Below are 72089 nucleotides of genomic sequence, written 5' to 3'. Positions count from 1 at the left end.
TGAAATTTATTTCTGAGAGAAAAAAACAAAGATGTTCAGTGGATTTCTCCACAGAAACCATGGAGGCCAGAAAGATTACGGTAACATATTTAGACAAATAATACAAAGTTGGTGGAGAATTCTACATTAGGAAAAATTATTCAGAAACAAGGGAAACTTGAGGCACTCCCAAATAAAGGAAACTCAGTGTTGCCAGAACAAGCAGACATGATAAAGAAACAAAATTCGTTTGAACTAAAAAGAAAAAAGTAATATTACTACTGCAGAAAGATGACTTGAAATATTAACACTCTAGATATCATAGCAATAAAACCATAACAACTAATAATGGAAGGTGGCTGCTTTCTTGCAAATTTTCAGGTTTCTACAAAAATATCAAAGCATACAAAGAAAAGAATGTTACAGAATATGAAATCAACACATAAGAATCAGCTGTTTCCGTATCAATGAAAAGCAATCTAAAAAGGAAATTAAAATGATTAAATTTATGATAAAAAGAAAAACACCTTTTGCTTACCTTTTAATTTTTATTTTATACATTAGTTTATTTATTCATTTTACATCCCAATCGATACCCCTCTTCTCCAAGTCCCACCCTTTCCCCTTTCTCCATTCCCCCTCCCTTTCTCCTCAGAAAAGGGGACCTTCCACCCCATACCAACCTGCTCTGGCACATCAAGTCTCATCAGGACTAAGTGCATCCTCTCCCACTGAGGCCAGACAAGGCAGCCCAGCTAGGAGAAAGAGATCCAAAAGCAGGCAACAGAGTACAAGTCAGAGACAACACCCGCTCCAACTGTTAGGGGACCCACAGGAAGACCAAGTTGTACATTTTTCACATATGTGTAGGGGGCCTAGCTCCCTTACGTGCTGGTCTTTAGTCGGTGGGTCCCTCTCTGTGAGCCCTCATGGGCCCAGGTTAGCTGCTTCTGTAGGTTTTCTTGTAGTATCCTTGACCCCCCTGGCTTGCTCCATCCTTCCTCCCACTCTTTCACAAGACTCTCTGAGCTCTGCCTAATGTTTGGCTGTGGGTCTCTACATCTGTTTCCATCAGCTTCTGGATAAAACCTCTCAGAGGACAGTTGTGCAAGACTCCTGTCTGCAAGGACTCCTGTCCTTCTCCAAGGACAATCATTGGTTGGCCATTCCCTCAACCTCTTTTCCATCTTTACCCCTGCACATCTTGCAGGCAAGGCAAATTTTGGGGTGAAGTTTTGTGGATGGGTTGGTGTCCTCCTCTCTCCACTGGAAGTCCTGCTTGGCTACAGGAGGTGGCCGCTTCAGTCTCTATATCCCCTGCTGCTAGGGTTTCAGCTAGGGTCACCCCCATATCCTCCCAGAAGCCTCCCCATCCCAGGTCTCTGTCTTGTCCCACAGATGCCCACACACACTGATTTTCCTTTCTCTCCCAGCCCTCTCACCCCCAACTCACACCCTCCACACACCTGATCCTCACCTTTGTTCTCCTCCCTCTCCACTCTTCAACCCAGTTCCCTCTTTCCACCCACCTCTGATGTCTATTTCCCATTCTGAATAAGATTCAAGCACTCTTTCCCTTGGGCACTTCCTGTTTCTTAGCTTCTTTGGTTCTGTGAATTGTAGTGTGGTTATCCTGTACTTTATGGCTAATATCCACTTATAAGTGACTATATACCATGTGTGTTTTTGTGATGAAAGTATTTTCTGGGCCTTGGAACTGGGAATCTTCTGTTCTTATTATTATTAGATTTGGTCTTTTCATAGTATCCCAGATTTCTTGGATGTTTTGTGTCATGAACATTTTAGATTTATCATTTTCTTTGCCCAATATACCAATTTCTCCAATTCTATCTTCTACACCCGAGATTCTCTCCTTCAGCTCCCATATTCTGTTGGTGATACTTGCGTCTGTAGTTCCTGTTCTCGTCCCTAGGTTTTCTATCTTCTGGATTCCTCCAGCTTGTACTTTCTTTATTGTTTCTAGTTCCATTTTCAGTTCTTGAACAGTTTTATTCATGTCCTTCACCTGTTTGATTGTATTTTCCCATATTTCTTCCTTTTTAAAAATCTTTATTTTATTTTTTTTATTTTTTGGTTTTTGATTTCTATTTTCTTTTGTGGGGGAAGTTGGAAGGTTGGATGATAGATACGAAGTAATGGGGAGATGAGTGGGATGGGGGTGTATGATATTTTATTAATTCCTGTATTTCTTCAAGATATTTATCTATTTCCTTTTTAAACGCCCCTATCATCTTCATAAGATTAGATTTCAGGTCATTTTCTTGTGCTTTGCCTGTGTTAGGATAGCCAGAGCTTGCTGCAGTAGGATAGCTGAGCTCTGGTAATACCGTATTGTTGTGGCTCTTGTTCATTCTTCTTACACTGGCCTTTAGCTATTTGGTTGTCCCTGCTGTTGGCTGGATGTTCCTGATGCTGACAGGCAGAGCTTAGGGGACTGCATGTTGCTCACCTCTGTTGGCTGTGCCATAAGTGTGAGTGCATGTTCCTGGGGTCTCACAGGCCTCCTCCAGAAGGGAGGCAGAGCTGTGGGTCTATCAATGGAGCTTAGGGGAGACAGAGCACAGCTCACCTCTGCTGATGGACAAGGCAGGCAGGGGATTGATTGGTGGGGAGGGGTGTAGCCTTGCCCACTTCCTTGGAGTGAAGGCAAGTAAGCCGGGATGGGGGAAACAGTATGCAGCTCACCTCTGCTGGCTGTGCTCCATGTGAACCAGGCAAACAGGCAAAAAAAAAAATAATCAAAACATTTTAACAAGTAAATTTAAGCAAATTGTTCAGACATCATTTGAAAATCTGTAAAAAAAAATGTTTTAGAAAAATGTTCAAGATGAAACAAATAAGTGAAAACATATTCTGTGTTAAAGAGTTGGAAGGCATAGGTTTGTTACGTTGTCCATGCTACCAAAGTGTTCTTCCAAAGTCAGTGCAACTGCTGTCAAAATCTCAATTATATTTTTTAGAAAACTCTATCTGAAAAGTCAATGTGCAAAAAAATAAAAAAATAAATTAAGTTGTAAGAAATAGGCAAACAATCAAGCCAAGACAAATTCTGCCATAGATTGGGTAGATGATATCTGGGTCTCAGCCCTTATTGAGATGTGTACTGCTCTAAAGGTGGTGGGACCTGGGAGAATGGAACAATAAATGAGACAGACTAAAGTCTTATCCAATAGCCAGCTTTATTCAGAGCATCAGACAATATATACTCTGAGAGTAAAGAGGAGTCACATGAGAAAGGTGTCCAATCCCAAGGGCAAGCCACACACACAGCAAAAACAGGTTTTTCCATACAGGCATATAAACAAATAACAATAGCCAGTTGTAATAAATAATCTGAAGTATACCTGGGAGGGACACAGAAGCACAATTCAAGAATGATTCTGTGTTTTTCAAGAAACTGAGATCACAAGACTATTATCTGGATTTCTTGGAGTTTTCTCATCACAAGCATGCAGAAAGCTCACAGGAATCCATTCTTGGGCCATGTTCTGACAAAGAACAATTGGCAGTGGATAGTTGCTGGGAGATGCAGAGTCATTCTTTTTGCAGATATGGCCATTTTTAGGTTTCCCATTCTCCAGTGCATGGACCTACACCCATGCACATATAGGCAGCAAAATGTCTATAATCCAGTACTTAGAAGGCAGAGGCAGGTAGATCTCTATGAGTTCTAGGCCAGAAAGTTCTATATAAGCCAGTGTCAAACAGGACTACCTTGTCTCAAGAAAGGCATGAAATTGGGAGTGGTATGTTGGGGGGAAATGGAGGCAGTTGGAGAGGCAAAATGGGAGATTGAATATGATGTTTCATTGTATGCATTTATGAGATTCCAAAAAATAACATTTTTTTAAAAAAATGTCAGTCAATTGCTTTCTGATTAGAATTGATTCTCACGCCACAGGAGTGGCTGGGAAGGTCATAGGTTGAGTGGAGACGCTACTGCTGTTACTTTGCTAAATGAACATGGTGTGCCTGTCAAATTGTCATCTATGTAACTAGAACCACAGACTAGTGTTGTTGTCAGTTGTGTCAGAGAAGCTTCTTTTTACAGTGATCAGCAGTGATTAGAGTTAAAATCAGTCAAAGTACAAAAAGGAGGTGATTGATGAATGTTGAAAGATATTTGATTCCACTGTGAACCCTAAGATTGTGTTATGGTGTGGCTCCGCCCTTAGCACACACCTTTAATCCCTCTGGCTGGAATACAGACACTCCTTTATTACACATCTTTTGTTAGGGTCTGTGAACCGCTGAAGAATAATACCCCATACTCAAATAGTATGTAAAAGCAAAGAGTGTTTATTGAACAAATTCCTGATTGCAGGGGCCCAATTTCACTGGGATGGAAGAACCCCAGCTGAATTCACAGATTCAGTTTTAAAGCCAAAAAAGAGGGACATTAGGAAGGGGTACGTGATCCATATCTTGATTGGTGGGTTCTATCTCTGGGGATCTGGGTGATGTTATGATTGGTTAAGGTCTTGCTTCAAGCACACTTGACTATTCTTGCTTCATGCCAAGGAGGGGTAGCTCTTGACCTCTTGGCTCCAAGCTTGGGTAACTGTTCTTTTGCAAGCTGGGGCAAGGTCCCTTTGACATAAGCCTGTGGTTGTTCTAGTAACTGACTTGCCTAGTTCTTGGAAGTAGAAATTCAGGTCTGGTCTCCTGAACTGCTAGTTTGCAGCCTGTCGTGGAGTCAGCCTGGCTCAAACCAATTCACCCCTTTCACTTTAATGCTAAACAATGAAGGTAAAGTTAGTTTGTAGAGGAAAGCACCCATGTTTGAAAGTGATGTCTAATTGAGTGACAGACAACATGATGAATCAGAGAAAGATTGGACCGAATAGGATCTGCCCAACTCAAACAAAAAGAGAAAGGAAAGGGAAGCTACTTATGAGAGTAGTGCAGAGAAAAAAAATAAAAGATGAGAGAGGCAGTTTTACCAGGAAAGTCCTACAGAGACAGATTGAAGAAAGAAAAAGATAGACACAGGTGAAGATAGAACAAGCCAGAGAATGAGAAGGAGCTAGAAGAACATATTGCCAGAGTTAGTTTGAGGCCAAGCAGAGTAATTAATTCAGGAGAAACTGAGAGAAGCTAGATTGAATTATTCAGCTTGGAGAAGAGTTTGAGCCAGAACAGCTGAGTTGACTAGCCAGCCAAAGCTCAGAAAGAACAAGCAAGGGTGATCTTATTCAGCAGTAAATCTCAGAGGCCAAAACCATTGTAGGCCTAGATAAGATTGTATGGAGGCTAGAAGCTTCCAGGACCAGATCTAGGTTAGCAGACTGAAGCAGTAAGCCTAGCAGACAACAATTACGGCACAAGCCTTGTAGGAAAGGCTATGGCAAGCTAGTGATCTCTGGAGATGGCCCATCATTTTGAATGGCTGTGACGGGTACACTCTGAGTGGCATGGACCCCAGAGACTTCATCCCAGCAGTGCTTCTTGCCACTGATATGCATTTCCTGCCACTATTACATGGCCTAATGATTCCTGGGCATCAGCTCACCCTATTGAGCAGTTCTCCTGCAGATCAACATGAAGATGTACTCTCATGTAGTGATGCTGTAAAGACGAATTGATGATTTCATAATTCCTGATAGTGATTTTGTAGAATTCCTTAATTGAATCAAGTAATGTCAAGCCCCCTATAGAATAAAAAGCTACAAATAGAGTTCTCTATCACAAGTACATAAGTTGCACTAGGAAGAAAAATAGGCTAAGAACAAATTAACGATCGAGGAAAAACATTAATTCTAGGTGAGGTCCAAGGATGAGGCCACAGGTGTGCACCATGATAAAGCAAGGACATATGAAACTGTTGCTTTGAACTTATAGTGAGCTTATATATACATTGAAACACTGCACTCAATGAATTACCAACTTCCTGGGACTTCATAAAATTGCAAAGTTTCTGTAAGGCAAAGGACACTGTCAATAGGACAAAACGACAACCAACAAATTGGGAAAAGATCTTTACCAATCCTACATCTGATAGAGGGCTAATATCCAATATATACAAAGAACTCAAGAAATTAGACTCCAGACAACCAAATAACCCTATTAAAAAATGGGGTATAGAGCTTAACAAAGAATTTTCAATGGAAGAAACTCGAATGGCTGAGAAGCACCTAAAGAAATGTTCAGTGTCCTTAGTCATCAGGGAAATGCAAATCAAAACAACTCTGAGATTCCATCTCACACCAGTCAGAATGGCTAAGATTAAAAACTCAGGTGATAGTAGATGCTGGTGAGGGTGTGGAGAAAGAGGAACACTCCTCCATTGTTGGTGGGACTGCAAGATGGTGCAACCACTTTGGAAATCAGTGTGGCGGTTCCTCAGAAAATTGGACATAGCATTACCTGAGGATCCAGCTATACCACTCCTAGGCATATACTCAGAAGATGCTCGAACATATAACAAGGACATATGCTCAACTATGTTCATAGCAGCCTTATTTATAATAGCCAGGAGCTGGAAAGAACCCAGATGTCCTTCAACTGAGGAATGGATTCAAAAAATGTGGTATATTTACACAATGGAGTATTACTCAGCTATTAAAAACAATGAATTCGAGAGGTTCCTAGGTAAATGGATGGAACTAGAAATTATCATCCTGAGTGAGGTAAGCCAATCACAAAAGAACACACATGGTATTCACTCACTGATTATTGGATATTAGCCCAGAACCTTGAAATGCCCAAGATGCAACTCACAGGCCACATGAAGCTCATAAAAAAGGAAGACCAAGTGGGGGTGATTCAGTTCTTCTTAGAAGGAGCAACAAAATACTTAAGGGAGAAAATATGGAGACAAAGTGAGGGACAGAAACTGAAGGAGGGGCCATTTGAAGACCTTTCCACCTGAGTATCCATCCCATGTGCAGTCGCCAAAGGTAGATGCTGATGTGGAAGTCAGGAAGTACATGCCGATAAGGGCCTGATATGGATGTCTCCTCAGAGGCCTTCAAGAGTCTGACATATTCAGAGGCAGATGCTCACAACTAGCCATTGAACTGATCATGAGGTTCTCAATGGAGGAGTTAGAGTGAGGACTGAAGGAGCTGAAAGGGTTTGTGGCACCATGAGGAGAGCAACAATACCAATCAACCACAGCTCCCAGGGTCCTAACCACCAGCCTGGGAGCACTTATGGAGGGATCCAGGGCTTCAGCTGAATATGTAAGAGTGGAGGACCCTGCTGGGCACAGGTGGAAGAAGAGATCCATGACCTCATGAAGGCTGGACGCCCCAGGGGGTGGGAATTTTGAGGGTGGGGAAGTGGGAGTGGGGGGGGTAGGTGGGGGTTACATCCACAGAGAAGAAGGTGGAGGGGTAAGGGGATGGGGGTTTCCCGGGTGGGTGGGGGATGGGGTAAGGGGATAACATATGAAATGTAAATAAAATATCCAATAAAAAAATAACATTTTATCTGTAATTTTATAAAGAGCTTTTGTCTAAGAAGCTATAAAAAGGCTGAGAGAAAAAATAAAGTGTGGTCATGGGATATATATGTATATGATATATATGTGTGTATATGTAATGTGTATGTAATGCATATGTATATGTCTGTCAGTATGTATGTACAGTATGTACATATGTCTGTTTATATGTATGTACATACATATGTAGGTATATGCGTATGTATATAAGTATGTACACTTGTGAAATTGATAAAACAGGTGGTCAGTCCCAGCAAATTGTGTGTGTGTGTGAGTGTGTGTATGTGTGTGTATGTGTGTGAGAGAAAGAGAGAGAGAGAGAGAGAGAATATGCATGACTTTCTCTCTATCCTTTTCTTTCTTGTCAACCTCTTAAGAGTTAAGAGTTCAGAATTTCTTGTTACCCACAAGTATTTAAGTTTCTCCTTCTAATCCCTTGCTGCTATCAGCAGGAGTTAATTAATGGCCAGAAGAGAGAATTAATTGCCAGAAGCCATCAGCTCTGGCCCAGAATAATAAAAGAATGTCAATTGCCAGACGCTATAAACTCTGGCCCCAGGAGAGTCAATGGGACCTACTAGCTTTTGCACCCGCCCTGACACCACACCCTGCTGCCTTCCTCAGTTTACCCCTGAAAGTTAAAGCTGTCTTTCAACAAATTACAACAGGAGAATAAAAGTTACTTTTACAGAAAAAATGCCCAATCACAACAGAGGCATCTATTACCAGTCCTTCTGAGGCTCAGAGAACTTTAAAGATGAAGGGTGGGAAATATACTGATAGGAGAAAAGTAGGACAATGGAAACACTGGTTTCTGAGCATCGTGTGGCTACTGCATGCAACTCACAGAAGCTGCAACTGTCTGCACAGGATCTGCACAAGATTGTTGTCCATAAACACCCTGCAATGGAAGAAGGAATAGTTCATGGGATCCCAGCCCTTCAAGAGGATTGATCCTCTCATAACAGTTAATGAAGAAGAGACACTTAACTCAAGGGTAAAGCCACTGGTATGGTGCCCATGACCCTGTAAACAAACTCTTACAGTGTAAACAATCCTAATGAAACTCATTTGGTCACCAAAAAATGACATGAAAGTAAAAGAGAGTCTAGTTGGGAAGGGGAAAGGGATTAATAGGACTGGGGTGAGGAGGGGACAAAAGAAGTAAGGAGGTAATGGGGTTAAGTATGACTGACATACATTATGTATATATGAAAATGCCATAATGGACCCATCCTTATATATTAATAATTTATACTAATACATTTTTAAAAAATTATCCAGGTATGGTGATCCATGACATTAGGTCTAGTAGTTGGGAAGCTGAGATGTTCTCATGAATCTGAATGTTGTGGTCTAGGGGTCACTCCACAAACCACATGAACTCCAATCTCAGTCAGATAGGGATGGTTTATTGAATGCTCACCCTAATACTGATCGTCAGATCAGGACCACAAAAAGGAATAACCTAATTATGTTATTGGTCTGTGCAACAACACATGGCATGAACCAACCCAGGGAAATAGGTCTCTGAAGGTACTTTTAAATTGGGATAATATTTTAATGCAATTCCTGTCCTAAAAAAAATCAGGCTTATAAAAGATGGAAATTAAAACAATGTTTCTTTAATGAGGTATTAATGCTGCATCGTCGTCTATTTATATACAAGAATTTTTCTTGCTGACAGTCAAACTTTGTAACAACAAAATAATGCACTTGATATTTTTAGGAACAGTGGATTGTTGGAACTGTCTAAAAATGTTTGCTTCGTCTTCTAAAATTATGGTTAGTAGTTATATCATCCAAAAATTATAGCTATACTCTATGACTTCACTCTTATTAAAGAAACTTTAATTTGATATTGCAAAAACAACTTCTTAAAAATTATTCAAATGTGTAAAGCTATGGGATATTTTGGAATTTGTTAAATATTTTATTAAAATATCTTTATTAGTATATGATGGTTACAATAAAGGAGGAAATTTTAATGAAAATAACTATAATAATGATGGAAATTATAATGACTTTAGAAATTATAATGGGCAACAGCAATCAAATTATGGACACATGAAGTGGGGAAATTATGATGAAAAAACCTCAGGTGATCCCTATGGTAGCTATGGATCTGAGGATAGAAATGATGGATATGGTAGCAGAAGGTTTGAAAATAAAACAGAAACAGGCCACAGTTCTTAGCAGGAAAGAGTGAGGAGTTTTCGGGAAAGCTGCAGGTTACTTTGAGACATTTATCCAGAATGCAATCGAGGAATTATAAATATCTGTCATAGAAGGAACGATGATCCATAGTCAGAAAAGTTACTGCAGCTTAAACAGGATACTCTTCGTATTCAGGACTGATAATGACCCTTGAATGATGTTCGCCATCCAGAGATTCCAGGTAACAAGTGACAGAGTCTTAGACATCATCAGTCTCAACAGAATGTTAAACCCTGACCAAGGAAGGACAAGGCCTCTGCTTATACACAGGCTCATATAAGATATCAGAGTCTCTGTTCCATCAACACTGTAATGTGCCGATGTTAACTGCAAGAACTTTCCCTTACTATTTGGTTTGTGTATGCCTTGGGACTAATTCCCTTTATCCTCAATGAACCTTCTGACTTTTTCTTCTTATATATCTATTGCCTCAGGTATACTATTATTCTGGAGAAGGAGGCTGGGAACAGGACTTCTATACCAATTGCTGATGGCCAGAGCAGCCTCAATACAATTGCCCCTCCTAGTGGGCCTGTGCATAGCAGGGTCTGCCAATATTAGAGCAGCAGCACTTATTAAAGGAAATCAAAATTTCAAACATTTAAGTCAACAAATTGACCAAGACTTGTCAAAATTAGAAAAATCAATTAGTCATTTAACTTCTCTTCACTCATTAGCTCAAGTCATATTACAAAACAGAAGAAGGCTTGACCTTCTTTCTATACAACAAGTAAGCTTATGCATGGCCTTAGGTGAACAATGCCATTTCTATCTGACCATTCAGGCATAATTAAAGAAAACATAGACTTAGTAAAACAACAACAACAAAAATCAGAGAGAGAAAAATACAACAAAATGCCAACAAAGGCTGATATAAAAGTTTGTTTAACTGGTCCCCCTGGCCTCAGAGCAAAAAAAATGACTCAAATTATTTCACTCGCTGGAACAAATTCAAAGGGAGGAATATTGTAGTCTGACACACACCTCAGAATAGCTGCAGCCATTTTGACCCATGCCTGCCAGCTATAGCTGTAACATGCCTGCCAGTCATTGACACAGAAAGATAACTTGACTCAGGACACGGACATGCTGATCACATATCTTGTTCTGTTCTGCTCTATACCTCCTGAGGTTTGTTAATCATAAGGAATTCCACAGAACTTTATGTAGGACCCATCAAGTTAAAGGTCGATATGAACTGTTGCAGCTTGAGTCTGAGCCGACCACCAGGCAGTACCTCCTGCGCCTGCGCATGAGCTTGGTGTGGGTTTTGTGACTTACACTGAAGAATGCTACTAATAATCCCAAAGTTATGATTATAATGCTCATGCTCTGTTATGCCAATGTTCTGAAATTCCTGTTCACCACCCATCCACTACCTCTCTTACCTCACTCACTACCAATCAGCTTAAACGTTAGCTGATAATACTTTGTCTAGTAAGCCAATATGCAGTACTATTCCCCTCCTTTTAAACTTTTGAATCTGGATTTTCCTATAAAAAGCCTGCTCTGAGAGCAGACTGGTACCACAATTAGGTCTTTGCTATTTGCAATCCTGGTCTGATCAGTATTAGGGTGTGTGTTCAATAAACCATCCTTGTGTGACTGAGATCAGTGTCCATGTGATTTGTGGAGTAACTTCTAGAACACAACACTGAGTCAAACTTGGACCACATAATGAAAGATTATCTCAAAAATAAAAAGTAAATATGTTTCAAGAATGAGAGAGCATTTGTCTAGTAATGTGAAACTGGGATCAAGTGTCAATATTGTTTTTTAAAAAAAGAATAGAAAGGAATAGATGCAAATATAGCCTTTGAGTATATTTTCCCTCTTGCTTATCTTCATGATCATGTAACCTTACAATCATTTCAAAGTACTTTGGTTTAACCCAGATGGAATTCTGTAAGCATTGTGAGATCGAAATGCAAAAATCTATAGTAGGGATTGAAGAGATGGCTCAACTGTTAAGAACACTTGCTGCTCTTGCAGAGGACTCAAGTTCAGTTCTCTGCATCCACATAGTGGCTCACAGCCATCTATAACTCTAGTTGGAAGGGATCTAAGACCGTCTTCTGACTTCCATGGGCAGAAAACACACATGTGGACATACATACATGCAGGAAAAATATTCTTACATATAAAATCAAATAAACCTAAGAAAAATCTGCAGTAGGCAAACCAATAATATTAAGTAAAGAGTCAAAATATAATACTCTAGGAAATAATTTAGACATAAGGACTGTAATAGAGAGAAAGATGAACCACAGAAAACCATGAAACAAGTTGCAAAGGGACAGTAATAAAGCCTTACCCATCAATAATTTCTTTAGGTATAAGTAAAGTAAAATTTCCAATTGATACACATAGAACAGCACAGTGGATTAGAAAGAAAGTCTCAAGTATAGTATACAACTGTATACCAGAAAGTCACTTCAATTTTCATCACACACACACACACACACACACACACACACACACACACACACACAGAAACACAGAGGTTGAAGACAAAGATATGGAATAAGAGCCTAAAACCTTGTCTGAAGGAACAAGATCCTAGGAAATGAAATAGAGAAATATACACAGCTTGTGTTGAGAAAAGAAAAATTAATCAAGAAATAAAAGAGATGGGCGGTGGTGACACACGCCTTTAATCCCAGAACTTGGGAGGCAGAGGCAGACAGATTTCTGAGTTCGAGGCCAGCGTGGTCTACCGAGTGAGTTCCAGGACAGCCAGGGCTACACAGAGAAACCCTGTCTCAAAAAAAAACCAAAAAAAAAGAAAGAAAGAAAGAAAGAAAGAAGGAAGGAAGGAAGGAAGGAAGGAAGGAAGGAAGGAAGGAAGGAAGGTGACAAACCTCAAAATACCCAAATGAACTATTTTGGTAAACTGAACAACTCCTTGGAGGAACAGCAGGACTAAAACTTCCAATCCTATCAAAATGTACTAATATTGCTGTAGAATTGGTCTGATAATATGAAAGTAGGATCAGTATTTCTGGAAACAAAGACAATTGGCAATTGGTACCTTCAACCAGACATGGATTGTCTGAAAGTCACATTTTTTTTTTTATTTCTTGCAGGCTCTGTTCACTGAACATTTTTTTCTCACTACCAATTTCATCTAGAATCCTTTACATTCCGTGGTATCTATGCAAGAATGGCTGCCTTTCCTTATATACTCTGCAAGACAAACAAGGGATCATTTCTGTTACCGGACTGTTGAAATTACAAACATGAGCCAAGTCCATTTTCTACACTCAATGTCCATGAACCTTATTTTTATTCACATATGAAGTTAATGTCTCCCTGGGCCTTAAATAGGCTGAATAACTTTGTGAAACAACAGATAAATAATTTGGTAGCAAAACCTATTCAGATACATTATCAGCTATGGAGGACCACGAGACTCAAGATGAGGTTATTACTCTATCCAGGGTGTTTCCAAAACCCATCTCCACCCAACCTGAAAGAGGGGACTTCCGCCCCTAGACCTAGCAGAGAGGGGCCACCCAGAACTCCCTCTGACAGGCGATCTGAATTCTTGCTTAGGCTGTGAGGCTAAGCACTGGAAGGGAATATAAATAAAAGATAAAAATATCTCTCTGGGTTCCCTGAGGGACAAGCCTGACTGCATAGGGGTTGATGTCAAAAGTATCCCCTCTCCAGGAAAAAGACATCAGGATGGGTATGGCCCTCATGCCTCACTGGACAACGACAGGGGGACCGGAGCCATTACAAAGTCCCCTTCAATTACTGGAGGTCAGGCCTCTATCCCCACCTTCGCAAGATTAGAATTGCCACAGCCCTTCTATACTTAGAGAAGGAAGGAGATGTCAGGGGCAGCCCTGCTTACACACTGAAGGCCTAAAATCAGCCATAGGCCTAAAATCAGCAATAGGCCTGTCATACATGTATACTAACACCAGTCTTGGGTCTCAGTGGAAAAACATTGAAACAGAGGGCTATAAGCTATTGTAAAAAGGCAGCCTTTGTGGAAATTTACCAGCCTGAGTAGTCATAGACCTTGTAAATAGGTAGCCTTGGCAGATAATACCAACTTAGATAAGGACAAGTAAATCACAGGCAGAGTCATAGTGACATGTCCCCTGAACCTTCACCCAGCCGATACCCTGTTCTGAAAGATATCTGTATTCTCCCTGAACACCCGTGCTCTGGTGTCATCCCCTTCCCTACATCCTGCCTTTTTGTGTTTATTACCCCTGTGTGAATAAGTAAAAATTACGATTTGATTTAAAAATAAATAAAATTTAAAAAAAGAAAGGAAAAAAGAAATTAATGTCTTTTGAGGGGATTGAAACATGCATTAAAACTGAATCATGAAATGGTACTTATCTCAGTGTTGGAAATTTGACCTTCTACTATAAACAGAAAAAAAATTTCCAAGTCTACATACCCTTATAGATTCGGATGTTATTGCTTGCTTCATTTAATAAAATACCATCCAAAACTTGTGATGTCATCAACAAGATTATATAAAACCTCAGGATTTTCTTACAACATTTTTAATCCTATAAATCTTACTTACAGTTTCCTATACTAGTTACTTTTGTATTAGTGTGCTAAAACTTCGTGACCAAGGCAACTTATAGAAGGAAGAGTTTATGCGGGCAAACAGTTCCAAAGGTTTAAAAGTTGTGATGGTGCTGTAGAGTCAGCAGGCAGCAGGCACTGGATGTTGAGAGTAGATGAGAGCCTCATATCTTGAGCCAGAAGCAAGAAGCATGAGGATTTTGAAACCCCGAAGCTTGTCCCTAGTGACATACTTCTTCCTGTAAGGCCATATCTCCTAAACCTATCCAAACAGTGTCACCAACTGAGGACCAAGAATTCAAACATTAGAGCTTATGGGCAACATTTTCATTCAAACCATCACAATTTGTAAATTATTTGATTCTCTGTTAGGGGTACTTTCTATCTATTTAAAGTTTCCAAGTAACCATTATCTTATGTATTTGGTTCCATTTATATATACTTCTTTGTTAGCATTTTTCCTACTTCTTAATATCATGGCCATATCTTTGCTAATTTAGCCTTTAATCACAGCCACTACAACAGGATCAGACACTCCATTTTGTGTCTTCACTTTGGTAAAAATTGATGACAAAAGAAATGTCACACAGGGAATATGTCAATGATGAGAAGAGTCTCAATAGGCAGGCACTAAACCAAGAGTAACTAACTCCCAGCCTGTACATGAAACCCATGGATAAAACAGAAACCATTTGGGATGCTCCCCTTGCACACATCTCCTCTTGGATAACCACTAGAGACAGTGTAGCTGTTGAGGGTGTTGAGAGTAAGCAAAAGAAACTTGAGGAATACCATTTTGTTTTCAGACTCCATTTAATCATAGAATGAAACTAAATTCAAAGTCCCAAGCCCTAGGGGAGCTGGGGACTTCCCTAGAGCTGAACAGCTTCTGTTGGAAACTGTTGTATGGCACCAGATATTTAAGGGATAATTTGTAGAGACAGTTTGAGTCTAGTCATCTAAAAGACAATGTCTTCATCACGATGGCCTAGTTCATGTTCCTAGGCCTAGGAATAAACACCTATCCCATTTTCCCAAGTATTTTAATTGTCTGTTAGCCAGTAAAAATGTAGAAACTGCTGTTATCTAAACCAAGGTGCATAAGTTATAAAAATACATAACCAATTGTCTGTTGTGCCCTAATTAACTACATGCAGCTAACCCGCTCCTTTGTCCCTTTATCACTCTGAACTCTGGACCTACTGTCTTAAGAGAATGAACTAAGCCCCTTGAAGGCATGTGGCCTAGATAAGGCTCAGTCTCCAACCGAGTACTCCCTTGATCAACCCATTCTATCAAAATACATTTGGGTAACACTGCACACCCCCAGCCCCCTTGCTTTGTGTTCCAATCCTTTAAAACTGTTGTACAATCTCCCTTCCGGGATGCAGTTCGGATCCTGTACAGGCTGCTTCCCTGAGCACTTAGAAAATAAAGCTTTCATTTTTAAGCTTCTGTATCTGAAGTGAGTTTTCTCGGCTACCACGCTGAACCCAACACTGTAATACTACATATGGTACATTTTCCACAGATGGTTGGTGGTGCACAACAGATTCTGGCTGCCTCAATCTTTTCTTGGTGATTTTCATTCTATGAGCTATCTACTCACCATCAAAAGATCATAGACTTTTACATTATTTTCCCCAAATGGCAATAACATATATTGAGCCATCTAAAATTTCTCAATTACATTAGAAGGGAGTTAAAACAGCATTTAGACAATTTCTTGTGCCAGGAAAAAAACTATCTATAAAATGGGCACAAGAAGCAGTTCTCTAACATAGATCCTAAGGTTGGTCCCCCCCTACACAATGTCTTGTATTTGCCTGCTAAATCTTAAGGCCTCGCATGATCATAATGGATTTTACTTTCATGATTCTAATTTGTTGCACAATAGTAGATGATCTTTCTACAAAAATTTATTATTTTTTTGTTTTATGTGCAAAAGTGTTTGCTTGCATGGATGTTCTTATATCACATGCATGCACGGAGGGCAGGAAAGGACATGTGATCCCCTGGATTGGAACTCCAGACTGTTTTGAGCCACTATGTGGATGTTGAAAATGGAACCTGGGTTCCCTGTAAGAGCAGCAAGATTGCTCAATCATTTCTACAGCCCCAACATAAGTTGATCTTAATATAGAGAAACTACGTGAGCCGACCCAAGACACAAAGACCCTATACAAGCACAATAGTCTCCAGCTGACTCCAGAACAAAGACTCCAAGCACAAGTTTTCATTGCACCATTGCTGGTGTTGTGGGGCCATTTCTTCTGAGATTGAAACATTTTATCCTGCAAGGAAGCTCTGTAAACAGGAAGGCAAGCAACTCCAAATAGCATCAGAAGTCCCCGGAACTGATCACATTCCATAGGTCCCTTCTTCCAAAGAGTAAACAAACCAAGTTCCTGAGTCCTTCTCAGAAGAGCCAAAGTACAAAAAAGGACTCAGATAAACCAGTTACAAAGGAGACTCTGAGACCAGACCAACTGCCTGGAAGACCCAGAAACCAGTCAAACAGCCTGGAAGCAGTTTAGACAAACTACCTGTCCTTTCCAAGTGACTCAGACAAGTGTGTTGTTACATCTCCCCAGGAAAAGTCTTTTCACTCAAAAGCTGGCTCTGAGATGTTACCCCATGCATTGAGAGAAGCTTTTGCATCCAAGACCTGAAGCCAAAATCCCCAGAGCAATAGAGAGCATGGAAACAAGAACCATAGTCTGTGACCACAAAGAAACAAGTTTTGCTGACAATAAAGTGAGCTTGAAAACTGGTTGTCTCTATAGACAACCCACATAAAGCCCACCACATTAATTTCATCCTTGTGAAAAATTAAACTGAGAACCCAGCCATATCCATTCAGACTTCGGACCCAAAAAACTGTGAACTAACAAATGAACATTGTCATAATCTATTGTTCTGTGGAAATACATTGCACAGTGATAAAAAGTTTATCATGTGGTGGTAGTGGCATCTCTTCAACTACCATGGCCAACAGAGTAATGTAACGATCCACAGGAGGTGAAAAGGTTCAACACAACTAATTAGCTGGTGTTGGTTCAAACTTTGAGAGTCTGACATTAGGCAGTTTATTTTAGGCATAAAATAACAGCACAACTTGGTGAAAATTTTCCTAATGATAAATCCCATGTGCACAACAAAACTTAGGACATTACTACATTGAAACTCCTTGTAAAGTACATGCAACATCTTCCATAAAGATAGGTTCTATATTGACCGAGGAAAACAAGCTCACGATAAGGTTCTGGGGGAAGGATCCAGTGTGGTCTCAGTTACACAGTGCAAAAGTCACCAGGCTGTTAACCATGTCCGCTCCCAGCTTCTGAGCAAAACTAGGTTATACATCTTTCCCCTTGAAGAGACAACACTGTATGTTTTCTATTCCTGGTTCCTCTAGTGCTGATTTGTGAACACAACAACCTTGGTAACTCCCACAAAAACAGATACACTAGAACGTGGAGCAAATACAAATATCAGCCTTTATTGGAATTAGCTGCTGTGGTGACTCTTCCTAGTTGTCAACTTGACTATATCTGAAATGAACTACAATCCAGAATTGGAAGGCTCACCTGTGATCCTGATCTTGAGGCATAGTGGCTATGAAAAGCTTAGGCCCAGGCAAAGTAGTACACAACTTTAATCCCAGGAGACTAAGGCAAGTCCCAGATCCATGCGTGGTGGTACACCCCTTTAGTCCAGGCCACATCTTTTGCTGGAGACCTACATAAGGACACTGGAAGAAGGAAAGCTCACTCTTCTTTGCCTGCTTGCCTTGTGGGACTGAGCAACTGCTAGATCCTGGGACTTCCGTTCACAGCTGCTGCAGATCATTGTTGTGGAGTTGGACTACAGATTGTAAGTCAACAACAAATTCCCTTACTGTATAGGAATTATCCATGAGTTCTGTGACTCTCGAGAACCCTGACTAATACAGCTGCATAGTTTTGAGAGAGCTAACGTTGAAGTTACCCATGCAACTGAGCACAGGACATAGCTGTTAGAGCCAATGTCTGTTTTCTCCAGTATAGCTGATGCAACATGTTTCTCAAAGAAATATTGGCATCTGAGGAAGTGAGGGGTTCACTGAGTAGAACTCTGCATCTGACAGTATGTTTGCTGTTTCTGGCTCTTCTTCCAGTAATAGTGCTTCACAAGGCAGCCACACTCCTGTACATTTCCAAATGTCCTCCCTCACAAAGGATAGAGCTGAACAAAGAACATTTAGGTCCAGCTACTACTTAACAATTTACAGATAAAAAAGAATGTATGACTGTACCAAATGTTGTCATAAAACTACTTCATCAACTATATTTCCCAAATTGCATAGCCCTAAGAACCACCAGAGGCACTCGTTGAAAAATGACTCTTCAGTTCAATGTGTAAATCTTACTGTATAGATTGGAGTGGGGGTCCAAAAAAACCCTCTATCCTTAGTTAAGTACTCCAAGCAAATACTTCATCTATATTAGGTAAGAAATCTGCTTAGCCATACGTATTCTTTTAGTGAAAATTCACTACTCCCAACTGTGACTCATGAAAATTCTGATGCTGTGTCTTACAGAGCTGTACATATCTGACTTTGAATAATTCTATTATCTAAGGTATTCTGTAAGTCACATAGTGATTTTAAATGGAATTTCCTCTTTACCAGAAATACATCTTGAGACATGTTCCACAAAGCGCGCGCACGTGTGTGTATATGTGTGTGTGTGCGCGCGCGCGCCTGTGTGTGTATGTGTGTGTGCGCGCGCGCCTGTGTGTGTGTGTGTGTGTGTGTGTGCGGGCGCGCGCGCGCGTGCGTGTGTTCTATGCCTCATATTTAAAGCAGACTCTTCTGATATGGGATGTGTTTCTCTGGAGGGCCTCATACACGCTATGTAAGCACTCTACGAATGAACCATATACCCAGCTCACGTAGTTAATGTTTCTAAATGCTTGTGTGGGCGCCAGAGAAAAACGAAGACAGAGGGAGAAAGGCGTCTGCAAGCTCCAAGACGTCTCATTAGCCTAGCCCCACCCCCGATGACGTACATTGGCTTAGCCCCGCCCCGCGACGCGCCGCTTACGCAGCGTTTCTCGTGCCACAGCCTTTCCTGCAGACTGTTGGCCCTCCCCCGGCCAAACGCTAGGCGGGAACCAAAACGGTGAGGCTCGCAGCAGGATCCGCGGCGCTTTTGGTCCAGGTGCTTCCGGCTCCCACCGGACGGAGGCGGGCTCGGTCGTGGACTCGCTCTCCCACGGAAGTGTGCTTTAGCGCACCGGAAGCCACCTCAGGGGGTGAGCCATGGCGGGTTTGCCAGTTAGAGACCCTGCGGTGGATCGTTCTCTGCGTTCTGTATTCGGTGAGAGGGTTTCGTAGGTGTCTTTGGTCAGGGAGGGACGTCCCCTGAGGTCCCCTATGTGGAGCGGGTGTCGGGAGGGCGTGCGGGTTTGGTGCTGTCCTTTGGCACTGCAGCCTGGCGTACTCGTGGGCAGACGAGATCCCCCGCCCCCGCCCTCGTCGCCCCCCCCCCTCCGGCTCCTAGGTACCAGAGGTTTTCCGCAGTGTGATTCAGGGAGCTAGACTCTAGCGTCTGTCTTTTCTGCGTTTTCTCCTTCATGATTCTCAGTTATTTTTTAGGAGAAAAGGTGCGTGGAAACAGAGCGTCCCTGTTTCGTGCTGGTTCTCCTAGCCCAAAATACAGATTTTATTCTGAAGCCATCGACCCCATATCCACTTCCCGCCCTCTCATAAACGTGTAATATGGCTTGCTTTTTACTTGTAACGTTTCATCCAACCATAGTGGTAGTGGCCACCTGACATCTTGAGGTGGGTTGCGAATGAATGAATGAATGAATGATTAAAGCTCAGGGAGATTTCAGAGGATCGAGACTAAGCAATTCTTAGGGTTTAAATGAGTTATTTCCAAAATACGTGTATTGCGTTTAAAGCACGTTTGAGGCCAGTAGAATTGCTTCAAATTCAAGGCCAGCCTAGGCTACCTCATAAGACCAGCCAGAGCTACATAACAAGACTCTTTCTCAAAACAGAAATAACAAGAAATAAACACTATTTGAAAGAGACATGACAAAATGGTCTCTTCATTGTGAGAATTTTAAAAAGCCTTTAAGCATCCTGTGCTGTATTCATGGCTTTTCCTTCCTAAGTGTATGTATACATGGAAATACAGACATAATCCCCCGACTGTTAGGGGCTTTGAGTAAATACCAATGCTTAAATATTTTATTTTCAGCACAGTTAAGGAAAACCTTTTATTTGTCATATCAATACGAGAACTGTTTGAAAGACACCTTTTTATATTTAGTCTCTGGCTCATTTCCCTTGTTATAAGATCTGAAAAGATAACAGTGGGAGCGGGGGTTTTTAGAGAACGCTGTTCAGTCAGTTATTGTATATGTATTGATGCAGATAGAAAGCCTACTGTTCACTTGCTCACTCAAGAGCTCAGTTACTGTTCCAGAATTTTAATGTGTTGTCTCTTCTTTAGTGGGAAACATTCCTTATGAAGCTACTGAAGAACAACTGAAGGACATCTTCTCTGAGGTTGGGCCTGTTGTTAGTTTCAGGTGAGAACCTGTTTCAAACATCTTCATTGTGAGAGTCTTAAAAAGCACAGATTCTGGGATAGATGCACATGCTGTATAATTCATATCCAGTCTTGCTGGAAAAAATTTCTTTTATTAAAAATGTTTCCAAACCAAGAAAGCAGAGTTAGAAAGGTATCTTACTGTGGACTAAATTAGAACATGGCAGTGTTAGCAGGAAGCCTGTGTGTGTAGCATTTGTTCCTAATACTTGGTTTTGGTCTTCAGATTGGTATATGATAGGGAGACAGGAAAACCAAAGGGTTATGGCTTCTGTGAATACCAAGACCAAGAGACAGCACTTAGTGCCATGCGGAACCTGAATGGGCGTGAATTCAGTGGGAGAGCACTTCGAGTGGATAATGCTGCCAGTGAAAAGAACAAAGAGGAACTGAAGAGTGAGTATAAAGTCAAGCATATGCATTACAAGTTAGTAAAGATGAACAAGTGGAAGCTTTGCATTTTCAGATATTTTAAAAGGTGCTGAGTCGCCGGGCGGTGGTGGCGCACGCCTTTAATCCCAGCACTTGGGAGGCAGAGGCAGGTGGATTTCTGAGTTCGAGGCCAGCCTGGTCTACAGAGTGAGTTCCAGGACAGCCAGGGCTACACAGAGAAACCCTGTCTCAAAAAACCAAAAAAAAAAAAAAAAAGGTGCTGAGGTGATTAGATGAATGAATAGCTTCTAGGACCTGAGGTGCCTGAATGAGGGATGTCTATGTTTAAGAAACTTGGCTTTAGTGATCCTTCTGTTCCTTAGGAGTTCATTTCCAGTTTAAGGGAAATGCAGGTCTACTAAGTTACTTCTCTGTGTTGCCAGATTAGTAACTGGTGGTGGATACTAAAGACATTTCCACAAATTCTCTGTTGAAATTATCACCTTTGTTGGTTTCAGTGCTTTTCTTCTTGAAGTGACTTATCAAAGAAATAAATAACGACATTATCACTGTCATAGCTTTCCACTAAGAACAGAAGATATTCCCTCACTTTCCTTCACAGAAAGGAAATTTTCAAGTGGCTCAGTTCCAGAGAGTTACAAGTTATTGGTTGGTGCTAACAGCAGCCCTAGAAAATAGATACTTGAAATGACTTGGGTTGTTACTTTACCATCCTGACTTTCTTATACTTTCTTCCTAATCAGGCCTTGGCACTGGTGCACCTGTCATAGAGTCACCTTACGGAGAAAGCATCAGCCCTGAGGATGCCCCTGAATCCATTAGCAAAGCAGTTGCCAGTCTTCCACCAGAACAGATGTTTGAGCTGATGAAACAAATGAAGGTGGGAGGAGACATTAGAGTATAAACAATCTTTTACATCAGATTTTCAAGGAGTTAATGGATATAATTTCCTGAGCTTAAATAGTTGATTCTGTAGATACCATTTCTTCCACATTTTGTACACAGGGGTATTTTTATACATAAGTGGACCTGGCCAAACCAGCTGTTTCTGTGTCCTCTGTAGATGTTAAATTGTAGTGTTTTCCCTAAGTGATATTATTACAGTATTATAAATACCTCTTCTTCTTGCTTGCCATGGCCAAAATTGTGCATTCAATGTCAAAATCAGTGCTAAATCACCAACATGATGTCATGTGCCTGTAGTCCCACCTCTTGGGATGCTGAGGCAGAAGGGTCACAGTGAATTAAAAACCAGGATGTGAAACATGAAACACTGCTTAAAAAAGAAAATCGGTAATTCAGAGGGGATGAGATTCTTAGCATTGAATCTGAAGATGAATTTTCTTATCTTCTCAGCTTTGTGTCCAGAATAGTCCCCAGGAAGCAAGAAACATGTTGCTTCAGAATCCACAGCTGGCTTATGCTTTGCTGCAGGCACAGGTAGTGATGAGAATTGTGGATCCTGAGATTGCCCTGGTGAGTGCCTCTGGTTCTTGTATAGAACTAGCAGGTTTATCTTTGGGATAGGAACTGCCTGTTTGGCTTGTTAAACAGACATCTCATAGATATATCTTTTCACTTTTTAGAAAATTCTGCATCGCCAGACAAATATCCCAACGCTGATTTCAGGCAACCCTCAGGCAGTCCATGTTGCAGGGCCTGGCTCAGGACCCAATGTTTCAATGAACCAGCAGAATCCTCAGGCCCCTCAGGCTCAATCTTTGGTAGGGATTTATTCCACAACATTTTTTATCTGTCTTAAAATGTTATTTTCTTTCTAGGAAACTATTGAGAGAAGAAGCAGCAGGAATCGGAGATGGTAATTAAATTTTCAGGCATAAAAGCAATTTCCAGATTGCAGAGCATATGCCACCTGAAAGAATGTAGATTCAGTTCCAAAATAATAAAACAAAGAGATCCTTTCTGTAAACTATTTTCTAATAAGCTAATTTTTGTGGGTGTGTTTACCACTGGTTATCACTTCAGTGTCTTATATGTAATCTCATTTAGTCCTCATAGCAGCAAAATGAGGCAAGCACTCTTACTGTCTTCATTTTCAGCAGTAACAAAGCATGATTGTAATGCTGCAGACCTAAAAAATTGATACATCTAAAGATGACATGTGCAGAAGGTACTTCTAAGTAAACGAGTACTCGCTCATGCTCAAAGATGTCTATTGCTCTATGATAATAGCAAATATTGGAAACATAGGAAATGTTCATTAATGAAAAGTGGAGAAAATTTGGTCTACTTATCCAGTGGGAAAATCTAAGTAAACTACATGTACCAATAGGAATGACTTTTATAAACCTAATGCCATACAGGATTAAGGTAGGCTAGAATATGTGGTATCAACAGAGAGAACTTCTAACACCATGCAGAAAGTAAAAGTACAGAAACCTTTTCTATATGGATGTAGATATCAGCATAAATTCTCAACCTGTTAAGTGAAATGCAAAACTAGTATGATATATGATGATAGATACATTTTAAAGATTTGTTTTATTCTATGTGTATCTTTTGTATGCCTCACACTGTGGGGCTACAGTGTGAGGAGGCTAAACTGGAATTATAAATGATTTTGTATTGCCATGTGAATCCTGGGAACTGAACCATAACCCCCTGCAAGAGAAGCAAGTGTTTTTCTAAACATTGAGCCACCTCTCCAGCCCAAATGTAAACATTTTAAACATGTATAAGAAGTCTGAATAGTCATTTAGGAAGTAGAAAAAAATATATGGTTAACTGAAGAAAATCACACAGATTGTGTATATATCTCTATTTTTCAGAAGCAAAAAAATTTACTATGAATTAGTAAAAAGTCTAACAAACAGAAAAAAACTATCAAAATGAGTAGTGAGCATAAACAGTTCACAAAACTGAAAATAAAGCATACAACCTCAAAATTAAATAAACAAATATAAGCTAAAATGAGCCACCTTTTTTTTTTTTTTTTTACCATTTTCAGATGGGGAGAAGTAAATAATGTGGATTAATCCAATGAATGGTATAGGGCAAGTATTAGTAAAGTAAACATTTTCTTAAGAAATTCAGATAGTAAATTATTTGGCTTTATAAGCTATATGATCTCTATAACAATGATATAATATGTAAAATGTGATTGTATTCTAGTAAAACCTCAAAGCTACTGATAAAAACAGGCACAATGATACATACCTATAATCTCAGCACTTGGAAGGTAAAGGTGGGCAGATCAGAGTTCAGGTTCATCCTTGGCTACCTAGCAAAATTGAAACCAGTCTAGGCTATTTGAGACACTGCCTCACAAAACAAACAGAAAGGCTGGGATCTACAAAATGGTTCAGAAAGTAAAGGTGCTTGCCATCGAGCCTGACAACCTGAGTTCAATCCTTGGGACTCACATTGTGGAAGGAGAGAATATGTTACTGCAAATTGTCCTCCAGTGTGCCATTAGTATACAGACTTGCACAGGAAGGAAGGAAGGAAGGAAGGAAGGAAGGAAGGAAGGAAGGAAGGAAGGAAGGAAGGAAGGAAGGCAGGCTAACAAGATGACTCAGTAGATAAAGGTACTTGTTGCTATGCCTGATGATGAGTTCTATCTCTAGGAGCCACATAGTAGGAAAAGGGAACTTATACAAATTGTCCTCTGATTTATGACTTCCATATGCATGCTGCTATGTATATGCAAACATAAGAAACTTGGGAAAAAACTTATACATAGGGTCTCACTATATAGCTTTGGCTGTTCTGCAACCCACTGTGTAGACCAGGCAGTCCGTTTGGATTAAAGGTATGTGCCACTATGCCTGGCTTGAGAAAAAAATAACTGGTTACAAGTTTAGCCAATTTGGTAGTGCTTACCTTTAATCCTTGTACTTGAGGGGCAGGGGCAGCTGGATTTCTGAGTTTGAGGCCAACCTGTCCTATGTAGAGTTCTAGGACAGCCAGGGCTACATAGAAAGACCCTATCTCAGGAAATAAATAAGAACAAAAAGAAGAGAATTCAGCCAATGAGCAGTAGTTTTCAGCTCCTGTCCTAAATAAGTATTTTGTAGAAATGGAAAGTTAGCTAAGACTAAAAATGCAACTGATGTAAAAGCAGAATCATAAGTGGCAAACTTTGGATGTGAACCTAGTCTAATCTCATAACCTGTTCTAACTACTCCCTGTACAAGTTCCCCCTTTCTCTTTTAATTTTGATTACAGTGAACACATATCTGATTTTTAAAATATCCACACAACTTTAATTACAGTGTTGTGCTATAATTGTTATATTTTTAGTTACTATTGTAAACCTATAAATTGAACCTTGGGGGAAAATAATAATGTATACAGACAAGTTAAAAACTAAAGCTTCAAACATCCACTGATGGTCTTGAAATGTGTCTCTGCAGAAAACAAGGTGCTAATATATTTCACTCTCTTCCTCTCCCATCACCACTCACAGTGATGAGTTTAGGCATGAACATGTGAACCAATCACAATTCCTTTAGATTCATGCTATTTTGGACCTCTGTGTCACACTGTACACAGACTGCAGATGTACAGAAAGAGTAGGGTCATAATGAACTCAGACTCTAAACTTTGTTTTTGGTGTGCATGCGTTTGATTTTTTTGGAACTGTTTTGATTCTTTACAGTTCTTTACATTCCAAAGACATGCATAGTTCTCTAGGGAATGCCCCATGAAAAATTTCATTCCCTTTCTCTCAGGCAGTTTAATTTATCATTAAAAAGTTCACTACTACCCCAAAAAAAGCTATACCCAAGGACAGAAGTTATTAAAACTTGAACAAATGAAAATGCTTTTTTATCTTAAAAATGTAGAATATCAGCAAGTTTTTTTGAAGTCTCAGTCCTTTTTGTGTCCTGGGTATTAAGGCATTTTTTTTCAGGTTTTCTTTTTTGTCTTTCTCACCATTTATCCAGTTTACATCCCAGTAACAGCCCCCCTCTCTTCCCGGTCCCCCCTCACATAGCCCCTTTCCCCCCTCCCCTTGTCTGAGAAGGGGAGGACCCCCTGGGTACCAATCCACCCTGGCACATCAAGTCACTATAATAAGGCATTTTTAAAATATTGTTACGCACCAATTAGTGAAGTCAAGAGTGGGTTATTTGCTGCCTTGCCACATGAACAAGACATGATTATCCGTCTCTATATTATGCATATGCTCTATCTTAACTGCTCTCACATAAACAGGCTCAAGATACTACAATTTGCTTCTGTGGGATTCAGAATATGTGATAAAACTGTTTTAGAAGACATGTCATACAAAAAAGGATGTTTGGCAGACGATTGCAACTACCAACATTAAGAGAAACTTAAGGCCATAGACTAAATATTTTGAGTCTCTGCAGAGACATGCTCATACTTGTTTTTCTCTTGATCAGGGTGGGATGCATGTCAATGGCGCACCTCCTATGATGCAAGCTTCTATGCCAGGTGGAGTTCCAGCCCCAGTGCAGATGACAGCTGCTGTAGCAGGACCTGGCCCTGGTTCCTTAGCCCCTGCAGGTAACTTGCAGTTAGAGTCTTTACCATTTTGTTACTTTGCTGAAGTTTTATAGTCGTAACTGCTGAAGTGCAGCCAATTATTTAACAATAGGATCTTGGTATAAAATAAATGTATAGCTATAACATGTATTCTAGGCTGAGGAAACTAGGTGATCTCTTCTTTTATATAGTTTTTAAGACAAGATCTTGCTCTATAGCTGGGACTGGCCTCAAACGTGAAGTCCCCCTATTTGAACTACCCACGTGCTTTGATTAGAGGCATATGCCACCAGTCTTGACTGAATAAACTGTTAAGTGAGATAAGTGTGCTACTCGCACACTTGGATATCCTAACAGTGGCAAACGGCCATAGACATTGCTAAATATCCGTTCTCGGTTTCTGTACTTACATTGTCATGAAATACTAACATGCAGGTTATTGGTCAGTACCTTCTCTGGACATGATGAATAACCTTGTCCTTGTGAATAAAAAACAGCTATATATGCAGATATTCAAGCTGAATATACACATCTTCAAGGACTAATGGGATCAACAAGTTCCATTATTTAGAAAAAGCCACATATCTTTTGGCTGCAGAATACATTCCCCCTACTCCAAATGTCCATGGAACCCTTATAAAGAAGACCACATGCTTAGCCATAAGTTAAATTTAACAAAAGGCAGTGGAGATTTTTTATAGATCACATTGTCTGATTTTAAACCATTAAAATTAGAAATAAATAATTAAAAGGTGAGTGGGAGGAAATCTTGCCTTGGAAAATTAAAGAACATACTGTAGCTATTTAAAGAGGAAATAAAAATTATAAATAGTGTAAATTAAAACAAAAAAATAAATATTTAGGGCTGGAAAGATGGCTCAGTGGTTAAGAACACTGACTGCTCTTCCAGAGGTCCTGAGTTCAATTCCCAGCAACCACATGGTGGCTCACAACCATCTGTAATGGGATCTAGTGCCCTCTTCTGGTGAGTAATGGTGAATACCTAAAATAAATCCTGAAAATAAATAAATAAATATTTATATTTCATACAAACAAGTATGAGAAATAGTAAAGGTAGTACATAAAGGAAAAATGAATATTCTCAAATACCCATGTAACCAAAAACAGAATTCCATACTAGCTCTAGTTAATTAGAAAATAATAAACCACAAGACACCTAAAAGAGGAAATTAATGCAGATGGGGGTATAGCTCAGTGTTAAAGCACTTATTTACAATATGCAAAAAGCCCCATGTTCAGTCCCTAGCACCAGACAGAGAAATATTGTTATCAAAACAATGTCCCCCCAAAAGAACCAAAAGACAAAAATTGAGCATACTTTTCATAGAATGTTTTGGAGTTTATAGTATTTATATTTGTGAATTCATTAAAACTTCATGGGGATTTTTGAGTTGTCCTACAGATCTCTTTGAAAATTGGTAAGAAGAGGGAAAACAACTTACAGAAAAGTACAGGAAGAAACTATTTTAAGAGCTTCATAGAAAAGCAAAGCCAGATGGCCAATACAGCAACCTCATTTATAGTAACAATAAAGTGCCACTTACACCCCTCAGTTCCAAGTTTCAAAGAAGAGGACAATATTTGTAAAGAAATTTGTTCTTATACATCACTGGTAGAAACAGGATGGTTTTCAGCCTTTCAAGAAAGTAGAATAACATGAAAGATTTATACATTCTGACCACCAGTTTCACCACTGGAGATTTAGTCTTTAAAAATAAAAGGTATTATGTGATGATTTCTTTATGTGGGAAATTATGCTCATAATGCCTTCTGCTGCCTTTTCCTCAGACCTTTGTATTGTGTTGGTGGTTGGTCTGTATTTAGTGGAATGGAACATTATTTACAAGAGAAGCTTGGAAATCATTTAGCAGTTGTATTCAGACTTTAATCTGTGTTAGAATCACCTGAAGGGCCTATAAAATGCAGATTGATAGTCCCTGCTGCCAAACTATAATTTAACAAGTTTGAGGTTCAGAACCTGCGAATTTTCAAGTTTTGCATTTTTTGTTGTTGTTGTTATTGATACTGATATGGCTTGTCTAGCTGGGGTCCACTTTCTGAGGATTGCTATTTAGAACAACTTGTTCATCTTACAGATAAGGAAGCCAGGATTATAGACTTTTATTGAGTCACTTGCTCAGAATCACAGGTATATAATATAATAGCAAGAGCTGGGATAGCATCCAGTTCTTTGGGTATTTAATCTATAACTTTCAGTGCTTAGTATGCTCAATCAAATAGGGACAATGTGATATGTACTTTCTAATTTGAGGAAGTATTAATGAACTACAAACAAATCTGCTTGCCTTTTGTCCCCATGCAGCAGCATATCTAATTTCTTTGAGGAAAAGAGAATTATTGCTATGTTTAAGAGACCAGACAGGGATTTGTAGTGTGTGGTTATTCTTTATATAGTAGTCATCATACCCCATCTGCTTAATATAGACCATAAGTTCTCAACTCCGTTAAATCCAGCATACCCTTTTTGTAACAGGTATTTTGCGTGGCTTTACTTTCCTGAAATGTAGTACACAAATGATACTTTTGTAACATGACTTCAAAAAATTTAACACCCTAATTGTAATACACATGAAAAGTAAAAGAAATTTAACTTATTAAAAAGTAATATTTAAATGTCCATGTATGGGTAGAAAACAAAATAGGTGTTTACATCTGTCCCTTGAGTGTAAAAACTAAAAATGTAGACAGTTACAGTGATGTTTGCTTTGATAATTCAAACACCACAAGGACTATTGATGTCGTTTTCCTAAATAGTGAAAAATCATATTAAAAATTTTAAAACAAATTGCAGTCTCCATTAATTTACTCAGTAATTGCATTTCTGGAAAAGTCAGTGAATATATACTAAAATAGTGCATATAACTTCTGTGTTTACAAATAAAACAGACTCAGACTCTAGGTTGAGATGACAACAGACAGCTTTTCCTTTGTATGAATGTTTAGTGAGACATTTGAATATTTTATCAGACACAAGATCAACCTTGATTTTGTAGAATTGTATCATACTTTGTAGGGCACCTAGTATTCCTGACACCATCTCATTCAGTGCATCTATGTCCCCAAAGGTTTTGTCAACTAAATATACCCATACATTTATAAAATATCCTATGAGTGATGCTGCCTTCCATAAGAGGAGGCTTGTAGGTAAGAGGTGTTACTTTCTTGTATTAAAGGGATTTCTGCTAAAATTTTGTTAATTGTGATGAAACATTCCTTCTGAACTCACTTGTCACTGAAGTGTGACATACTTGAACTGTTGCTCGTGGCATTGTTGAATGGTAGTCCTCATCTTCCATCAGAGCTTTCTCCTTGTGGGGAAAAGAGATGACATTTGTAAACTCAGCCACTGTTGTTGGTTTTTTCTACAGGCCCAATTTATGTTTTTTCCCTGCCCTTTATTTTCTAGGAGTCATGCAAGCCCAAGTTGGAATGCAAGGAGCTGGACCAGTGCCCATGGAACGAGGACAAGGTAAATATTAATATAGACTAGACATGGAAATGTTTCATATCTGCACTGTCTAATGTGTCAGCCACTAATCACCAGTGGCAATTTAAAGATTAAGTTAATTAAAATTAAGTTCAAATTAATCATAAAAGCCAAATACTCTTTCCTGGGCACAGTGATTATACTCTAGGTGTTCAGTAGCCACATGTGCTAATGAAGACCACACTGGACATTGCAGAAGTAGAATGTTTCTATATTTACCAAACTTCTGTTGGTTCAGACTTTCCATAGGAGATCCAGCGCCTAACTCTACAAGATTTGTGATGAGGCAAATGTATACTTTGTTTCCTGATAGTCTGTGGGCATGGTCTCACTCAATTTGTGAATAGATATTTACTTTGTAAGAAATTTAAATAATGAGCATTTAGTATATGATCGGGTCTGTAGATAACAAGATGTAAATCCCATAACAAACTGGGAGGAACGCAGAGGTCTATAAAACATAGTTGTAAAGTGTCTCCTGTACTGTGATAAAAACAAAACAAAAAACACTGTATATAACAGCAGCAGCCCTTCCAGAATCTTTGTGTTCTTTCCTCATGTTATTGTAGTTTGAAGGAGAAGAAAGTATATTAGTTCAGTTAAAAAATGAAAGATGATGGAAAAAGGGAACTGAATGTGTACTATATATACTCAGTCACTTCCATTTTTGTAAACAACTCTTTGAGTTAGGTGGCAGTGCCTTAGTTTTACAGGTAAAGAGGTGGAAGCACAGGAGTTTTAAGTTTCTCGATAGGAAGAGGTAAGTACATACTCATTTCTGAGTATTGTGGTCTGAATCTGGTGCTCTTCTTTTTTAACTTAAAGATTGAAGTCTGCAAATCCAAAATCTGCTTTCTTCCTAACATTGTATTGGCACTGTTAATTTCAGAATTAATTTTCAAAATAATCTTGTTATTCATTAGGTGCCTATGTTGGAACAGATTGCTTTGGACAGACCAAAGGGGCTTAATATTTTTCTTCTCAGCTGATTCCCTATAAGAGAAACCCATTTCAAAAGCATGTAAGATACAGGCCCATGATTGGTACACAGGGATTGCTGATTGAAATGACAAGTCTAAACACATCAGATAAATGACAACAAGACAAATTGTAACATACATCTTATCTTCCTTCTAATGTATCTCATGCTTCTGCGTGGCTGTGTGCCCCCAGGTGTATCTACCTCAGAGTATCTTTGCAGTAGTGAGAAGGGCTTAGCCTTCCATTAATCTCTTCCTCTTCCCAGGGCATCAGTCTTATCAGTGAACCCTTTAGCTGTTTAACACATACTTCTACAAGAGAGCTTTCTTCCTACTTTAGTTTAGTCCCTTCTTTCTGGTAAGAATTACCAAAAGGAATTGGCTCACATGTTGAAAGTATTTCAAGAACCTTTTGAGGAAAAGACAAAGTGAGATGAATTTATAAAAATAATTTCCTTCAGTACTCAGCAGTGGAAACAAGAATGCTTTCATTTGTGACCAGATTTGTTTTCTTTTGCCTGGAATCCTTGTTGGATTTGTGTGTTTGTAATGGTGGCAGATGTTTGAGACAGAACTTGTTTCTTTCCCATCTCCTTTAATATTGGTTGTATCTTGTCAACCCAATCTTTGTCATGTTTTTTTTTTATAACTGTAGACTGGCTTAGTAGACTATTTCTTTCAGAGTGATAAATATTCTTTTTTCCTCATCTAAAGTTCAGCTGCATTTTCCCATTTGATACTTTTGATAGAAAATTTTATACTTTAAAATAAGACAGAATTAGTATTGCCCCACTTCTGTTATAACTGTCTGATAAATCTCACATGTCACATTCAGTGCAATTTGTTTTGTGTTTTGCTTTTGAAAAGATATTTTTCTCTGTTTTCTTTTTTTAAATAATGGTACAAGAAGAGATTAGGCAAAAAAGAAAAAAAAGAGTTCAAGATTGTTGGTTATTTTTGCCCAAATAAACCAGCACATAGGTTTCTCTTAAGAAAGCTATCTGAGGCTGTTAAGATGGCTCAGTGGTTTAGGACACTGGCTGCTCTTCTGGAGGTCCTGACTTCAATTCTCAGCAACCACATGGTGGCTCACAACAATTTATAAAGGGATCTGATGGCCTTTTCAGGCCTGTAGGTGTACATGAAGACAGAGCACGTTTACATTTTTAAAAAATACACAAATGAAATTTTTAAAAAGGTTTTACAAAGAAAGATGTCTAGTCAAAGTGGAAGTGTTCTGGATAAGAATTTAAGGAGTTATTATAGTTTAAGGAGTTTTGTAGTCTAGGGCAAACTAATGAACTTTTGACTTCTTACTGACATGTAAATCTCCAGTCTCTGTGTATGTGTGTATTTGTGTGTGTGTGTTTATGTATGTTCAAGCTATTTTAAGTATCTGCTGTTTCTCCTTTTGAACTTACTGCTTACCTAGGAACCTTACAGCACTCGCCCGTGGGACCCGCCGGGCCTGCATCAATTGAGCGAGTTCAAGGTACCCATTGTATCTGCGGGTTCCCTTTTGCTTGTGGTATTCAGGGTGGGACGTTGAGGGGAAAAGAGCTGCTTGGCAGTGATCCTCACGTTCAGAACCCCCAAAGGGTAATAATGTTCTGGGGTATTTTTTGTTTTTTTGTTATTATTTTTGTGTTTTTTTTTTCCTCTTGAGGCCACAAGCCTAAGATTGACCTCTTCACACAGGGCAGAGAACATGGATGATATGGGCATCTGTCCGAGGCTCTACTCCCTCCATACTGGTGTCAGGAGGCTTGGATGGAATTGCAGTCTGTAAGGAGACAGCAGGTTCTTTCAGAGCCATGACAGTGTTCATATGCCAAGCCCCTACCTCTCTTTTGTGACGCTGGTCCTTAAACTAAGATTGGTTAGAAAGAAAACCAGGAAAATAAGTTTCTTCAGATCACAATGCTAATTCTTGGCAGGTGCTCCCCAGTTTGCTCTTTATATATAATTCCATCCATACCTCTGACATGGCACAGATTCTGCCTACACCCTGCTTCTGTTCTTGAGCTGCAAGAGGATTCTGCTGTGGTGAGGTTTCACCCACTCTAAGGTGTTTGAATTACATTGTCAGTGGTATAGAGTCATTTCTTGTTTGCTAATGTGTCTTTCACAGCAGTAACTCCCCATTTGTTTCCCTGTCAGTGCCAATGCAAGACCCCAGAGCAGCTATGCAGCGGGGAGCCTTGCCTACCAACGTCCCAACTCCTCGTGGTCTTTTAGGTGATGCTCCCAATGACCCGCGGGGAGGCACTTTAATGACTGTCACTGGAGAAGTAGAACCTAGGTAAGTACTGATATAGAAGAAAACAGCTTGAAATGTTGGGAATGTTCTTTACTTTGGAAGCAAAGACTTTCTGGAACAGTTGGACCTGTTTGCCTTCTTCAAAAGATAAACAAGTATTTGTAGCCACTGTCCAAGACTAAGCACTTTTGGTAAAGCGTAATTATATAGTTAAGGTACCTTTGAGCCAACCATGACTACTGTATATCCAGAAATTGAAAATTCTAGTAATATATACCTAAACAAGGAAAACTTGGGGTGATGAAACTGTTAATAACAATAGTTATTGATGTTAATGAGGATCATACCTTTGGCTCTTCTCTATGTACCTGACAGATCATCTCATTAAATCTGCCTTAGGCTGGGGGTGGAACACCAGTGGTAGAGCACTTGTCTACTATGCCCAAGGCCCTAAGTTCAATCCCCACAAAGTTAGGGATGGGTATTATTAATCGTGTTTTACAGGTTAAGAAACTAAGGCATATAGAGGTTAAGTCAGTGACCCAGATCAAACAGATCACTTATAGTAAATGATATGACCTGAATTTCAGTATTTAGTCTGAATCCAGAACCTGCATTGCACTATACTATATACTCATTGTACATGTAATAACTATCCATTAATTCTTCCCTAACATAGAATGCCCTGGTCAAATAAATTCTAGAATGCCCAAATTTACATTTTATACCTTTTCTTTTATCTTAGTTTCTTGTTGTCATTTATTTACTGATGTTTATATCAGTTCTCTGTTGGATGTTTGCTTACTGATCTGGCTGAAATTTCAAGTTGGTACATTCTGCTTTAAAATATGTCACTTTTTTTCATCTCTAGAGCTTACCTGGGACCACCACCACCACCTCATCAGGGCCCACCCATGCACCACGTTCCTGGCCATGAAGGTCGTGGACCGCCTCCGCATGACATGAGAGGAGGACCCTTAGCTGAACCCAGACCTTTAATGGCAGAGCCAAGAGGACCCATGCTAGATCAGAGGGGTCAACCTTTGGATGCCAGAGGTAAGGGGAAACTGTATCACAATGCCAAATGGTAGCTGTGGGTTGATGAAGTACTTGGGGCTCTTCAGCTCTTATATGGGACAGAAGTCTTTACAAGAATCTTTATAATTTATCTACAAACATGATAAACTAGAAAGAAGACACAGTCTTATAGATGAAAGATGTGACTAGATGTTAGTAGCTATACACAGGTTTTCTTACAACTTTCTAGGTGGAAGAGATCCCCGAGGATTAGATGCACGCGGGATGGAGGCTAGAGCCATGGAAGCAAGAGGACTAGATGCCCGAGGACTGGAAGCCCGTGCCATGGAAGCTCGTGCCATGGAGGCCCGTGCCATGGAGGCTCGTGCCATGGAGGCCCGTGCCATGGAGGCGAGAGGCATGGATACCAGAGGCCCAGTACCTGGACCTAGAGGACCTATGCCTAGTGGAATCCAAGGTCCCAATCCAATGAACATGGGGGCAGTTGTTCCCCAGGGATCCAGACAGGTAATGCTTGTGATATATACATAAAATCTTAATGTATTCAAGAGTTGGTTACTAAGCCTGATTTTATTTATTTATTTATTTATTTATTTATTTATTTATTTACTTTTGTAAATGACTTTGGTTTGTATCCCCAGTGCAAATCCCTGACCTGTACATTTTCAGGTTTTTCTGAATGAAATAGCCACTAAAACTGAAACCTGCAAGTTCAAGTCAAAAGACAATTAAAACAGGCCCCACCCCCTGCAAAAATATACTTGTGCAGATCTCAGGCCATTTGAAAAGCTTTCACCAGATGATTTTAATGTATAACCCTGAGTTACAGCATTTGAGGACCTGCATATTGGATGTTTACATTACAATTCATAATAGTAGCAAAATTACAGTTATGAAGTAGCAATGAAAATTTATGGTTGGATCCTCACAACATGAAGAAATATATTAAAGAGTCACAGCATTAGGAAGGTTGAGAACCACTGATTTAGATCATCTCAGGGTGAGTGAAACCTGTGTGGATTTATTGTCATCACAGCATCTAAATGAACAGTGACATAGAAAATTCAGTCTGCATACGATTCTGGAGCTGCAGTCTGTCTCTTCTCTGTCTCTGTCTCTGTCACTTGGTTTGCTCCAGCTGTGCCTATAGTATCCTTTGTAGTAGTCACTTCCTCATTTATCATCTCCAGTTGGTTGCGGGGACATGGAATACATATATATCTTTGCAAGGTTCTGTATGTTGATAGCTTCATCTTTTTATTTATTTATTCCTATTTTTATGTTTCTGTTTCTTCCATTGTATTGGGGGTGGGGAGTAAAAAAAGGACTGAGAAAAATATCAAAGCTGAATGCATCATGTCCAGCATTTAGTTCTTGTTTTATAGGTTTGGAAGCTGAAGGCCAGAAAGTCAGGTGACTTGACCAAATTCACTTAACTAAAAAAATGACAGAGAAATACAGTTTGCTTTTCTATTTTGCAACTCTCTTATTTTATTTGCATGTTATATATGTGTATAGATGTTTGCCTGATCCTTTTTAATTTAAGATAAAAATGTGACTCTTTCTTGGTATGTATAGAATAAAAATATATTTTCTGTTGTATTTAAAGTTTTGCTTTTTAAAAAATGTTTGTGGGCTTTGATTTTTGTTGCACCCTCTATGGTCAATAGCCTCAAAATATACATTTTTATATATCCTTTCTGTACATACTTATTGAGCATCTACTGAATACCAAGCAGAATACTAGGGATATAATAGTGTGAATAGCAAGGTCTCAACATACTGGCTGAGGAGATAGTCACCAAGTAACCATATGCTCTGCTTATATGATTCTGCACACCATTCTAAGAGAAAAGACATTGAAAATGATGGCTGATGTCTTGTTCTTTTTTATTTCTCTGCTAGTGCTTAAATTTATTACTTTTTAATGCTAGAGTTTTGGGTTGATTTTATGATGCTAAGACTCAAACTTAGAGCCTCACAGATGCTAAGTAATCTACCACTGAGCTATAACCCCAGCCCAATATAGTTTGTATTAAAAGTCTATAAAACCAATTAGATCCAAGGTAGAGAAAATAAGAACTTAATATTGATAGTTTTTACATTTTAAAAAATTAATATATTCACTTACAAATAAATATATAAATACATATAGTCTTCTATAAAAGCTGTATGCTAGGAATCTCACTTTCTCCCCTTTACCTCTCATTTGTGATAGATAATTGTTTTTATTAGATTATTTTTTAGACTGGGTTTCTTTATGTTGCTGACTGACCTGGATTTCACTATATATATTGGGCTGGCCTTGAACTCACCAAGATCTGCCTGTCTCTGGAGTGTTTGGAGTTAAAGGCATACTCCACCACATCTGGCTTATCTGATATCTTAAGTGTAGCTTCCACTTTTATCCTTTTTATGATTTTTGGCTTTAAAAAAAAAACCTTCATATGGCCTTCATTTATCACTTTAAATCAGACTTTAAACTTAACTCCATTCCATGCATTTCAAAGCTTGTAGCTTGTTATAGGGTGGTTATGTAATTTGTCATACAAAGAAAGATACATTTAAGAGTGAAAGTGCTATCAACAATTTACTCTGAGACAAAAGCATAAACTGTGACTGTCTTAGGCTAACCAAGGAATGTGGCCAGTCTTGCTAGTAATGCCTAGAATAGGTACTCCTGGAAACTTAACTTGCCAGTGTTGGGTAATTATTTCATACTAGTGTCTCAGGTTGGTATTAATCAGTATTAGTAAATTCCCAAGTGACTACCCAGAGGTGGTTCAGATCCATAACAGATCAACTGACACAAATTTCGGTACTAAGTATTAATATAAATAGAATAGTGATGCTATTTCAGTGCCCTCTATAAAGATGTACCATTGCTCATGAACCCAGTGTCTTGGGAAAGAGTTGATGCGTGTGAGTATTTCAGGTATCTTAGTTACTGTTCTGTTGCTGTGAGTAGACACCATAACAATGATGACTCTTATAAAACATTTAGTTGAAGGCTTGCTTACAGTTTCAGAATTTAGTCCATTATCATCATGGCAGAAGACATAGTAGGCATGATGCTAGAGAAGTAGTTGAGGGCTTCATCCTGATCCATTGGCAGAGAAGGATATACTGGACTTGACATGGGCTTTTGAAACCTCAAAGTCCATCCCCAGTGACAAACTTCCTCCAACAAGACCAGACTTTGTAATCTAGAATAGTGCCACTTCCTGGTGACTAAGCATTCAAATATATGAGTCTATAGGGACCATTCTTATTAAGACCATCACATTCCACTGCCTGGCCTCCATAGGCTTGTAGCTATATCACAATACAAAAATGCATTCAGTTCAACTTCAAAAGTCCTCATAGTCTATAATAGTCTCAACACTGTTCAGAAGTTCAGAGTCTCTTCTGAGGCTTATGGCATTCTCTTAATTGTAAACCCTGTAAAATAAAAAAGCTGATCACATACTCCCAACATAAAATGACACAGAATATACATTACCATTCCAAAAAAGAGGAAAGGGAACATAGCAAGGAAATACTAGATAAAAGCAAGACCTGAAACCAGCTGGGCAAACTCCAAACTCTGTATCTCCATGTGTGATGTCAAAGCGCTCCAGGTCTCCAACTTCTTTTAGCTTCATTGACTAAAACACACTTCTCTCTTTTGGGCTGGATCCACTCCCTGTTAGCAGCTCGTCTAGGCAGATATCCTACAACTCTGGCATCTCCAACATCTTGGGGTCTCTAATGAAATCCAGTCTTCACCTTCACATTTTCATGCAGTAGATTCTGCCTCCATCCACACCCTTGACACATGTCTGGCCTCAGCAGCCACCTTTGGTTTAGGAGGGATATTAGACAACCCCTTTGTTGTATCACTGACTCTAAGACAGCAGCCACTTGTGGCAGACACTGCCAAGTTCAGCTGCCTGGTGAAGCTGGAATTAGGCTCCCTTGTTCACTTAGATTTGCATCAGCTTTCTTCTTGATGGTTTCCTTTACTTCTTAAACTTTTCTTTGATTTCTTTTCATAAGTTGAAGCTTGGCTAGGCAGGATCTTATCCTGAACTCACCAATCCATTTATTCCATTTATCATCAGGCTTTTCTTTAAACTTTTAATCTCCTTGAGCACTAGACTTAGGTCCATTATACTTTCTGATGCAATTTTTGCCCTTAAACTGTACATTTTTTCCTTGCCCAGCTTGCTCGTTTTCATTATAGATCTGCATAGGAGTGGCCACTAATAACTGCATGACACAGTCAATATTTGGCAGTCTCAAAAACTCTCTGCCAAGGCCATCCATTCAAAACTGTTCAATTTAGCCTAAGGCAGATATTTAAGACTTCAGAAACAGCTATAGTCTGCCAAAATCTGGGCCACTTACTAATATTCTTTCCCTCTGAAACCTCTTGTGCTGACCCTACAGTTCAAATCACCCTCAGCACCCACTCTCTTGCATGTTCCTACTATCCCTGTTCTCATTAAGCCCTGCTTAAAGGATCCACCACTTTTCTAGTCCAGAGTCTTCCATATTCCTCTAACAGAGAGCATTGTCAGGCCTTTCACAGCAATATCTCAGTCTCTGGTACCAACTTCTGCCTTAGTCACTATTCTTTTGCTGTGAAGAGATACCATGACCACAACAACTCTTAGAAAGCATTTAATAGAGGGCTTCAGTTTCAGGGATTTGAGCTTGGCATAGGCTTTTGACACCTCAAAGCCCACCCTCAGTGATGCACTTCCTCCAAAATGCCACACTTTAATCCTTTCAAATAGTGTTACTCCCTGGTGACCAAAAGCATTCAAATATCTAAACCTGTGGGGGCCATTCTTATCCAAACCACCACATCTAGTGAAAGAACTATTATTCTACAGGTAGTTGCTTGAACTATTTTAGTGGGAAAAGGGTGTATTATGCTTCCTATTTTCTTAAATGAAAACAATTTAAATCATCTTTTGATTATTCATACCATGGAAATAGATTCATTATTATTTATGTTATATGTCATAGTACTCTCCTATGGGTATCTGCCCCCTTTGCTGATGGATTGTCACCTGGTTCTTCACAGTGTTACCACATTATCTATTTCTAACATGTCTTTTTCTCTATCCCTTCTATACTTCTATACTGCTTGTAATCTGAGGAAGTGGGTAACAAGATTTTTAAAAATTTTGTTCACAAAAAAATCTCTAAACTCTGGGTTAGAGCCTCAGTATGAGCATGGTGTTGAGTGTAGAGGCTATCTAACAGTTATAATAGATGAACACAGGTATTTTGAGTTCTGGTTTCTTCCAAAGGGTTGGACTCACTACCTATCTTAAATACCAATACACATGCCATAGTTGGATTGTATTCTTTTACTCAAGTAATATTTTTTTTTTGCATTAAGCATGAAGCAATTGTTATATGCTCTCTATAGAAAGCACTCAAAAGAAAAAAAGAAAGAAAACCAGGGCTGGAGAGATGGCTCGGTGGTGAGCACTTACTGTTGTACAAAGCCTGGGTTTGGTTCTCAGCACCCACATGGTGGATCATAACCAGGTATAACTTCAGTTCCAGAGCATCTAACACCCTTGTCTAGCCTACATGGATACCAGGCATGTATGTGGTGCACAGACATACATGCTGGTAAAAAAAGCTCATAAAAATGAAATTTTCTTTAAAAAATTACACTACTGTCGTGTGTTCTGAGCACTTAAAATGATATTAAGGGGATTTTTTTTATTTAAGGAATCTCTAAAAAGCAAATGTTGGGCTAATAACATCTTTTTCCCCAGAGACCTTCCTATCTCCTTTGTGCCTGACACCATCTCTGTTTTATGGGATAGAATTCTTTAAGAATAGCTATCATTGTATGATTGAACTAGAGGTAGGCCATGGTCTTGTGAATATAGCTTCACCAGTAGAGCAGTATATAGTTGTTTAAAATCTGGTAGCTTTACTTGTGTTTCCTCTGAGCATTAATTTCTCCAGTGTTCATAGTTTTTCCTGTGCTTATTGGGCTAAGTTTTGTTAATTTGATGCCCATTTCCTGTGCCGTGTATTATTTGTTAATGATATAAGCAAGTATGTGTATGTTAGTAGATCTGTGGCTAAACACTGCCTTCTGCTGGTCTTTAAATCATTCTCTCTTTATGCTTATTTGGGTCAAAATCGTTAATTGTATTGAGATTCCGTGGATGTCAGGAATTCTGTATGCTCTTTACTTTTTTGTACAAATAGGTCCCAGTCATGCAGGGAGCAGGCATGCAAGGAGCAAGCATGCAAGGTGGAAGCCAGCCTGGTGGCTTTAGTCCTGGACAGAGCCAGGTCACACCCCAGGATCATGAGAAGGTAAGCAACACTGTCTGAGTGCCTCCCTGCACACAAATCTAGTCTTTTTTATCTTTTCACAGTTACCATGAAGATCCTGGGTCTTCAAAATTCCTTTGGAGGTGATGTTTACTCTAACTTGGAACTTTCTAATGAATTTGGCTGAGCATTTTGGGGACCTGCTCCTAAAGTTTTTAACTGAATGTAACTGGCAACTTATTTTACATTTCAGACTCATCTAAAAATGGTAGATTTTTTTTTTCTGTGCAAGCCAAACTGACCTGAAAAATCCAAGCTCCTTTCTGTCCTCTCCCCTGCCATTTCTACCCAATCCCTACAGAAACAATAGCAGATTGACCACAAGTATATCTTTTTGTTGCTGTTCTTAGCTTTTGTTAGGAGCTTGTGTCTTATGGAAAGGCTTAAAGTTGTGAAAGAGGGAAACTTAAAATAGGACTCAAAACTTAAGAGTTCCCAAGGCTCACAAATACCATCTTAATCTGCTGGAACTTTGAGTTCCTTAGGTGTCTGTTTGCATCATGTAATCTTAGATGTTTTCGTTTATTCTTGTGCTCTTCATTGTGCTTTTCTTGGCAGATTTTCTTTCTTTTGGCCTGCAGTTTGTTTTGTGTGAATGAGAGTATGAAATATCCTCCCTTTTCCCATTTTGCTTCATATCCCATGACAGTAGCCTTTTGGACAGAAGCTGGTGATGTTTTTGTTTTATTTGGTTTTCTGACTCTTCCTTGAAACTTACAACTTTCCCTTCCTCTGCACAGGCTGCTTTGATTATGCAGGTCCTTCAACTCACTGCAGACCAGATTGCCATGCTGCCCCCTGAGCAAAGACAGAGTATCCTAATCTTAAAGGAGCAGATCCAGAAATCCACTGGGGCACCTTGAAAGGTGAGCTGACTGAATGGCACCTGGGCAGGACTAGGTCCTTCTGTATTTGAAGTAACTTCACCCTTTAACAACATAATGTTCTCTGAGACCCTCAGTCTTCATTAGGCTCTCTTTACCCTTCAGTAGTCAGGGCTTCTGGGGATAGGGTAGAACATTTGTTCAATTGTTGAATTACTTATAATCTTTTTCAGCCTTTTGTAATAGTGAAATTAATATGTTGGTTTCCTAAAATTAATAAGACACAAGAATGTAGAAAGTTAAAGATAGGGCCAACAAGATGGCTTAGCAAGTAAAAGTACCAAATCTCTTGCCAGTTCTGATGAAATAAGTTAGATCCACAGAAGTCACATGGGAGAAAAGAGAACTGACTCTTCTCAATCTGTCCTCTGACCCTACACACACACAGTAGCTCATGTGCACCCAAATATAATAAATAAATAAATATAAGTGAAAGAAAAGGACAAAGGATGGAGAGGTGGGTAAAGGTGAAAGGCCTGCTTCCTGAATTCTCATTCTCCAACAGAACTTGGCCCATGTAATGAACATTTGATGGCTCACTGTTACAAGCCATTTAAAGTTTGCTATGTATCATTCTACAACCAGTTATTTTACTCCTGACCATTCCTTCAGAATGGAAGAAATATAAAACATTTCAATGAAATGTTACTGTTTAGGCTTCTTTTTATTTTATTATATTTTTTTATTTTTTTGTTTGTTTTTATAATTTATTTTTTTCTCAAATCGTAATTCATTCACACAAACTGTTTAGGCTTCTAATATTTGTTTTGTAATAATTTTGTCTATGTGTGAGTCTGGGTCGCTTATAGCCCAGGCTAGCCTTGAACTTACTGTGTAGCTGGTGATGACCATAAACTTGTGATCTTCCTGATTCCACTTTCCAAGTGGTAATGACAGGAGGCATGCAGTGCCACACTCCTCTGCTTTTGAGGTGCTAGAGATCAAACCTGGGGTCCCTGCATTGAGGCATATACTATACCAGCAGAGCTATATCTCAGCCCTTGTAATGAATGTTTTGATGGTTCACTATTACAAGCCATTTAAAATAGCAGATGTCCCTGTGGCCATCAGTTTCTTTACATCATAAAGATGACTGTACACTACCATTATTTTTCTTGTTTATCAGTCAGATAAGAAGGAGCCAAGTGCACTTACCTCGTAAATAATCATGTGACCAAACTCACTGTATAAAGATTGTTTTGTTTTTTAAAGCATTTCCCAACATCTTTGTATTTCATAAACCATTCTATTCTCTGAAAGCAATTTTAAATATATATTGTTTTCATACCTATTGTAATGTCTTTTTTTGGAACTTTTACTTTACCCACATGTCTTATAATTCCCATGTACATGTTACCATGTAACAGTAAACTATTTATGATAATTGCCAGTCTTACTAACCATACTGTAGTTCATATTTGTAGTACATTTAAAGCTTCCACACTGCACATATGCATCTTATTTTACTGAGACTTTAAATGCCTGAACTTCAATTGGATCATAGTTAGCCAACTAGACATTTAGTATATCCTACCTTTTCCCCCATATATCCCAAACATTCTATTTTCTTCGTTAAAAATATGGACTATAAATATTCATAGGAATTTACTTTTTAAAAATTATGTCAAAGAAGGTATTCTTTGCAGTATGAGAAAATTACTGGTTTTAGAAAGTTCTTCATTGTATACTCTCAGTTATCTCTCATTTGCCTTGCATACTGATCTCAGGGCAAGATTTTACTCCTTTTTAAATTTTAACCTTTTGAAATGATCATTGTTTCTTAGGACGTTGGCCTTCTCACAGTGATAACATCTTACACTTTTGTTTTGTAGTACAAGGCCAAGCAGTTGTCCTTGGTATATTACTGGGAACTAGACTACAGACTGTTCAGTTTTTACAACTGTGGGGGTGGTGATTTATCACAGTGGATGTGAAAATACAACTGTGATTTTCATGTGAGCAAACTCTACTGTCATTTAGAAATGCTGTGGCTAAAGCAGTGGCTTTGATTCCTTTCTACCATCCCAGACAGGCTTATTTATCACTGTTAGAGATAAGTAGTTCTTGGACTAGAGAGTTCGTTCAATTCCTTAGGTGCTTCAGCATTTACTTAATATACACACTTGAGTTCTTGAGCACCCAAGTTCAAACCCTAGAACCAACATGAAAAGTTGGGTGTGGTGGCACACTCTAGTGATCTTAGAGGGGGAGGTGGAGACAGGAAGACAAGCTTTAGGGCTTGTCTACCAGCCTGCATAACCTAATCAATAAGCCCTAGACCCCAGTGAGACAGCCAGACTCAAAAAGCCACATGGATGGTCTTTGAAAGAATTGTTATCACATGAGGTTGACATGGACCTCTGGTTTCTGCCCTCATATACACATATACACATATGAGAAAGGTAGTTTTGAAGTAGGGGAAGTTTACCTATCTATGGTATATTTGTCAATTATATGTTGTCACAACTTTAGAAAGTGGTATGCCACTGTCATTCCATGAGTAGAGCTCAGTAATGCTTCTGCACATTCCATAATGATGCACAGGATATCTCTCTCACTTCTTACAAGAGAGCACTTTGGTTGAATATGTCCATATAATGCTAAGGTTGAGAAACCCTGCTGCAAAGGATGATAGGGAGACGTGACAAGAGTCAGACAATGGTTATTTGATGGTTGGTACATCCTCCCTTCCCTTAGTCCATTTGTGTTCTGTAGGGGTGATTATTGTCTCCTGATATTTAGGAAAGAGAAGTTCACTTATAATAGCTTTCTCCCAAATTTGTCTTACAGGTTCTCAAAAATACCTGGCAACAAATCGGGAAATGTAATTCCATAACATTGGAATTTTGAAGACACAGTGAGTTCTGCATCCTAACCTCCCCGGATGAGGCAGATTGGCGCCGGGTGGAGGACTTACATCACCATTTCTTCACTGTTTCTCCAAAGGATAACAGTTCGTTCTGTTGTTGTAGTTTGTGTATTTTCTGTGACATTGAATAAACTTTGAACACAAGTTTAACATACTACAAATTGATAGACATAATCCTTTTGCTTTTAAGAAGCTAACAGCAAGGATAAAAGCTTAGCTGTGATTTCTAACCTACTGCCGCATCAGTCTTTAATCTTCCATTGCCATAGCTCTGTTCTTACTTTAGCATAAGCAGTTATTCTTCTTAATAATACTTGAGAATTTCTCTGAAACAATGTTTTCAGGAACTTTGGTTTTTGTTGAATTTGATTTCAGTAAGGTAATAACACTTTACCCCTTGAAAACTTTCTAGACTCTCAGAGTTTTGTGGGAGAAAAAAAGCATGTGGTTAGAACTAAATGATCAGAAGGCCAACAAGCGAAGAGCATACCACAGCAGTGTGTTTGGTTCAAGAAATGACAATTATCAAAATGTGTTGTTTGGTCAGTAGCAAGACTGAACATATATAAGACTAAGATTGTTTTGGCACTGGTTTGAGTATATATCAGTAACCTAAAAGACTGTTGTAAAGCTCTTCTGTCTAGGTAGCCAACTTTACAAGTTTAAAAAGCCACTGGTTTTCCACATGTTCAAATTTAATAAAGAAAACCAAGTGAACAAAATATATTCCAGTCTTTCAGAAAATCACAAAGCGTTCAGCCCTATCATCTTAACTAAATCCATTCCAAGGACTTCAAACAGAAAACCCTAAAACTTGTACATTTTCAAGTCTTTTAAGAGGACCAAGTATAGAGCACAGGATGGCAAATTGCCCATTATGGTTGCCTGCTTCTTTCGAAGTACTACCTACTTGGAAGGTAATTAGTGCCATTAGCCTGTGCTAACCTGCAGGTTGCCTTGCTTTTGTTCTCCCTTAGGGGCATTAAAAAGGAGCATGGTTTCTTCACCAGGTCGACCTCAAGATGCTTGAAGAGTTGCCTTAATAATTTGTAAAGTTGACTAGCACTAATTGTGAGCTTATTTGTATTCCCAGAACCCTACCCTGTGCATTAGAATTATGGGCGGGTGAATTAAAATCACTACTTTGCTTACATGCCAAGAAAAAGAAAGCAAAGATATTAAAATTGAGGGATTTTTCTCCATATATTTATAATGAAAATTTGCTGGATATGTCATAACTATAACCTGTCAAGAAAAGAGCAAAACAAGCACTCCTGCCTATTCCACTCCTCCCCAGTTCAATCATGATGTTAATTATGCACGTCATTGTTTTTGTTACTGACTGTGCTTCTTGCAGAAGCAGTCCTTGATGTGTTGATTTTGGCAGCTGTCATGACTTAAAAGCACCAATGTATTTAGATGCAGAGATCAAGTGGAAAATACTTTTATTTAGGAACTTGGGTTTTACACAACCAATTCCAAATGAAGATAAATGAGGCTGAAGTTATTTGGGAAACAGTTGTCTAATAGTAACCATATTGTGGAAATCCAGCACATTTTCCCAAAGCCTCATTAAACTTAATTTGGTTAGCAGATATTCAGGTGAATAAGTTGACAAGAGTAGTGGCATCCCAATTCATCACTATGGAAACACTCATCCTCTTCAGTGGTTGTTTGTTTGCTGTTATTTTTTACTGTTGTAATAATACAATTAGCTACCCCACGTTCATGATCTGCCTTTATTATGTTCAGACAAATGACTGAAAAATGATACCACTAATTCTTCAAGCTGTGTGTTCCTAGATAAATGAAAACAGAAATTTGTTTACTCTTGATCAATTAGTGGTACAAATTAGATGGTCTAGTGCTAAGTATATAGGTTCATTGTGCTAAATGTCTGAGGTCAACTGCCTGAGTACAGTGAAGCGTGGGGTTTTATTTCTCCCTCCTGGAGCCTGCACCTTTTCTTGTAATTCACCATTACTAACATCTCAGAGCCAGTGTGGTTATTGTCCTGGTTGATAGGAAAAATAAACATTTTTGTAGGAAAAAGAATGGCATTTAGTGGATGATTATTCCTCATTGAGTAAGACCTGTAAAATAGCCAAAATTATAACTTTATTTTCTTTTTATAACACATTCATAAACAATCCCTTTAACAACAACGAAACTTAAAAGAGCTTCTGTTAAGTTATCCCAGGTCAGGCCTTTCCAGTTATTTCAAATAATACAAAGTGACAATATAGTTGGCTTCTAACTACAATACAATTTGATTATAGTTAATATATTTAAGATATTACTAGGGAAAGTCAGTAAAATTGTTCAATAAACAAAGATGAACATCTTTCAATTGTTTTGGCAAAGTGAAGTGTAAATTATTGGTCACACTGGATTAACTCATGTGTAACAATGTACTTAGTGGGTATGATATGGGAGTGGGAATCTTGGTAATTTTATGTTGTTTATTATTTATGGTTATTGTTTTGTCATGGATTCAATAAATATTTTAAAATCACCCTACTTAGAAATCTTCTGTGAGGGACAGGTGGGAGGGAAGATTATCAACCAAGACACCTGAGGTTAAATTGTGCAAGTGTCAACCAGCAAAATTCAGCAAAAGGCAGGTTTCCCAGAAGGATTTACAATCCCCCCAATACAAACAATTCATGTGTTTTGCAATTGTTGTGAGTTATGCAGCTCTCAGGTTAGCAAAGCTCAAGTATGACGAAGTTGCATCAAACTTTAAGTTGGGAGTAAAGTCCTTGTGAGACAAAAGATTATCTAGTAGCTGACCCACACATTAGTGAAGAAAAAAGGAAAGTGTGGACTACTGTGCTGCTTCCTACAATTCAGAACGTTTCTTTGTTGAAGTAGAATTGTACCTTCCTGGGATCCAGACTTGAGTATCGCTGACAGCATTTACGAAGGCTTTTTGCCAAAGTTCGAGGGCCACATAAGAAAACCCCCACCACAGACCTGTAAGAACAGAGCAGTAGTAATTATTTGGATGCAATTATGAGCTAAAAACAGTGGAAATGTAGAATAGCCTCTGCTACTCCCAACAATGTCAAACAAAAACTCAGTTGATGATTGGGTCCATCATGATTCTGTCCTGAAATGGGTCTGGCTGGGGTCACAAGGACCTAGCACTCTGAGGAGCTATTGGTAGTATTGGTTGCTGGAAAATGAGAGCCATTTTAACATTTTCTCCAGTGTAGCTGCTGGTACCTTGCCAATGCTCCTGGAAGTAGCTCTCATTAAACCGACTAGGGCACCAAAAAGGAGAGAAGAACCATGAAAGTAGAAGAGGGATGGGTTAAAGAAATCAGGAGTGGGAAGGCGCACAAGGAAAAGAGGGCCATAGGAAGTAAATAGGATAAAAATCAAGTGCTCAGCCCTGAAATCATACACATACAAATAACATTAAATGGATGAAGCAGGTTATGTTTATATTTAGGGGAAAAGAATATATATGTTATATTTTAATCATAAACATTTTACATACATAATATACATGTAATAAATATAAAATAGTTCAAATACATTGTATATATAAGGATAGATATATGTATATACACATACATATATTTGTCCATATAGATATGAAAAAGAGGCCATGAATTTGAAAGAGTAAGGGATACATGGGAGGAGTTAGGGGGAATGATACAATTTTAATTTCAAACAAAAAATACATTATGGACATATATGAAAATACAATGAAACATGTATATAATTGGGAAAAAACTGAGAAAAACTTAAATTCAGTTGTTAAAAATTCTACTTCCAAGTAAATTTTTTCTTAAACTTTTTAGTTCCCAAGTCTTAAATATGCTCAGCCTTTCAGCCTTCCTCCGTTTTATTGAGAACGGAGAGACAAGAGATGCAGTACAGTAAATACCATTGTTAAGTGATAGGTGCTGTGGTGGAGGCAGGATAGAAAGAATGTAAAGGGACATACGCAGGGAAAGAAGCACCTCACCCTGAGATCTAGACTGCCTTTCATGCTAAGTGAAGAAAACTTGGCCCAAATGTTGAAGCCAAAATGACCTACTGCGATACTGCAAGTTTTTCTAGAGACATGTCAAGCAGGAATATTAAAACAGTGAATGGACTATGCTTACTTAGGACTGGAGTGGCTGTCATCTTGAATTTGGCTGTATAATCTCCTGTATCTCATATCTCATAAAGGTACCTGACAACATTGTTTACAAAAGAAAAACACTTAAGAAACATATGGGTTTTATTCAATTTTTAAACTTCCCCTAAATTTTAATCCTTCCTTAACCATTAAACTGTGTCAATTATACCCTTTCAGGGATGTAACCCTAGGATAGCATTATGTATATAGTCATTGAAAAGAAACCTAGGTACAACTCTCTTGAGAAGCCTGTGTCCATGGTGTGGGACTGTATACTGTCCTTGTTCTATATGCTTCTGTTTAAATACTTATACTCACTTTGTTTCATTTTGGCTGGTCTTCAAATTCTTTTCTGCCAAATAGGGATTTGACTTCCTGAATGGAGATCGCTAAGGGAAAATGGGTTGATCCATCTCAGCTACTGCTGGCAGATCCAGTCTGCCTGGCCAGCTCTGCCATCCCAACTGTGAGCTTTCCCTTTTGAAAAGGAAAATAAAAATAGCACCTACCTTGCAGGGTTGTTCTAAGAATTAAAAACATAAAATAAATGGACGAGTAGCTGGCACACAGCAAGTGCACCTGAGCTAACTGCTGTACCTAGCCTGACCTGAGACTTTGATGTGCCTGTGAAGGTGGTTTTTCTCCCAAAGCCAAGCTTTCTAATTACACCATGGATCTCAGCTTCTCAAACTTCTCTTTTTAAACCTAATTATGGTGTAATCTGTGTGCTATAAAGTCCACCCTTTGAACTGTACAATTAGTGTTTTTTGCTGTAACCACAAAGTTACAAAACCATCATCCCTAATTCCATCCCCCTTAATGGAAACTATATTAGAATCCACTGATTACATTCCAGCCATACCACCCTGCCTTACATAGTCAACTGATCTACTTTCTCTATATATATTACCATACCATAAGTGGCCTTCTCTTTCTAATAATTTTCAGTGTTTAAAAATTATTGTGCACATGTAGTGGCAGGAGTATGTTCTGTGTGCCTGCAGAGTCCCAAAGAGGTATCAGATTCCCTGAAGTTGGAGATACAGGAAGTTGTGAACCACCTTTTATTGGTGATAGGTATTGAACTCAGGTCCTTGGGAAGAACCACAGCATCACTGAGCTGTATTGTCAAACCCTCTCTAGTTTTTCTCTTTCTTTTTTTTCTTAAAGGCTTATTTTATTTATATGAGTACACTGTAGCTGTCTTCAGACACACCAGAAGAGGGCATCTGATCCCATTACAGATGGTCATGAGCCACCATGTGGTTGCTGGAAATTGAACTCAGGACCTCTGGAAGAGCAATCAGTGTTCTTAACCACTGAGCCATCTCTCCAGCCCTCTAGTTTCTTTTATTCAGCATAATACCTTCAAATTTAATCCATGGTGTTGCGTGTGTCCGTACTTGAAAGAAGTACTCTTTATAGATGAATAAAATCCCACTCTCTGGGAAGTCGGGTGGTTTTCACTTTGGACTATTATGAGTAATGCTGCTGTGTGCATGCATGTACAGATTTGTGGGGTGTGTGTGTGTGTGTGTGTGTGTGTGTGTGTGTGTGTGTGTGTGTGTGTGTTATGTTGTCATTTCTCTTGGGTATATATCAAGAAGTCAGATTTCTGGGCTATGTGGGTCTATGTCTAACACTTCTAAGAACTGCTGAAAGTTTTCTCCAGGAGTTGCAGTCTCCATCCTATGTAATTGATATAGTAAGAGTCCAAATTCTCCAATTCCTTGCCAACATTTATTATTGTTCATTTTTCGCTATAGCCATTTTATTCCTCTCCCTTACATACTGGATACTGTCCTGTTTCTAAAATACACTCAGACCACCCTTACACTAACTAATAAGCACTTCTTGAGCCTGTCATTCCAACACCTGTGCCAATGCTGCGGAAATCTTTTTTTCTCTTGGCTCCTGGGGACAGCACTTCTCATGCCCCTTAGTTGTTATCCTGGGTCATCATTACTCCTCCCCATGTTCTGTGGGCAGACCTTTATAGTGTTCTTTCTCTGAGAGCAATGTGATGAAAAAGCAGAATGGGGAAATATCCCCAGAAAGAAAGATCCAGATCCAGCCGAGGTGATTTGGTTTGGGGTCAGGGTAGTTAAAAGGAACACATGAAAACACATATGTATGAAGATATGATGATGCCTATGAATAAGCAAATAATGTATGCACATTTCTCCAGTTTTCTGGTTTGTGCAGCACTATCTTTATAAGCAAAGTTTCTTCGCCTTGCTCATTCAATAGAGAACAGTGGGGACAATAAACAGCTTTTTACAATTAGAAAATCATGACCCTTATTTTACTAAAAACCTGGATGAAATTTCCTCATCCTTAAAGTTTTCTATTAAATTTATTTATTATGTGTGTGCAAGGGTTTGTGTGTGGGGGTGTGTACCTATGTGTGTGCACACATGAGCACATATGTGTGTGCAGCGCTATCAGAGCTCAATAAGTGGGCAGAGCGTCATGTTTCACATGTGGAGGGCAGAGGACAATTTAAGGGAGTTTGTTCTCTCTTACTTCGTAGGTTTTAAAGGCAAACACCCTTCCCTGATAACCCATTTCACTGGCCCACTCTGTCCCAGGTGTGCTCAATATACTTAAATCCGAACTCTGCAGACTCAGTTGACGAGAGGACAAGGTACTTACTTGGGGTGGGCAGTAGCTATTCTAGAAAACTCATTGTCCCACATTGGTCTGCCAAAGGAGGTTTTCTGCTTCAGACCAGTGAGGATGTCAGTGGATCTGTCAAAGTTTAATGCTGCATGACCAGCCTGGAACCAGAGAAATAGAAAATTAGAAAACCCAAGTTTGACAGCTGCCTCTTCTGTAAGCTACTTTTAACTTTCAGTGTGAGGATGAGGTCAGGTAAATGCTAGGGAATACTTATTTTGGTTCACATGCACTATTTTGTCTTAACATTTACTGTTGGAATCAGTGTTTTATTTGAACTCACAATGTTGCTATCCCAGCCAGTGAGGAAGAGACGGTAGTTTAGGAAATCCGCTTTGCCTAATTCCTCCATCTCTTGTTCCAGGGAATTCAGTAAGTTGTTGAACCAGGCAAAGGCACCTGTCTCTCTACAGATCCAGTAGAAGTAGATCTGAAACGAGCAAAAGAATTCATACCCTTATTAAGAATCTTTCACAATGTACACTGTGATGACAGGGGTGTGTGTATGTGTGTAGCATAAATGCATATATAACATATATGTATATACATAGGCATATCTATATTTGTTGACCAAGTCTAAAGGTAATGAATCACAAAGAGTGGAAGATCTTTAGATTGAATGTCCAGAGGTCTGACAAATTTCCATTACAGAAGGAACCTTCCAAGGTCATCTTTGTTACTGGGAGATCATCATGATAAACAAAATAAGGGAAACTCAGAAAGCCAAATATTGTCTAAGTTTTGTCTCATATGGGAAACATGGAAACAGAATGGAGAGTATTTGGGGAAAGAGAAGAAAGCTACTGGGACAGAGGCTGGAGATGGTGAAAGGGGATGGGTGACTATGGTCATAGTAAATGACTTTAATGGAAATGTCATTCTATAATAATATTATGTATAATAAACATAAACTAGAAAAGAAAAAGTTCAAAGTAAAAATAAAAAAGTTTAAATAAATAAAAATAAAACTGCAAATTGAAAAGAATCCTGTATTCAACTCATAGAAGCAGTTGCAAGGACAAAGATCACTCACCGTTTTGTTTTTTTTGGTTTTTTTTTCCCAAGAGGGGGGATTTGTTTTGATTTGTTGTTTTCTTTTCTTTCTTTCTTTCTTTTTTTTAGCTTGAGATATGAGGGTTTTTTTTTTCTTTTTATCATGGACCTTCAAAGGTATTCTGTCCAGATTATAAAAGGCTACTTTAAAAATGATTTTATAGGAACAACCTTGGGCAACAAGCTAAATAGCTTTAGTTTGAAGAATTGGTGTAGTGAGAATTTTGGTTTCTTAAAAATCCAGTTATGTGAGTGTGTTTCTGTTTGAATCCCAGGTGTGGGATAAGAGGCTACTTGAGAGCAGGTGATTATGATTTGCCTTGTGCAGTAGCAGGAGCAGGAGCTTTGATAGCTGCAGATAGTTTAATTCTGGGGACTCTGGAAAGGGTACAAATGAGAGAGTCCTGAGAGGGCCTGAGACAGTGGCTGCTCCCCCTGCCGCTGTCTTAATTGCTTTTAGTTTCTGCTGTTGCAGTTTGTCCATGAGCTAAGAGACTAGAAGAAGTTGGAAATATCCAACTTGACAATATGACAACAAAGGTTGGACTTGCCCCAAGGAACCAAACGCTCCTAATCAGCAGGAAGTATTCTAAAGAGGTCTCCACTCCCTTCTTTCCCCTCTAACTTTGTTTCTCTACTGCTTAGTGTTATGAAGTTGGAAGAGATCAGGATGGAATAAGGGTTGGAGGGGTGGGAGATACAAGAACCCAATAAAATAGCTTAAAACAAATAGACCAACAGGTTAGAGCACTACAGAGCTGAGAATCCACCAGACAGGGTGTTTTTCGTTTATGGCCTCAGAATTGACAAAATACAGACTGGTTGTGTAGCAACAAGCTGGACCACCTGCCTAGTGCATCCCATACTAGTGCCCCTTTGAAGCCACTTCTGCCCTATGCCTCACTCCTATCTCCAGATAGGGTCTCCTGCCCCACTTACTAGGGGAATAGTGAAATGTGGGAATGTACCTTTTGTGTTTTGAGCTTGTTGTCTGCACGCTGAAATTTGTACCAGATAGATTTCAAGATGGAAGCAAAGGGAGTGACCCCAATCCCTGCCCCAACCAGTACAGCCACTTCATACTGGAAAACATCCTCACTGACTGTGCCAAAAGGACCATCCACCTCAATCCTAGCAAATGAGAAAAAAACAATGGATGCATAAAGACTCATCTCCATCCTTGAGCTCAAACATCATCTCAGAAACTTAACAGACTTGCATTTCACAAAGGAGCTGTTTTCTCTTTTGGTTACTCTACATTCTGTTTTGAGTCTCTGAAGGTCTCCAGGACCTACCTGGGCATTGGTGAGTGCTGTTGCTCAAATGTCCTTATGAGATTTTCTGTCCAGTCCCCTGCTGCTCGAATATGAATGGAGAAAAATTCTTCCTCTGGAGCAGAGGTCAGAGTAAAGGGATGCCACTCCAGGAAGGAAATCGAGGGGCAATTTACAAATATATACTGTCCTACTTCCATGCTAAAGCCTCGCTTCCTCATCTGCAATTCCAAAACTTTAGATGGGTGCATGACAACCTGTGAATGAAACACATAGATCATTAGAGGCAAACGCCAAACATGACAAGGACAGACATTTAAAGAGATGAGTATAGCCTGGGTGCTTCTGATTTATAGTACAAGGTCAAGTCCTCTCTAGAAGGCACTCCCTAAGTTACTACTTTGCTCCAGACAATGGTTGCAGTGTGGAACTGAAATTCTGCATTGTCAGGGTTCTTGATACTTCAAGAGAAGCAAAAAAAAAAAGTCTTTAATATTATTATATTTTAGTTATCATTCAAAATGATGGGTTTCATTGTAAAATATATATACATACATATATATGTGTATATATATATACATATCACTGTGATACACACAGACACATGCGCGCACGCACACACACACACACACACATATATATATATACTTTGCTTCCATACTCTATATACATTTATATTTTATTCATATTATTGCAAACAGGAAAAAATGCTTATTTTGCTTAACATAATAATCTCTGGTTCCCATCTATTTTTCTGTAAATGACTTCATTTCATTCTTCTTTATAATTGAATAAAACCCTATTGTGGGTTTTTTTTTTTTTTAGTAACACTTTTCTTTCTGTGTGTGCTTGTCTTTGTATGTACCATGTGCATACAATGCTCACAGAGGCCAGAACAGGGTGTCAGAAACCCTGGAAATAGAGTTACAAGCAATGGTGCACTTCCATGTGGGTGCTCTTTTTTTAAAAAAAAATTATTTATTTATGTATATAAGTACAATTATAGCTGTCTTCAGACACACCAGAAGAGGGCATCTGATCCCATTACAGATGCTTGTGAGCCACCATGTGGTTGCTGGGAATTGAACTCAGGACCTCTGGCAGAACAGTCAGTGCTCTTAACTGCTAAGCCATCTCTCCAGCCCCATGGGTGCTCTTAACCACTCAGACATCTCCCCAGTCCCAGGAAAACTGCCATCCAGTTTGTTTAAACATTGGTAACCAGTTCTTTCGTTTAGCTCACAAGAACAGTTCCAGAGCCTTGAGCATAGTAGAAAAGCATTCTATCACTGAGTGATACCCTCTGTCTCAGTTCACCCTTTAAATAATCACCATGTACACAAAACAAAATACATTTGTAGGTGAGCTCTGGCTCCAGTCCCCTGTTTGTACCTTGCAACATAGAATTGTTCCAGCCAAAGCCCTATTTCCTACAGTCTTGTCCAGCACTGGAGACACTAAGCATGTTTCCTTTTCCAAAATTCTTTTTATGCCTTCGGGGTGAACATCATGACAATTTAGTTCCCCATTCAAGTAGAACACAACTTTTATCACTGCAATGGAAAGTGTATATTTTGTTACCTTGGTAATCACAACCTTCTGCTGGGAGCGATAAAAGCGAAGGATCCTTTCAAAGAAATAAAAAGCAATCGGCGCGAGGATCCACTTCCAAGACTACACAAAGACAGGGTAAAGAATGGAATCAACCTTCAGTCTCTCATTTAGAACTTATTTGAGTAGCAGTTCATTTGTTCAGTTAGCACGGATGTATTAAGTTCTCTACTATATATCACTATCAAGTCACTAATTTCAGCAAACTTTAGAATGGAAACAAATAAAACAATAGTTTTGTTTGTCAATCTCATTAATGAAATAAATCATTCTCTGAAATTTGCAGGTCATATCAGGAAGCAAATGGCAAAGATAAAGCATAAGGGTACATGTGTGTGTGTGTGTGAAATTATATTCAAATTTAAAATTTTGAAAATCTAAGAAAACTAGTCTATTCTTTAAAAAATGAAAAAGCAAATGCACAATAGAAGTAAATGATTGAATAGTAAGCTAGCAAAATGGGAGTGGGTCGTGTGTGTGTGTGTGTGTGTGTGTGTGTGTAAGAATACACAAAACTTAACTTCTATCACAGCACCACAAAATACCAAAAGTAAACAGATTTTTTTAAACAACACAGTAACACTTTAGTCCATCAAGTTGGGTGCTGAGGTTTATAGTTGGAAGTCAAAGTTCAGCAATAAATGTCCAGAATTAAATGGGATTCAGAACAGTCCACGTGTTCACATATGTAGCTAAAGATGTCCACAGCACTTTCCTAGTTGGCAGTTTGCCAGTGCATTGCAACAGAGTCCAAAGCTTTCCCTCTCTTTTTAACCCTGGAATTTCACTTCTAGAAAGTAGGTATTGAAAAAAAAATAATGAGGGCGTGCATAAAGCCCATAACAACTATATTGGTCAAAATATTGACTAAGAAAAAATGACTAAAATGCCATATGGCAGATATTTTAAAAACAAATGTTTGAAATGGAATATTTGACAATACAGGACAGATGCTATGACATAGAGTGATCACCTCAGGTTTTATATGAATTCACCTCTAACAATTTTTATGTTTTTAAACTATCTTTGATAAAAATGTATTATTTATCTACTTTTTAAATGGTGAATGTGTTAAGACTATCTCTTTGTAAATGTTTGTGGAAAGAACAGACATTTGGGTGGCAAAACTGGTATCCTCACCCTTGAGATATTATATGGCCAATCAAAGTAACTTCTGAACTTAAGTATACCTTAAAACAGGCCAATGTAATGTGTCTCCAGCACTATATGGAGAAAATACACTGATAAGCAATAATCCTCACCTGGGTTCCATAAAGACCATGACATCTAACAGCTGACTTCAACTCAGTTAAGTCCCCACTATTGATAGAATCCACTCTAATCCCAGCCATCTGTCCATCCACCCATTTATCTATCTAGGTCTGGCACTGTACTTGACCTCCATGGCCTCCATGGCCCTGCGCCTAGCAATTGCAGTAGACTCAACGCTGAAGCTTTGCTCAGTTATGACCCTATGGCTTTGCCGTCTTTTTACGCGCATGCTGAGGCTCTGAACTCATGTTCTTATGCCTGTGTAACAAGCACTTTGCATGCTGTCATAAAAACTGAAACAATGATTATCAAGCATGCTATAACATTAAAAATAGCCTGCTTCAAGGATGCTTTGATTTTTCTCCATGAACATTTGAGTGGGATTTCAAAAAAAAAAAAAAACCTAGACCTAAATATAAGCACCATTAATTACTGATCGTGACTTTACTTCATCTTACAAAATTCTAGTCCTTCTGTCCCAAAATGGATATGAAAGAATTACCTCAGAAATCATCTATCTCAGGTAGCAAAACTGCAGCATAGTAAATATTATTTCGCCTCTATAGGGAGGTCCCACAACACTTAGCCACCATTAATCCTATCTCTTTCAAGCATCTCTGTAATTGCCTGATACAGATGATTTTTGGAAGATTGTATACATCTTCCATAGGAAGGAACCAATGATGAGCTAATAATAATTACAGTATGTAACAGGGGTAACATTAAAATAGGCTTTAGTCATTCTCTCATAGCATTCTTACCTCAGAGGGGTGCCCTGCAAAATGAGGACGCCTGCAACTCCTCTCATACTTATCCCACTCATGAAAAAAATGTGAACAATTGTGGGGATGGCTTTCAATCATGCTCTCCTCTGTTTGACCCCGGACAATCCCACTGAAACGTAGAAAGTAGGTCAGTTTATGATAATGAATTATGAAATATGGGGGAGCTGGGATAAGAGAATGGGGACCAGAAGACCTTACCCCAGGCCATGAATCACTAAGCAGATGATATAGATGATAAAAAGGTGATGTGTATACCAGAAGAGCTCAAAATAATTCCTGCGGATAAACTCCATAGCTGAAGTTACCATGAGAACCAAAGCTACAGTGGCAATCACTCCAGTAAGGCCAGCAATACTGGTAAATGCTGCATAAATCACTGTCTGTGAAAGGAGAAAATGTCAGCCTGGCACAAAAAAAATCCACCAGGAATACCATGATCTTCCTAATCATGACCAGATACCCATTCTTTGTCACCAAATCACCTCACCATGTTTGGAGACTGGATGGGATTTAGCCAAGAATCTTCTTCTTTCTCATGATGAGATAGACTGGAAAGAACAGAGGCAAGAGATCCATCCATGGCTTGTTGGCTTCTACTGTAGCGTTCAAAGTTAAATAGGTGTGCAATGATATGAATAGCTAAGAGGAAAGATGGGAAGTGTCAGGAACATTCTGGAACCACACCCCACTGAAATAAGAGACTCAACCTATAGTGCTGACTCCATAGTGTGCACAACTACACAGAAAGATCCAAGACCTTTTTTCCCCCACCCATTCAGTTCCCAAAGGAGCTGACTATATACTCCATGAATATGGATCTAAGAGGTGTCTCTTAAGTAGTTACAGGTGATGATTAAATATTTTTTTAATGTTTGTATACACAAGCAAGTAACACTACACCCTGAATCGCCTACTGTCCATGGCTGCATGCTTTGCCCAAGTTACCTGTGAATAGGCAGATCATATATGCCACCAGCTTATGGAAGATAAGGTTGTGATCCAATGGCTTTCTCAGTGTCCGGTTGCAAAACTACAAATGCAAAATCATCCTGGTCAGGTACCCACAGCCAGTCTTAGGAAATTCACTCATTCACACCAACATAGCTTAGGCACAGCACACCAATACCATGCCAGCCTCATCCACCAAAGGAGACCTCTGGCTTCCATTCCTAAGGACTTTGGTGTTGAGCTTTAGGTCCTCTTTCTTTAATGTGAAAGTTGAACTAAGAACAGCTGGAACTCACTGAGCAGGTGCCCCTCAGGAAGGATAGCAGATTTCGACACACAGGAATCAGGATCATCATGCTGTTAAAATTCAAGCACAGAGCAGATGCTCTGGCCAAGGCCAAGGTGGTCTGGAACAGAGGAGAAAAGAGAGACGCTACTTTATCTCAGCATCTAGCAGGTGAGGACTGGTCCAGTCTACTTTTCTAAGATGAGCAAATGGATACTAGAACAGCTTCCTGCACCCCTCCATCACCCTCTCTGGCATATCTGGCATATCAGGCCAATCTCTCTGTTTCCAAACAGAGGAAAATGTGCTGAATGTACTTAATTGAATTGAGAAATCTCCGTGAGAGTGGTTTGCAATTGTTGGGTGATATATTTACTAATGTGAGCAAGAACAAGATCCAATAATTCCACATTAGCAAAGACAGTCTATGGATGCAACATTTTGCAGAGGGTATTTTTATTTCATGCATTTAATTATGATTTTATTGTTTGCCTTTCATAAAATAGCCTTGGAGGTCATACATCCTTTTATATATATTTTAACTAAATGTTATATTAAGGTACAATTATGCATGATGACTATTTTATTCTCTTTTCTATATTTTCTAATACTGAAGTTATAATAAAGTAATACTTGCATAGAAAATAAAAATTTAACCAGTTATGCAAGACACATTTAAAATGAAACCCTTGGAGCAATATTCTCAAATATAGCTAGAGATAGAAAGGAGAGCTTTGTTCAGTACTTGGCACGGAAACACAGGGCCCATTCCATGCTAGGTAAGCACTGGCCCCCAAGAAAGTGTAATTTTTATGTGCAGAATTTTGGGATGATTTCCTTGAATGACCAGGAACCATAAAGCAAACTCAGTAAAAGGTCTAGGCTCATAATATGCTCAATTCCATGGCAGCTAAACCCAACCTCTTAACTTATATTACTGGTCTCCAAGTTCCTTTATGTTTTTGGAATGCTGGCTATGAATTTTGACAATCTTATGGCAGTATTTGGGTGGGGGAACAGCCAGGCTATTTTTTCATTACAATTCAGCTAATTGGTGAGTCTTACATGTGTGCCTGTGAATGACTAACTAAAAAGACAAGTGTGGGTGAGAATTCACAATATCTTAGCCCCTTTAAATAATTATTAAGGCACACCTCTTGTGTATTGGGAAAATCAATATTGTTAAAATGGATAAATTAATGAAAGTAGCATACAGATTCAATACAATTCCCCACGGGGTTCCAATGACATTCTTCACAGAACTAGAAAAGAACAATCTGAAATTCATATGAAGTACAAAAGGACTCCTAATGGCCAAAGAAACCTTTAGTAGAAAGACTAATGCTATAGGTTGTGGGGTCGTGTAAGGATAGCTTGGGTTTTGGTAGAAGCACTGACTGGAAATAACCCAGAGACCCAACAGGTGTCTATGCCGCCGCCCTCCCAGAATCCAGGCTCCTGACATGTGGTGAAGACCTCCATTTGATCTAAGCTGTTCAATCACGTGGGGCAATATAGCCCCTCCCTAAGAGAGGTTTACATCACCCTCCACAAGTAGAGAGTGTGACTATAGGCCTCAGGCCCTAGAGAGATTTCCATATCAAAGGCCAGAGGGCATAGCCAATTCCACATTCCTTTCCCAGACCCCCAGACCCCCAGATCCTCCTCCCTCCCTATTTAAGTCAGGTCCACCCTGACCTAAGTGGGGGTGCATCCAGATTCAACTACCATCCATCATGAAAGGACTCCTTGTGCCTTTTGGATCCTGCCGTGGAGTTCCACCGAGGATGCCCACCTCTTCAAGCAAGCTAGCATAGCAGCCGAGCAAAGTGAGTACTCCTTGCGGGGTGAGGTCAGGCTTCCCTCTCCCTCCCTTGCTTCTAGTCAGTTTCCGGCTGCCTCTTGGCCTGGGGATCCCCAGCTCAAGAACCCCTGCCCCCCCCATGGAACTTCAGACTGAGTTCGCTCCCCACCTGGAGGTGCCTCAGTGGCTTCTCACAGCTCAGCGCCTACCTGGCGCCGCGTGGAAGGGGACCACTCAAGAATCCCGTGCTTCTGCCTCTTTCCAGAGGTGCACCTCCCTGAGTCACCCACGAGGGTCGGAAGATGCTCGGGGACCCACAACTCAGCCCATCAAGATTCAAGAACCCACACCCACGACCACTGGAGAGCTAACTTCCCCGAAATAGGGATCACAAAACCTGATTTCAAATTATACATAACAACATAGACACAATGACACAAAACACATATTAAGGGATGGGGAGATGGTACAGCAGGGAAGAACATTGTTATGTAAGCATGAGGACCTGGATTCAAACCCCTAGCACCCAGGAAGAAAGCCAGGCATGAGAGCCACACCTGTAACCACAATGGCTAGGGAATGTGGGTGGAGACAGGAGCATCACTGGGGCTTGTTGGCTACCTGGCTAGCTCCAGGTTCCCTGAGAGACCCTGTCTCAAAGGAATAATGTGGAAAGGGATAGAGGAAAAGACCTAACATCTGGCTTTTGCATAGAAGTACTTAAACGTGTATACACACACACACACACACATCACACACAAAAAAGTAAATAATTTTAAAATTCAGATACATTGTCTGTAGGAATAGAATAGAGGACCCATAAATAAACCCATATACTTATCCCCACCTAAATTTTGACAACAGTGTCAGACACACACATTAAGAAAAATCCAGCCTCTTCATCAAATGATGCTGGAAAAGCTGGAGATACATCTATTGAGGGATGGAGGTAAACACATATGACTTTATAAAAATAAAATCAACTTAAAATGAATTAGAGACCTGAATATAAGGCCTCAAACTCTGATTGTGCTAGGGAAAGACATTGAGACAACGACTTCAATATATAAGCAAGTCTTTCTGCAAAAGAGTAATAACACAGGCCAAAACCCTAAGAATTGAAAAGTGAGATTATATGAAACTAAAGTTCCTCGGGGGCTAGTGAGATGGCTCAGCTGGTAAAGATGTTTGCTGCTAAGCCTGACAATCTGAGTTTGATCCCCAGGACACACATGGAAGAAAGAGAAATTCCCTTGTTGTAGCATGCATGTGTCTGTCTCTATGTCTGTGAGTATGCAGGGCATTAAAGCAGAAAAGGACCATAGAAGGAAAGGAAGAGATCTTATGTAAGGTGGAGGTAGAAAAAAATGAGAGGACTAGATTGCATGTGACTTGAAAGCAGAAGAGGGGACATTTCCAGAGTTAGGAATCCAGCAAGCTGGGCATAGGGGAGACTAGGAGAAGGCATTGTGAATAAGAACAAAGTCAAATCGACATATATGTATGAAAATATAATGGAAACCCATTACTTTATATGGTAATTTGAAAAAGGAAGTCAGGGAGGGAGGGAGGAAGAAATGTTGTCAACTATTAAAAAAAAAGAGGAAAAGAAAAAAAAACGAAAACCATTTTTTTTCATACACCGTAAACTCAGGACAATGTGGCCTCAGTAAAGCAAGTCAGGTCAAGGTTGCTATCATCCATAATGGCTTTCAACAGCAGGCAATGCAGTAAGCAAGAGCTTTCCTACTGCTTTCTCTCTCAGAAGCTTCACATGACCCTTGCTTTCTCCCACTGCTGAATCACACTCCGGCTGTTTTTGGTTGAGACAGCCTGTTCCATTGCAGAAGAAATTTTCTCTGCTCATCCCAAAGATCTTGTATTTTCCACATTGGCTCCCACAGTGTACTTATTTGAGTCACAGAGGGCTCTTGAAGCTAAAATTGGCAAGTGAATTGAAAATATATGACTATAATTTCACATCTCCACATTCTGTGGCAGTTATCCATCCAGGATGAATTCTTTTAGAAAAGAAAAGAAACAACAACAACAAAAACCAAACCAAAGCAACAAAAAAAAACCCTTTTCATTTCTGTGGCAGCATATAGAGCTATCCCAATGTATATTCAATTCTCTATATCAACCAATGTTATTGAAATTCTGTGGTCACTAAGGCATTATTTACTATGAGTTTAATTAAATTCCTTCCTCTGCTCCTTTGTTCCATGATTCATAGTTAATTGAATGGTTCTCTATATTCTCCTAAGATGAGCATGAATTTTAAAAATACCATAGGTAATGATTAAATTATGCTCCATCAATAGAAAGGTCTGATACTCTTCAAACATGAAAAGCGGTGGTATAGGCATTGTAGATATCTAAAAGCCAGTTTTTAAAATGTAAGTTTACCTTTTAGTTTTCTTTTGTACAAGCATATTGTATGTTGGTCAGATTCCCACCCATACCCTTCTTTATCTCACCCTCCTCCCTGCCTTCTAATCCTCTTTGCCTCACACCAGACAGCACACAGTTTTACTTCTACTTTCATGTCATATACACATGTGTGGCTTTATTTACCCATTTAAAACTTGAGACACCCTCCCCAACGACAGAAAACTGCATGTTTGCCTTTCTGTGGCTGATGTGATTCTCTTAATATAATTATCTTCAGTTGCATCGGTTGGGTTTTCTGCAAATAACCCAATTCTGTTTCTTCCTTATGGTTGAAGTAAGAAAGGCATTCTGTTGTGTATATACTACATTTTGTTTGTCTCTTCCTGTGCTAACAGTCCGTAGACATTTTAAGCCTGTTAAATGGAGCCTCCATAGTTCTAACAACTGCCTATTTGGGTAATGTAAACATGCTGGATTTGAAGATACCAGCTTGAAGTCCTTGAATGCAGTGTTGGGAAGAGATGCTTGCAGTTGTAAGCTAGAATGAGGTGTCTTGACTGCAGACACCTAAAAAGGTACATAAGACACACTGAGTGTAGTAAGTGATATTCCATCCAGTATCTGGAATGTGATCCCCTTTTTGACTGAATGAAAACATAATGAGCCCTACTGTATTTGTAGACACATATAATAAAAAAGAACAACTTTTATTAAATCAAAATGCAAAAGTAAGTAAACATTACCTATCTTTGGAACAAAAAAACAAAATGTGTGCCTGTCTGATGCATTTGTGAACATATCAGTGTGGCTGTTTACACATACAGCAACCTAGTAACCAGGTGATTGATCTCTAGGGAGTAGATAGAATGGGTTTTCACATGTTACTGACACACTTTGTTTACAATGTTTACAATGATAGTCATTGAAAACAGCATCATTGTAATTCATTTTTTCCCTTTTATTGAAAATAGGTTTTTCCCCTCACCTAATATATCTTGATTATGGTTCCCCTCCCCTTACTCCTCCCAGCTCCTCCCCACCTTCCTTCCCTTCTGGATCCACCCCTTTCTTTCTCTCATTAGAAAATAAGCAGGCTTCTAAGTGAATATAATATATAATATAGTGATAAGATAAAACAAAAACTAGTACAATGGAATAGGACAAAATGAAGAAAAGTGGCCTAAGAAAAGGAACAAGAAACAGAGAGTAGAACACTTAGCTGTAAACAGGATATCTCCATCAAATCTCTTCCCTTAGGGCTCAGAGAACCCAGTGGAAGAGGAAGAAAAGGAGGAGGAGGAGGAGGAGGAGGAGGAGGAGGAGGAAGGGGAGGAGGAGGAAGAAGAGGAAGGGGAGGAGGAGGAGGAGGAGGAGGAGGAGGAGGAGAGAGAGAGAGAGAGAGAGAGAGAGAGAGAGAGAGAGAGAGAGAGAGAGAGAGTCAGAGTCAATGGGGATGGACGACAGACACCAAGGAAACAAGGCCCTCTGAAGAAGAAGGGTCATTGCACATTTGAACTCACAGAGACTGAGGCCGTGTGAACAGAGCCTGTACCAGATAGAACTGAAAGGAGAAGTGGACCATCCCCAATTCTGGAGTTAACTCTAATTGATAACCACCTGCAAATGAAAATTCTTTCCTCCAAGACAGTCTCACTAGGGAAACAGACTACTCTTAAGAGTAGTGGGCCCCATGCCCAGCTGTAGATGCCAACAGAAGACGAAAATAGCATCTTTGGCAGTTCCTTGTCTCATAATGTCCTGTCAGGGCTGTTTTGTTGTTTTTTTTTAATTATCTCATTTTAAATTTTAATTTATATACATATATTACCCTACAGGTCCTTTGTGTATATATTATGGCTCCCACTTTAGTGTTTTTATGAGATTCTTGTGTGGTTCTCTATATCTATAATTCATTTCTAAATAGGGCTTTTAGAAATCAAAACAGCCACAGGATATCGGTATGATTCATTTTTCTGCAGTTGACTTTTTGGTCACGAAGAAGATCCTTAATAACTAGTCATATTTATTGTATCATTCTATTAATATAAGGCTATTTTAAGACAAATTAGCACTTCCTTTGGAACTTTTGTTTCTAAAGGGGGGTGGAGAATGAACTTCTCACGTAGAAAATAGCGGGGTGAAATAAGCAATAACCAGAACGTTCAAATGTGTCGTGTGATCTCAACGTGTGTCCTGTGATTATAATGACAAAAAGATCCTTTTAAAGGAGAGCTGCCTTTAAACATGAACACGGTGTGAGTCTTCGTGGAAATAAAGATCCGTGGAGATGAACGTGGTTTACCCAATCCCCACCTCTTAATCCATGCTACAGAGAAGTGGAAAGCAAGCTGCCAGAAGCACCCAGGTAGGTGCTCCACTCTGGAAAGAAACTGCCTCACTTCCGGGTTTCCTCCCAGCCACCTCCACATGTGTGGTCAGCTAACTCTGTCCCCCTTTTCTGTACCTGATTTACCACCTTTCCAGTCTTCTCATTTCTGTCCTTACCCTGAGATAACCCAACTTTTTGGTAGGCCTTGAGTTCTACAGCATCATACTCCCTCCCCTCCGTCCTATGTATCTATTTCACAGGAAGGCATTAAACCACAGCTGTGCTTGCTTAAGTTTTCGTTTAATTTTTAATGACATTTTGTTGCCTGCACGGGTCTGCATCAGATGGAGTACAAGAGCTGAAAGGAGTAGATGCGTGCCCCCCATCCCTAACCCAGAAGCTGTGTCCAGCTGATAACCACTTGCAAAAGAAGTGGAAGATTTTAACAAACAATAGCAATAACAAAAGGAGAGCAAATTAGTTTGGTAGTAATGGAACTTCAACTCTGTAGTTTGCACTTAGTAAGCTCGTATTATACACAAAGCATTGCATTACTGCACATGCATTAGTTCTTACAAGCCCCACAAAACTTAGTGTCTTAGGGTTTTACTGCTGTGAACAGACACCATGACCAAGGCAACACTTATAAGGACAACGTTTAGTTGGGGCTGGCTTACAGGTTCAGAGGTTCAGTCCATTATCATCAAAGCAGGAACATAGCAGTATCCAGGCAGGCATGGTTCAGGAGGAGCTGCGAGTTCTACATCTTCATCTGAAGGCTGCTAGCTGAAGGCTGACTTCCAGGCAGCTAGGGTGAGGGTCTTAAAGCCCATGCCCACAGTGACACACCTACTCCAACAAGGCCACACCTTCTAATAGTGCCACTCCCTGGGCTAAGCATATACTAACCATCACAATGCCTCATATTGCAATAAAAGCATTGATCCAAGAATTTAATGATTCAAGAAAAGTGTGTGTGTGTGTGTGTGTGTGTGTGTGTGTGTGTGTGTGTGTGTGTTTGTAAACTTGCAGGAGTCAGTTCTTCTACATGTGAGTCCCAGGTATCAAACTCAGGTAATCAGGCTTAGTGGCAATTGCCTTTACCTGCCAACGCATCTCACAAGCCTGAACCAAGATTTCCTTTTTAATCCTCTATTTTCTTCTTTTGTCTATTTATTCCTTACTATTTTCAAAACGTTATTTGACAGTGCTGGGAATTGAACCCAGAACTTGAGCATATCAGGCAAGTGTCCTATCATTTATATCTCTAGGTCATCAAACTCTTCCTTAAAATCATACACAGGAGACCATCTTACAGGGGACAATTGCTCTGGCCAAAGTGGAAGCAGCGGCAGGAGCTCTGTCTATTTAGCCATCTGGCACCCTGTAGGATCAATATCACCTGAGCTTTAGAAAACCAGCTGTGAATCACTGCCTAATAGTTTCCTTTAGTTCTTGTTTTCCTCGTTGGGCCTGAAGAGTGCATCCATTGTCAGATGTACCAAATAAAAAGACTGCCTGTTTACTTAAATTAGAACTTCATATGAAGCCAGGCGTGGTGTTACACGCCTGTAATCCCAGCTTTCTGGAGGCCAAGAGGCAGATGAGACCCTACCTCAAAAAAAAAAAAACCAAATTAAAAAATAACTTTACATGAACATGAGACTATGAATATTTTGTATACTTCTGTGTATAATTGGAGTGTATACCTATTAAATGCGATTCATTGTTCATCTGAAATTCAAATTTCAATGAGCATCCTGTATTTCCCCCCTGGTAAACCTAGCCCCAGAAGAAATTAAAACTCTGGATCAGGAAGGAGCAGAAATGGAAGACTGTAACAAATAACATCAACCACAAAAGAAAACAGTAGCCAGGCCTGGTGGCACGTGCCTGTAATCTCAGCTGTCTGGGGGGCAGAGGCATGAGGATTACAAGAGCTAGGCCATTGTGGGGCCACATTGTAAGACTACATCTTAAAAAGAAGAAAGAAAATAAAAAAACAACATAGAAATTCTCCACATCACAGCACAATACTTACCCCAAGAATTTCTCTCGTGTAATAGTACTTGTCAGACTTCTCGTAATTCAGGAAGGCATACACAAACAGAAAAATGTTCAGCCCCAACCAAGAAACCTAGAAGAAGCAAACAGGGAACATGGAAGGAGTTGGGAATGGTGTACGAAAGAGATAGAAAATGATATGGGCATCTTGAGCACTTTGTCTTCATCTACTTTCATTTTAAATTACTATAGTCCTGTCAGAATCTAACCTGTTTTCAGAGTGAACAATCTGAAACATGCATTAGATGTTGGGGAGCAGGATCAGCAAGTTAAAGCCCATGGCTAACATCTGGCTCATCACCAGATTTCATGTCCTGAAAACTCAGTGTCTGAATTTTTGTTTCCCTTTAACTGATTGAAAGCATCAAGAGAATAATGCATAGTGACATAAAAATGATATGGAGAAGAAGGAGGAGGGGTGAGGGGATTGGGAGTTCCTGGGTGGGTGGGGGATGGGGTAAGGGGACAACATATGAAATGTAAATAAAACATCCAATAAAAAAAGAAATAGTTAATAAATCCATTAATCAATCAATAGCATTCTTAGAACTATGACAAAATAAATAAACAAAAAAAAAATGGTATGGAACTCAGATGTCGTTAAGTGTATATATAAAGTGGGAGTAGAATGGACCTGCTCTGGTCCATATTGTTTAGGGATGTTTTTTGTCTTGCTATGGTGAAGCTGAGTAGCTAGAAAAAGAGACCAAATAGCTTGCATAAACCTAAAATACACAGCTGGCTTTCTTTGGAAACATTTGCCAGTTCCTAGACAGACTGGAGCTTTCAAACAACTGCACCTAAAAGATGGCGCTAAGTAAACATATGAATTTCTGAAGAAACCAAGAATAAACTTAGCATCTTTAAAACAATGCCCACTGGGAGTTAAAAAAAAAAAAAACGGCCGAACCATTCCCAGATCAGCCAGTCTCTTTAATTACACCCTGACATTTTTTCTGCTTATAGGTTGTGAGACTTTTTTTTTCTTTTACAAGTTAACCTATTGTTTTGGACTTTGCTTGAGCTGTGAAGACTGTGTGTGTCTGACCAAACCTCTGCACACTGGCTAAGACGACAATTTGGAACCCACTATGTGTTGCCATGGAGATGAACCAACTGAGCCCTACCTCAAGTTTGGAGGTGCTAGTCTGCAGCTGAGCAGATCTCTGTAGCACAGGGATATGCCTTTTGATACATCCCTTACCCCAAATCCCCAAGTATAAAATCATCCCACAGGTAAAGGGCCTTAGCCTTCATATGACCTAGCTACAGACAACTCATAGACCTGTAGCAGTAGAGTAAGGTGGTGTTAAGTATAACACTGGAGTGAACACCTGAGGCTCAAATTCTAGTGCCACCATTTAGCACCTCTGTAACCTTAGACATTTAAATTTTTAGATCAATTCTTTCACTTGTAAAATGAGTTATCTACCTCATAGCAGTTGTAGGGCTTGCAACAACAAATGCTTGTGAAATATACTTTGTGTATAGGTGCTTAATAAATGCTAATTTCAGAGCTGAAGTTCCATTATTACCAAAATAGCTCTCCCCCACTCTCTCTCTCCCCCTTCCTCCCTCCCTTCCTCCATCCCTCTCTCTCTTCCTCCTTTCCTCCCCCCATTCTTCCTTCTTTTTTGTCTTTTGTCCTTCCATCCCTCCCTCCATTCCTTCTGTTTTCGTGTGTGAGAGCGATGGGGTCTCATTTTAGCTGGTTTTGCCCAGCTAGTCTTGAGCTTCTAGGCTTAGACTTTCCTTCCAGCACAGCCTCTCAAGTTAGCTGGGACAATAAGCACCACATTCAATCAATTCCTCCCTGCCTCCTTTGCCCAGAATCGATTTATTTTAGAGACAGTGGAAAAGGACAGTTGAAAGGCACAGATATTTGGAGTAGGAGGTGTATGGGAGGAGTTGGAAGGAAAAGAGGGGAATGATGTACATATAGTATTCTTATGAGAAATTTTCTAACAAATAAAGTGGGAGGTGAGTGGATTTGATGAACAGAAAAACTTATTTGGGGGGATCAGAATATTTCTGGATGTGGAGTGGACTCAGGAACACAAAACTCTGCATTGTTCCATGACCACCTGTAGGCAAGATAACTGAGATACAGCAACATCGAAGAGCCACTGTGGATGGAAAAGAAGGTGCAGTGCAAGACCTGGGAAGAAAGAGTAAAAATATTTTTGAGTAATTTATTCATTATTTAAAAATAGTACATAGGGGCACATGCCAGAAATAGCAAGAAGTTGAGCCTGCCAGCAGAGCTGCAGAAGAAAGGATGGAAACTAGAAGCCAGAGAGTTAAACACAAGTGCAGGAGAGGGGATGCAGTGGCTTCTAGAGCAACAAACAGCCTTGATCTGAAGCTAATCGGTTCACTTAATGAATCGCCCATTCCTCCACCAGTTGATCTATCACCACCCACCCATACCATGTGGGACCTGAAGTCTGGACAGGATAAATATTTGGTCAAGGTCATCTAGTAGCAAAACTGAAAGCACTTGCCAGGTTTCCCGTCTCCTGAGCTAATGATTTCTCTTATAGTGCAGAAGGAAATAAACACAGGGCACCGAATATTAAAAACATAAATCATGGGATAGCCTGATTAAAACAAGCTCTTGGCTTTTCATTAAATATTAAATAAAATCCCTGTAAGGGCAATGCATAGTTTTTACCTGTAACACCTGAAAAGTCTTATAGAACTCAAGAAAAGTGATAGAAAAAAAGAAGGGAAGGAAAGAAGGAAGAGAGAGAGGGAGGAAGGAGAGAGAGAGAGAGGCCTAGAAGAAAAACAAAATCCTAGGAGAGTGAAGTAGGACATGGGCCCCTCACACATAGGTGTGTCTGTGTGACTTACAAATGTAGGAAGAATGGTTAAGAAAAGGGATGGTGTGTGTGTGTGTGTGTGTGTGTGTGTGTGTGTGTGTGTAGGTAAGTAGGTAGAAAGGGATTCCATGTAAGAATGGTGAACAAGTAAGTTCTGGCCTGAACACCAGTGAACTGGATTTGAGTCAGAGTCATAATTTGTCAATTCACTGTGTGCCATCTTTATTGATTTTCTTCATAAAACTCAGGAGATCATTTTATATCTACTCTGTGTAGTGCAGGAGCTAGCTATCAGCATGTAGACATGAAAGACTCTAAATGTGACTAATTCTGATATGCTGTGCATCTGAAATACACAGTCTTCTGAAGACTTAGAAATAAACAATAGAAATTATATTGGTATTGTATATGTCACTTACATGTGGAAAGAATGTCCACAAGTTACACTGCTCGAATCTCACCTGCTTCTTTTTGTCCTTTTCAGCACAAGTATGAGATAATTTAGAAATCCCACGAGTGACTCACAGTCTATTTCTATAGAGCATTGCTGGGTCAAGATGATCTCAAAGATCGCTTTAATCTCAAGCATTCAATTATTTTATGAAATCTTGATGTCAGCATTATAGGGGAGATAGAAATGAAGGCTCTGTGTCAATAGTTTGGAAATAAGATAGACAGGAAAAGAGAAAAAATGAAAACAAATTTCAACTGCAAGTCCTCATTGTTTGGCAACCTCAACAACTGCCAATCATCTGGCTTTCTTCTCTCATCTGGCCTAGAGTTGGCTTTTTCTACATGTTAACTGGTTTTTATAAGGCAAATAATTGCTATGGACACTTTCTCTTTTGAATAACCTCACAAATGTTTACAAACATGATGTCTTCTTACTCAGCTAGCATCCCTAATTAATAGAAAATAAGATACCACTTACCAGAAACAAAACTGAGAGCCAGTGGTTAACCAGCCAGTTTCCCATTGTCAAATGGAGATTTAGAGCCTCCCTAGGAGCAGTCTGGATTCTCTGGAGAGGTCCTTCAGAAGAGAAACTTCTGTCTAGCTCAAGGTATATGAGTCTTTATGACACCCAAATGCACACCTACTCAGAAAGCTTCCAAAAATAGGTAAGTGTGTTCTGCCTTCTTCCTCTAAACGGAACTGTTTTATCAGCTTAGGTAGACAAGCCCTGCCTAGGACAACCACAGGGGTTTTCCCTGCTGAGGTTTTTCACCCCTTCAGGAAATATCAGTCTTCTTGTGTCAAAATAGTCTCTCTGATAATCTTAACAATGTGATTTCATAAAACACCACTTTCCTTGATAAGAAATTTATTTAAGTTTTTCATGAGATACATAATTAGGCTGAGATTATACACAGAAGAGAAGTAAAGAGGGAAGCATGTATTTTAAGGAAGTTTCTAATTTTTAAATTTAAAAAGAAATTTTTAAATTAATTTATTGTGAAACAAGGTCTCATGTACCCATGCCAGCCTTAATCATGGTATATAACTGAGGATGACTTGGGGCTTCTGGTTTTCTTGCCTCCTGGGATTATAGGAGTGCATCCCCACACCTACTTTATGCAATACTTGGGCCCAAAACAGGACTTCTTCCACATTAGCCAAATAATCCAGGAAACTGAGTTACATTACCCAGAGCAAGGAAGCTTTTTGGAACTGATCACTGCATGACAGTGCTGACTATCCAGACCATAGTTGAGGTAACTTGGAAATGTCACTAGACCAGTATCCCTGCAGGATGATTCCAGACTGATGAGCATGATATGTGTGCCAAGGAAAGGTTCAGTGCCTGGAAGGGTAGATCGAGTCAGAAACATATACTTTACTCTTTTTTAAAAAGGCAGAGCTTTCAAAAGTAGGAAGGTGAGCATACACACAAGAGTACATCAAGCATATATATGTAAATTACAGAATAATTATCAGGAGTTAATATTTAATTTCTGACTTCCTGGTTTAAAAGAAAAAAAATGACAGTTGTTTGCAGTATCTTGACATTCTTCT

At 39.3% G+C, this 72089-nt stretch overlaps 2 protein-coding genes across 7 annotated transcripts; one reads left to right on the top strand and one right to left on the bottom strand.

Annotated features, from left to right (window-relative positions):
- The first annotated feature begins 19469 nt into the window (after positions 1 to 19469).
- On the top strand, positions 19470 to 47126 carry Cstf2 (cleavage stimulation factor subunit 2). Of its 6 annotated transcripts, XM_028777919.1 has the most exons (16): positions 19470 to 19581; positions 20728 to 20806; positions 21053 to 21222; positions 21963 to 22099; positions 22576 to 22695; positions 22806 to 22943; positions 26592 to 26715; positions 30143 to 30205; positions 32636 to 32695; positions 32902 to 32988; positions 33442 to 33505; positions 34335 to 34519; positions 34731 to 35008; positions 40730 to 40840; positions 41599 to 41724; positions 44533 to 47126. In XM_028777919.1, exons 1-15 carry the CDS (start codon positions 19524 to 19526, stop codon positions 41719 to 41721), a joined length of 1797 nt encoding a protein of 598 aa, XP_028633752.1. In that variant the 5' UTR covers positions 19470 to 19523; the 3' UTR covers positions 41722 to 41724; positions 44533 to 47126. The 6 variants fall into 6 exon arrangements, with proteins under 6 accessions (XP_028633752.1, XP_028633966.1, XP_028633810.1 ...); XM_028778133.1 differs by lacking the exon at positions 32902 to 32988; XM_028777977.1 differs by lacking the exon at positions 32902 to 32988 and having other exon boundaries at positions 33364 to 33505.
- Nox1 (NADPH oxidase 1) lies at positions 46342 to 71097 on the bottom strand. Its single transcript, XM_028778279.1, has 13 exons — positions 71005 to 71097; positions 67226 to 67321; positions 58668 to 58778; positions 58369 to 58453; positions 57911 to 58062; positions 57622 to 57803; positions 57400 to 57532; positions 55337 to 55429; positions 53777 to 54012; positions 53450 to 53612; positions 51712 to 51858; positions 51405 to 51529; positions 46342 to 47587 (listed from the first exon to the last, which is right to left on the bottom strand). Exons 1-13 carry the CDS (start codon positions 71047 to 71049, stop codon positions 47461 to 47463), a joined length of 1695 nt encoding a protein of 564 aa, XP_028634112.1. The 5' UTR covers positions 71050 to 71097; the 3' UTR covers positions 46342 to 47460.
- Between the last annotated feature and the right edge of the window lie 992 nt (positions 71098 to 72089).

Source organism: Grammomys surdaster, unplaced genomic scaffold, assembly GCF_004785775.1.
Source record: "Grammomys surdaster isolate TR1022 unplaced genomic scaffold, NIH_TR_1.0 61, whole genome shotgun sequence".
Classification (NCBI taxonomy): domain Eukaryota; kingdom Metazoa; phylum Chordata; class Mammalia; order Rodentia; family Muridae; genus Grammomys; species Grammomys surdaster.
The sequence above is the reverse complement of the archived record's forward strand: the minus strand, read 5'-3'. Positions and strand labels throughout refer to the sequence as shown.

What these genes read in the sequence shown, in the direction of transcription:
- Cstf2 (XM_028777919.1), top strand. Translation starts at nt 19,524, where the DNA reads ATGGCGGGTTTGCCAGTTAGAGACCCTGCGGTGGATCGTTCTCTGCGT. An exon ending in GGGCCTGTTGTTAGTTTCAG is followed by an intron (nt 20,807 to 21,052) that starts GTGAGAACCTGT and finishes TTTGGTCTTCAG; the next exon opens with ATTGGTATATGATAGGGAGA. An exon ending in GAACAAAGAGGAACTGAAGA is followed by an intron (nt 21,223 to 21,962) that starts GTGAGTATAAAG and finishes CTTCCTAATCAG; the next exon opens with GCCTTGGCACTGGTGCACCT.
- Nox1 (XM_028778279.1), bottom strand. Translation starts at nt 71,049, where the DNA reads ATGGGAAACTGGCTGGTTAACCACTGGCTCTCAGTTTTGTTTCTG. An exon ending in GGCTCTCAGTTTTGTTTCTG is followed by an intron (nt 67,322 to 71,004) that starts GTAAGTGGTATC and finishes TGCTTCTTCTAG; the next exon opens with GTTTCTTGGTTGGGGCTGAA. An exon ending in CAGCACTCACCAATGCCCAG is followed by an intron (nt 53,613 to 53,776) that starts GTAGGTCCTGGA and finishes CTCATTTGCTAG; the next exon opens with GATTGAGGTGGATGGTCCTT.